Here is a 60,948-nt window from a genome sequence, read left to right as displayed (position 1 = left end):
GGGTAGTTTGCATGTGCATATAGTGTTTTTTTTTGGTTAAATTTTTATTTTGAACTTTTGAATTGTATAGTACAAGTGCATACCATTTATAAAAAGAGTTTACCACAGGGGCTGGCACTGGGGCATAGTAAGCTAATCCTCCACTTCTGGCACCAGACAGCCAAGACAGTATGAATAATAAAAGGCCCTTTTGCAAGATGTTATTATTGACATTAACCTCCAAGCTCACACTGAGTAAAAGGCCAACTCCACAGTAGCAAACAATGCCTGGCTGGATTAGAGTTCTTCTGCAGGGTGGTCCGGTGTCCATGCAAAGGGAGGTGGAGCTGCATTCAGGTGGCTGTAGAGACATCCACAGAGCCCTGCCATACAGCGGGAAGTTCCTTGCGACCCTGCCTCAATGGAACAATGCTCTTCACACCTTCGTGTCCCCCACATCCATTGCACGGACCCCAGCAGTTCCTGCTTATGGACTGGGAAAGCAATGGAAGATGGCTCAAGCCTTTGGGGCCCTGTGCCCTGAGAGAAACCCAGAAGGTGGTCCTGGCTCTTAACTTGTCCCGCTCTGGCCATTGCAGTCATTTGGGGAGTGAACCAGCAGATGGAAGGTCTCTCTCATGTCCTTCTCTCTGTAAATTTGCCTAGCAAAGAAAATTAAATGAATTTGTTTTTGTTTTCTTAAGAAATTTGCTGTAGTTTGTTCCCCAACTAGTTTCTATCTTCAACTCTTGAATGTTTTTGCTTGTGTTTCTGGAAGATGCCCCCAGCTTATAAATGCAACATCTTTATTTTGCTATTTCTTGATTATTGCCCCAATTGTAGAAACTGTTGAGTTTCTTCCCTGCGTGATGGTTTAGCGCCTTCATTCCATTAGCATACCCGTCATCTGCCTGCTGCTTCTCTGCAAACATACTTGGACACAGGGAACACTTCTCCATGAATTCTGCCACGATAGCTGTGCCTCTATTTTGCATTATTTGCTTTTTTTTTCTTTTTAACATATTTATGCCTTAGTAAATTTTTTCGTTTCCCAAGATTTTTGATCCTTTTTTAGGACATCTTGGCTGCTGTGTCATGAATCAGATCCCTTTTTAACACCTATCTGATGGTTAGTATTCCATGACTAATAGGTATTATACTATATATTCTTTACTCAGAATTAGGTTATTTTTATTATTTTTAATTAAATTTTATTCAAAGTTATGTTCCAGTGCTCCTTTGGCAAGTGCATTTAAAAAATTTTAGTATTATTATTGTTGACAGATTTTAATTATGTGTATTTATGGGGTTCAGTATAATGTTTCCATTTCTGCATTCAGTATGGAGTGATAAAATCAAGTGAATTAGCATGCTGATCATATAATTGACTTTATGTTTTGCACTGAGACATTTGAAATGTATCCTCTTGTCTTTAAAGGCATTGCTAATCATGATTGATTATTGTCACTGCTCTGTAGTAGGTGTCAAAGCCAGTATTTATTTCTTCCACTCATCTGCCAGGTTCTGGGAAGAACTCATTCTATTTGCTTCCTCCTTGAGTTCTACCTCTTTTGCCACATACAAATGACATTTTCACGTATTATAAATATACACAGCATTTTCAGATTTGGAATTTTTCCTCATGATGAATTGTTAGAAATATTACTAATCAAGTGTTGTGAGGCCTTTATTTTTATTTCAAAGCACGTCATGGAGAGGGAGAGAAGTCTTCTATCGACTGGTTCACTCCCCAGATGGCTGTAATGGACCAGGGGTGGGCCAGGTGGGAGCCAGGAGCTTCACCCGGGTTTCCCATGTGGGTATGGAGCGCCAAACACATGGGCTTGTCTTCACAGCTTCTCCTAGGCTGGAAGTGGAGCAGACGAACTTGAACTTGCACCCATATGGGATGCCAGCAGGTTAGGTGGCAGTTTAGCCCACTATACCAGAGCATGGGCTCTGGGGTATGAAACTTTTAAGGGCTGTTGATATTTATTTCCAAATTTTTATTCCAAAGATTTATATGGGCTTACACACCTTAGAGCTTTGTGGCACCAAGTCCATTCCAACAATGATTGTGGCATGGTGGGTGGAGCCGGCACCTGAGATGTTATTTCCCAGCTACTTCACTTCTTCAATTTATTTTACTTGGAAAGACAGATATACAGAGAGGAAGATCTTATGTCTGTTGACTCGTTCCTTAAGTGGTTGCGATGGCTAGGACTATGCTGATCAGAGTCAGAGGGTGAGAGCCTCTTCCAGGTCTCCCACGTGGGTGCAGGGTCCCAAAGCTTTGGGCTGTCCTCAACTGCTTTCCCAGGCCACAAGCAGGGAGCCAGATGCCTGATGGGAAGTGGCGCTGCCGGGACATGAACTGGCAACCACATGGGATCCTGGCACGTACAAGACAAGGACCCCAACCACTAGGCTCTCACGCTGGGCCCAGTTGGCTGCTTCACTTCTAATCCAGCTCTGCTAATGATCTGCGGAAAGTAGCAGATGATGGCCCAAATAGTTGAGGCTCAGCTAGTCATGTGAGAAACCCCAGATAATGCTCCTGGCTTCAACCTGGCCCAACTTTTGCAATTGCAGCCATCTGGGGAGTGAACCAGTAGCTAGAAGATTCTGTCTCTGTCTCTCAAGCAAAATAAATAAGTAAATCTTAAACAATTAGCTGACAACAATTAAAACCATTTTCCAGGGGCAGGTGTTTTGCCTTCTGGTTAAGCCACTCCAGGCTTACTACATCCCATATTAGCATGGCTGAGTTCAAGAAGGCCTGGGTACCTTTTGGTTTCCAGCTTCGTGTTCATGCGTAGCCTGAGAAGCATCAGGTGATGGGTCACTTGTGTTGTGCTTGTTTCTTGGGAGATCTTCTTGGGAGATCTAGTTTCTACTTGGCTGTAAGCTTCTGGGGAATGAACCAGTGGATCAGGGCTGTCTCATTAACTCAAATAAGTATATTTGAGTATTACTAAGTTTATAATATAGACCTTTAAAAATGTGCTCAATTATTAGTGAGCTGGTATGCTCTTATACTTGTAAATTTCCTATTTCTCTTTCTCACTGTTGGCTTCTCCATAGAGCATTCTAAGCAGCTTTATTTGTTTCTTTGTATTTTCTTGAGTGCCCCATTCCTGCATACCATTACAAATGGTGAATGAGAGAGCAAAGCTTGTTTTTATGACAGAATCAGAAAAGAGAATTAATGGGGGGATATATTGGCTAACAATATATTCCTGAAGCTGAAACAGAAACATTGAGAGACAGTCACAACATCATATGATAGGCCATGTCATTTTTTTCACCTGAAGAATGATTGCTCTGTCAGTGTAACTGATATCTTTTATAAAAGTCCTGCTTCTCTTGCACTCATGGAAAAATTAATACTTAGTAAATTAAGGTGGAGCTTATTGGTAACACTGTCACTTATCTTACTATTAACATGTGAAACCTGCAGGAAATGTTTCAGGTACAACGTGACAGCCATTGTTTCTTTATTGTTCTTGTGGAAACAAAAGCAGCGATATTTAAGTGACTTTGAATAATAAAATTTTACAGCTAGAAAATCCTTAGGCAATACAAATTCTCAAACCTTTTATCACTGAGCTTGTGACTGAAGTTAATCTGACTGCTGTAGGTCACCACTGGTTAGCTTCACATCTCTTGACCAATTGTAGGTTTCTTAGGCTCATGGCTTAAATTGAGAGAGAATAATATCCTTACGAGGTATCATTTTGTTGCTAAATGTTTCAACAGGAAGAAGCTCAGAAATAAAAAAAAAACTTGTCTAATTAGAAAAGTGTGCAAATCACAAATTATAAAACAAATGAGTATATCATGTGATCACTTCTCAGCTCAAGAAGCAGGTCATGGAGGCTGGCATGTGGCACAGCAAATTCAGCTGCTGCTTAGGCCCCCAGAATCCTGTATTAAAGTACCAAATCAAGTCTCAGCTGCCCTGCTTCTGATTCAGCTCTCAGTGTACCTGGGAACAAAGCAGATGATGGTCCAAGTTCTTGGGTCCCTGCCACCCTGGTTGGAGAACTAGATGAAGTTCCTGACTGCTACCTTTGGGTTGGTCCAGCCTTGGCTGTTTTTAGCTAGTTAGGGAGTAAATTAGTGGGTAAAAGATCTTTCACTTTCTCCCTCTCTATGACTCTTCCTTTCAATTAAAAAAAATCTTAAAATTAAAAAACACAACATTGCTGGGAATTCAGAAGCTTCCCTCTTGTTCCCCACGTAGATGCTCTACCTTTTTTTATACCCACAATGCCATGAAACACATAGCAGAGAGTTAATCTTGTAACTATTACCATACTACTGTGATGTGGTTTAAAATGGCAGGAGGGGTAATTGGGGAGTGATGAAGGTAAGGGGCAGGAAGAAATACTTATATCTACAGAACTATATAATGGAAAACAATTATAGTAATGACAATAAATCCTACAAAAAGATTCCCTACTTGCTCCAATCTTGACTTAACACATAGCTAAGCAGGTTTTGAGATGTTCATAAATAGAATCCTACAGTCTGGCTTTTGTTGTGGGTAGCAGCTGTTTATGTATCTCATTGTCCAGGGATTTTCTCTGGACTGTATGTTACAAAAGGAGGCACCACAGTTTTAGTTCTGTTATTGGTAATTCAGATTGTTTCCAGTTTGAGTCTCTCCTAAAGACAATGATGATATAAACATTGTTCTTGTGGTGAAAATAAATCCCACAATCATTAGATTGATAACACGTAGGCGTGATATCATTGGTTGTGCATGTTTAAGTTTAGTAGATACTGCCAGGGCCTTTCTAAAGTACGCATAGTGTAACCACTCCACAGCCATTGTCTTACACACACTGAGCAGGTGGCACCTACACTTGTAGTCTTTCTGATGCATGGATGCTGCCATCTACATGTTTGGAACTGGTATTTGTCCTCTTTGCTAATCCAGTCCATCACATCTTTCTGTTTAGTGACATTTAGAGATCTGTGAAATGCCTATTCATCTTTCTTTCGCGTTTCTCTATATTAGCATGTTTACATATTTATATTTTAAGAAGCTGATTTCCAGGAGTAATACTTATATATTTTGGATTTTGCTTCTGTCAGGTATGGATTATAAATACCGCCTTACTTTGAATTTGATTTTTAAATCTCTTAATAGTATATTTTCATGAACAGGAGTACTTAACAGAGTCCATGTTTTTAATCTGTTTCTTCTGAATTGGTGCTGAGAAATATTTCCATGCACAGGATTTTGAGGATACTCTTCTGTTCCCAAATGCATGTCTTTTACATTAAGAGTGGTAATAAGTTTGGGATGAGGTTGGTTTGTTGTCTGAGGTAGGCATTGTGCCAGTCATCTTGCATTTCCTCTTGCACATTCATTGTTAACAATCTTCACCCTGTTCCCTGGCCCAGGAAGCAGACCTGCCATGCCTACCGAAGTCTGAGGGATTCTGCTGAGGTAGAGGGCTTTCTTTATTGGGCAGTGCTTAGGAATTAATAACCAGCATCCTGAGCTTGGGACCTTATTACCGTGAACACTGTAGAAAGTCTCTTCAGAAAGACTCCAATCATACTTTTGGATGCTGCTTTTCTTTTTCCATGCTCTTATTGTAAGAATGCCAAACCGCTACAAGTTTGTGTGTATTTTGTGTTGAACAGCTATTTTTCTGCAGATGGAAAGTAGGAAAATTCTTACACTCCTCTGGACACCTTGCTTGAAGAAAACTTTGATAATGTCTGTTGTGCAAAAATCTCCAAATTTTTTAACTTTTTGAAATTTCTTTGTAAATGTTAATGCCAGAGTTACCCCTTTATTCAATGAATCACCTGATACAAGAAATTCATTTAGACAAGTTTATATTTATTTAGATTTTTCTTATGCTATAATAATCTGAGCATCCTACAGTTTACCTGTATTGATCATGGATTACATGTTAACTAACATTTTGGAGAGGAAACAAATACAATAAATCAAGGTTATTTTCTTCTTTATTTACTCTTAGAAAGTAAATTCAGTCTAATGTCAGTGCTTCCATTTATGTACTAGACACAAAGCCCAATCTATCATTCACATTATCCGATAAATTTGTTTTTTTTTTTTTTTGGCAGATCTCTTTTCTGTTCACTGTTGAGGGAAAGAACTCACATTTTTTTCTTTTAATTTATGAACTAAAAATAAGTGTTGAATTTATAGAATGGGGACGTTCAAGCTGACCCAGAACCATCATTAACTTTGGTGATAACTTTATAAATTTCATAGACACATTTCTCATAGCTCTCTACTCCATAATCAGAGAATGCAAACCATTAACTATTACATGTTAACTATTTCTAGTTATAGAATATGGTAACTACAAATAGGTGAAACTGACTTGGACACGGATCAAAGAATGTCTTAGAATCTTTCTTTGCTAGATAAGACAAATGATTACATTAGTATTTCTCTTCAAATATTTTTTTAAACTCCTTTGTAACTATTTGCAGATAGAAATAGAAGTATTTTGAGTGCTGATCTCAATATGAAATATAGAATCCACATAATGCACAAAAATATTGGTGGTATAACATTCAATAATCAGGATGTCATGAATTTTACATTAAAATTTCAGTTACATAGTAAAAAATAGAATTGTTATAGCTAGAAAAAAATATTTTCAGAGGCAGCAGATAGCCTTGCTGGAAACACACACTCTACAACGTAGACAGAAAATCCAGGAAGTATGCAAACTACACACCAATATAGTCAGTATATTAAATTTAATCAGAGATTACGCAGAATATGACAGAAACAGCAGTTTACTAGAGTAAGTGTAATCTGCAACATGTGAAAACAGTTTAGAAAATGATTTAAGGTCTTACTCTCTGACAGTAGGCTTGTGGAAATAGAGACATTGAGTCAGACAGGTTTGATGCTTCATCTGGTGCTGTCCTGTCACCAATTCGATTTCAACCAAAAGTTTCATGTGGATTCAAAGCCACAATCAACATTGGTTGATATTTTGGTGAGTATTTTGGATGTAAAAGCATATTCTTTCTAATAGCTGAAAATTTAACTTCAAATACAGTTGTGGGAAATATAACCTCAAAATGCATGTAACTGTTTAAGCTAAGAATGCTTAGGTTGCCATGGATAAATTACTCAATAGCAAGTGTGCTTTTATACATTAGAGACTACAATTTGATATTAATTCTGGTGGGATTCATAGAGACATCAGTGTCCAACTGTATTTGTGAAAGCAGGAATATATTAGGTTACTTTGTATTTTAATTAGGCATATGGACTGACCTAAGCATAGACTCTCCTTTCTCATCATATAGTTACAAAAACTGTACATTACAAACAGTATAGAAACAAGCTGAAAAGAATGTGCCACACATCCTGGATCATTATCTATATGCACTTAAATTTACAGATACAAAAGAAAATACAGCCTACTCCATTATAGTGCACAGTTATTTTTTTTAAAGATTCAATGTATCATTAGCAAGTAGCCACCCATTTTAGTTGTCCCCAGCAGAAAGGATAAGGGCAAGATCTGTTCGGTAGAGCTTCCCTCCATCCGACAAAGCCATTATGTTCTTCTTGTATGTTGGAATATTATTAATATCCAGTTCCTGTGACAGATGAGATTGTAATCCAGTTAAATGTGGAAGTTCATTAACCACTATCAAGTGATACATGTGAAATCAAACCTGCTTGTTACATCAGTCCAGTAAGTAAGCTGAAGGGGTGGGCGCCTAGCCTAGTTTACATGCCCATGTCCCATTTCAGAGTTCCTGGATTCTATAGTGGGCTCTGGATCTTTACTCCAGTTTCCTGCTAATGCAAGACTCTGGGAAGCAGCAGGTGATGGCTCAGGTAATTGGGTTCTTTCCATGCACTTGGATAATCCATATTGAGTCTCTAGTTCCTGGCTTCGGTCTAGGCCAGGCTATTGTGGTGACTTGAGGAATGAACCAGCAAGATGGGAGTCCTATTTATGTGTGTGTGTGTTCAAGTCTGTCTCTATCTCTGCCTCTAATATAAGTTAATAAAAGAGCTGGATTAAACTCTTACATAAATTTGAATAATCACAGGTTTTCTTAAAGCCTGTTTATCATAGTTCCACTGATGTGGGCCCGAACCAAATTAAGTCAAGATATGAAATGTTCTTGTGGTGCTGCACAAGTGGTTTTAAGTAGATTTCCAAAATATGTGTGACTGCTCCAAGTTAGATTCTAAGATCTGCTTAACAAGTAAGTAGCATGTTAAATACATTACCTGTTTATTCTTCTCACACAGGTCCTTTAGCAAAGCATCCAGTTCATTTTCATCTATGTATCCATTGCCATCCTGGGGGATGAGGAAAGAGTACACAACCATCTTACAGTGGTGGTGGGTGACGAAATGACTGCATTTCATTGAAATACTCAGAAAATTCCCCACTGTACATAAACCTCAGTTTCAGGCCATCACACTTTCTACCTGCTCCCAAGTTACAAAAACAAGTGAGTTGTTTCTCATTCATGTCATACTCATAAAATATCAAACATTTCTGTAAAAGTTTATACTTAAATCATTGCCTTATGTTAACACTATTTTCTCCTTCTGAAACAGGAGAAGTAGAAAGGAAGTCATAATAGGTAGGAAAGTGAGAAAATAGTCAAAAACATGTTCATGTGTTATGTGAGGATGCTGAGGCCTGTGAGTGGCAGTTGGTTTAAAGCTCATGTTTCCACACATGAAGAAATGGAGGCTCAGGGATGTTTCTTGTCAACGCCTCCCAGCCAAGAAACCACAGTGTGGAATCTGATCAGGCTTTGTATCCTCTATTTCCTGGGGGAAAATAAATTAGCCATATGATTTAATAGCACATGTTTCTTTTAATGTGAGCCTCAAGTGTCAGGTTGTTATTCTCCTTGAGTGAGCTTTGTCTAAATCCTTAAATATCGAATTGTGTATAAGAACAGACTTTCAGGCATCCAAATGAAACTCAAAAAGATACAATTATTGATTTACGGACAACATGACTTTAATAAAAAAAAAACAAAACCTAAGCACTCTGCAAAAACCTCTTGTATTAGTAAACAAACACAGTAGAGTTGCAAGACAAAATATCCACCTTAAAGCCAGTTGTCTCTATGCACTAACAACAGAATTATGAGAAGGATTACTAAAATCCTGTTATCAATAGTATGAACATCAAAGAATACTTCAAGTTATGGATTGGATAGAAGTTGGTTCTCCAAACTCATGAAGTTGTTTAAACTCTGAAGTCTTTTTTTTTTAAGATTTATTTTATTATTTTGATTGGAAAAGCGGATATACAGAGAGGAGAGACAGAGAGGAAGATCTTCCGTCCCATGATTCACTCCCCAAGTGAGCGCAACGGTCGATGCTATGCTGATCCAAAGCCAGGAGCCTCTTCCGGGTCTCCCACACGGGGGCAGGGTCCCAAAGCTTTTTTTGTGCAAGGCGAGGACCTTAACCACTGCGCCACCGCGCTGGGCCCAACTCTGAAGTCTTAATGTTAAATGTTGGTGGAAGAAAGGCGGAGACTTGATCTAGTAATGGACTGAGGAGGTGGGTCTGGTCTATGGGAGATGTTATGGTCATGTCAGGTTTGCCTAGTTATCTCTGCTGAATTCGCCTTAGCTTGTCTGCTTTCTGGCTCACCATGCAATCATGTGTCAGCACCCCCTCTGCTATTTCCAGCCTCCTCCACACACCAAACTATTCAGGTAGATGGAATAGAAGTAGCAAAAAGTTGGTCATACACTTAAGAGTAAACTTATTAAGAAAGTGAAAGACTTGCATACTGAAAACTATACAACATTATTGAAGGTTGAAGGAGACACAAAACACATAAAAAGACATCCTGTGCTTATAGGCCAGAAGGCTAATATTGTTATAAACCAAAATGTCCATATTGCTGGAAGAAATCTCTCAATTCAATATTTTTTTTCCTGCTGTATTCCAATGGCATCTTTTTGCAGATATTGAAAACTGATACTCAGACTCATTCTAAAAAATTCTAACAGTCCTGAGAAAGAATAAAGGTGGAATCTGTACACTGCCTGATTGTAGCGTTAGCAGATACACAGATCAATGCATCAGCATAGACAGCCCTAAAGTCAGTGTGTGTGTCCACTGATAGTTGATAAGGCTAATCTCTTCAGCGAATGGGAGAAGAGGCATCATGCAAAAGGATGAAACAGATCCTTGTGCCATACACAAATATCTCAAACTATAGTAAAGATCTAAATGCAAGACATGAAACTTTAAAATTCATAGAAGGGAGCAAAGCATTGTGACACTGGTCCTATCCGTCATTTTATGGATCTGAAATGACAAGCACAGGCAAGAGAAGCAAAAGCAGATAAGCTACACTGGTCTTGCACAGCAAAGGAACAGCCAAGTGAAAAAGCAGCCCACAGAAAGAGAGGCGTTATCTTGCAAGCTGTTTATCACATACGGAGTAAACTTCCAAAGTATGTAAGAAACTCACAAAGCTCATTAGTTTTTAACAAAATATCTAATCTAGCTGAAAAACATGGGCTAATAGCTAGGTTAGACATTTCTCCTTGGAAGAAGTACAAATTGCTAACAGGTAAATAAAAATGGTCAGCATCACTGACTGTCAGAGAACTGGTTAACACAGAGGCAAGATAACGGAACAGAAAGGCTACTTGCTTGGCTTGCTTAGTTTATGCTCTGTATGTATGTTAAAATATAACATTCAATCCCATACAATTATATTGCATTTTTATTAACTTTCAAAATTATTTATGAAAGAAAGCAAATTGCAATCACAATGAAGGGCAAACATTTACTACAGTAGTTTATATGGTGACTGGGATATTGCACTCCATATTGGGAGTTCCTGGGTTTAAGTCTCAAGTTCGATATTTCTAGTTCATTTTCTTGATAATAAGTACTTCGCATGGATCAAGTACTTAGAGCCCTACCACCTATGACACCCAGAATGAAATCCAGATTCCTGGTTTCTGCCTGGCTCAAACCAGCTGTTTTGGGAATTTAGAGCATAAAGCAGCAAATGGAAAATCTTTTTCTATCTGCCTCCCAAATCATTTTTTTAAAGGAATCACAGGGCCCTACGTGGTAACCTGGCAGCTGAATTGCTTGCCTTGCACGTGCCAGGATTCCATATGGGTGCTGGTTCTAATCCCAGCAACCCTGCTTCTTATCCAGCTCCCTGTGTGTGGCTTGGGAAAGCAGTTGGGAACGGCCCAAAGCCTTGGAACTCTGCATCCACGTTGGAGACCCCAAAGAGTCTTGGCTCCCTGTTTTGGATCAGCTCAGCTTTGACTGTTGCGACCACTTGGGCAGTGAATCGATGGATGGAAGATCTTCCTCTCTGTATATCTGACTTGGGAATAAAAATAAATAGTTCTTTGCAAAAAAAAAATCACAATGAAATATCAATTCACATCTTTAAATATGCTTATTATGAAGCAATAAGCAAGAGAAATATTAGCAGACGTTTGAATAAAATGGAACGCTTTTAGGCATATGATAAGCATATGATTCAGCCATTAAGTCACTGCCTGGAGTGCACACAATTATCTGGAACACTGAAAAATGGTTATGATGATGCTTAAGCAAGTTGAAAGTAGGAATACCATGCGACTGAGCAATTCCAGTGCCTGAGCATCTCTCCTAAGGAGATAGATCCTCAGGATCTCAAAGAGATATGAACACTGCAAGATTCAGTGTAGCATTACTCAGAAAACAAGGTGTGGAAACAAATCAAATGCCTACCTCTGGATGAATGGATAAAGAAATAATACAGTCATACACTCAGATATTTTACACCCTTAAAAATGGAAATCTTGCAAAAGATGACAAAAATAGATGAAACTTTAAGACATATTAAGTGAATTAAGCCAATCAGAGGACAAATATTCCACAGCTTCATGCAAATGAAAACTCCTACAAACTCATACCCTAGAAGGGCTGTTGCCACTGCCAGTGAAGGGGAAACTGCTAGTCAAAAAACATACAGGTTCAGTTATGAAAATGAGTAAATACTAAAGACCTGCTGAACAGTATTGTCTAGTCAACAACACTGTATTTTACATTAAAAATTTTGTTGAGAGGAAAGATCCTGCACTGTTATACCATAATAAAAAGGATAAAAATGAATTTTTTACCTGATCATATAACTCAAAAGCCTTATTGAACTCTTTCCCACACATTTTGACTCCCTAGGAGACAGAGAATAAAGGTTATAATGTTCTTAATATACTCCAGGATATTTCCCTTGAGAAATATCTTACATTCCATCTTTTCAATGATAGCCTTATTTGCTGTAGAAAAAAGTTAAATACCTGAAATTTAAGAAGGAAATTCTCTTGCACTGGTAGTAACCTTTTGAGAGAAAAACATAACAGTACATTGTATTTTTGCAAAGGGAACAGTTTATGAGAACATATATGTAGTCCCTAAACTTACCTTGCCATCTCGGTTAATTCCAGCTTCCCATCATTATTTGAATCAAACAGTTTCAGCTGGAAGACAGAATGACATTGTCATGGTTCACTGAGTGAGGAGTATGAACATTCAAGATAACTCACACGACATACGTAAATAGTGAAATTTTTTAAACAAATGTTCTTTAAACTTGCAATTCAAATTTTGATTTTTTAATTTGAGTAAATTGCCCAAGAACAAAAGCTGGAATAGAGTAGTACTGGTTTTAGACTTCAAGGCTACCATAATTTCTTTTCCTTGACAATGTATGTGTTAGTGTGTACAGCTTGTGGCACAAGTGCCTCCTCAAACAATGTTCTGACAAAAAAAATATTGAAGTGGTTTCATATTTTTGGAGCTTAAAAATATAAATAAGAGAAATATAAGGATAACATGCATAGATCCATAGGAAATAGAATTCTACCATAATTTTTGTTTTCCATTGGGTATGACATATTCATTAAATCTTAGTAACTCCCCATGACAGTTACACATACGCCATATACTAAGACCCCCACAAACATAAACACCCTCATATCAACAGTTTGGAAATATTTACACTTTTTAAAGTGACAACTGTTGCCATGTTATAGAAATGTATAAATATAATATACATACATGTGGATATAAATGGAATACTAACTATATAAAAGGCATTGCTTTGTTTCTGAAATAAAGAATTTGATGCATATAGGCTAATGGATGTAGAGTTAGTGATTTTTTTTTTAGTGACATCTTTTTAAGGAGAAAAGGAAGAATATTCTGTTTTCCAAAGATATTCTTAGAATTCTTTGTAGAAGGTAGATTTTTTTCAGGGTCCTACCCTGACCTGACATTTTTATAATCTGTTACTGTTATACTGTCTACCAAGCTAGTTGGACAACTAGATCACACAGAGTAATGCCTATAGGGAATGTCTCCTCACATATATATTTAAATTTTAATTAGTTCTTGGTTAATTTGCTTCCTGAATTTGAACTGGTTTATGACATTTAATCAGATACCCTAGGCCAACCCAAGAGAGGGAAAGTCCCATCTGAGTGGGTTCTGAAAGGCTGCATAAAATTTCTACCTGGAAAGGAAATTTGACTTTAAATAGCTTGTCCCTTAAGGTAAGAACAAAATAGAAAATTGATAAATGTAGGTTATTATTCATTTCCCAAAGGTCATTCAGAGCTCATATCTGCCCATTGTGGCAAACAGCCAGAAAATCTCCCCTTTTGTTTGCTAATGTTATAAATGGACAAATAATGAAAAGTTAAGGGAGACCATGAAGATATTTTTGGTTGTTTTGAAAATGAAGATTAGTCTATAACAAATATCGCAGTTTTATGAGCAAAGGCATACATGAATTCCCACTGGCTATTCCCCACCAGAGGCAAGTAGGTTGAGAGGCTGAAAGTAAAACGCAGTCCCTCATAACACTGTTTCTCAACAAAGTGAAAAATCCTCATGAATCAATCTAACAAAACAGCAGCTCTTTTAATACACAACTATGTTTTCTGGGTTACTCATTTAAATCTATGTTGGGACAATTCACAGGATCTGGCCTGGCGTGGTGGCCTAGAGGCTGAAGTCCTAACCTTGCATGTGCTGCAATCCCATTTGGCCACCAGTTTGTATACTGGCAGCTCCACTTCCCATCCAGCTCCCTGCTTGTGTCTTGGGAAAGCAGTCAAGGATGGACCAAAGCCTTGAGTCCCTACAACCACGTGGAAGAACTTTAAGAAGCAGCTGCTGGCTCCTAGCTTCAAATCAGCTCATCTGCGGCCGTTGCGGCCAGTTGGGGAGTGAACCAGCAGACGGAAGATCTTCCTCTCAGTCTCTGCTTCTCTCTGGAAATCTGACTTTCCAATAAAAATAAATAAATCTTTAAAAAAAATCTAAGGTATCTTCACAGTGCTTAAAGCATTTAAAATATGTTCACATAATTGAGTTTTGTGTATATATACATATATACATATATTTCATACAAATTATAAATCATAATTTAGTGATATATTTGTAGTGGTTTTATAGGAAAAGTAAGTACTATTTGATCGTTAAAATTTGCATACATCTACTAGAAAGTCAATGTCCATATATGGAATCTGGAAATTAATTCCTACACTGTAGCACTCAGCATTACAAGATATAAGCATCTTTACAAATGAAATAATACCCGTGTGCATGTGATGGCCACATCGGGGTTGATTTATTTCGGCCTATGTAGCTTTAGGAGTAGCAAGAGCACAGTAATAATTCATGAGCTCCTGGCTACTGGGTTTTCACAATCAGTCTTACCATTAGGTCTGTATACTCATCTAATTTCATGTCATCAACAGTCTTGTTTGCTTTCTCCAGCAGGTCCTTTAGAAAGTTCTGTTGAAATCAAGAACACTCAGATAAGTGTTATTGATAACATACAGTCTGCTCCCACTTCAGCCTGACGTGAAACAGGGCATTCCAGAAATACGAGAAAGAGTTGCTGTGAGGGTAGAGTCGGGTGAGGAGAGGGCTCTAGGCACAAGACTAAATTTGGCTTTCTTTAGGATGGCAATGAGCCTGCCAGTGATAGGTACAGTATTTGCAATACCCAACATTTGACCCTTCATATACTGGCTATGCTACATTTTTCTGGTGTCAATGAAAGAACTTTCCAGACTGTATAGCATATAAAAATCTGAATACAAACACTGAAATCTCTCCAGCTCAATGAATGCCCCTCTACTTCATATCTTCACAAGCCCTTTTGTGTGACCAGTCTGAGGGACACATAGGGGGTCTTTATATCTCTGTCACATGTGTCATCAATGCATCATGGATCAACAAACCAAGTCATCAATAAACCAGAAAGACAGACAGCTCGAATTTCAAATGTACTTCCTGCTCTCACAGGGTGTATTTTTGTATTAGTTTATGGTTACTATGAATCTCATTTCTCTAAGGGGCTAGTCAATTGGCTCTTAAACAACATAGTCCAAGCCACCTTGATTCAAATATTCAGCTGACCTCTCACACTAAACTGAGTGGCCACAGATGGAGTTATCTAATCCTTGATATATTAATCACATTAAGATAGAGATTCATGTGGGAATTAAAAAAAAATGATTTTAAACTTAACAATGGGAGCTAAGGTCTAGATTTCATTTTTTTTTTAAAGAGACATAAATCAAACAAAAGCTTCCCCGCAGTTTGGCTTATAAATGACAGCAGAAGTACCTAAGCATGGAATTGTTGTTCATTTTGTCTAGTACTCTTCCTTCCCAACTCCTCTGTTTCTTACTGAAGGATTAGGATTCTTTGGCTTGGCAGTGGTTCATCTTCTGAAATGTGCCTGTTCTGCTGGCATGATTTGGCTTCTCTTTTCAAAGGAGGAGACTTTCTCTTGGTTTGATGAATGTATTTTCACTTGAAACATTCCACTTCAAATCCAAAGTGAAGCATGGAAATTTCAAAGTTATCTGTTGGGGGTGAATTTTATTTTTGAGCCTTCTGAGACTTTTGTCAGAGATTAATTGGGTTAAAAAGCCTCATCAGAGACTAAAATGGTGGTCACAAAAATAGCCTTTGAGAAACCTGGGGACGCTGAGACTCAAAGTCGTGTCTGAGAGCAAGCGGTGCTTTACTCTATTATGGATCTTAAAATTAGCTTTCTTGAAAGATCCATTAAAAAAGAATGCCAACTTATCTTCAGAATTCTCTAGGGAGGAGAACTTTTATTTAGAATTTCTCTCTGAGAACAAAATTTGGAACAAAGGAGGAGACTTAGCGTATTTTGAGGTCAGTGTTGGAAATGAGCTAAGGTTTTCATTATGAACTTGAAAGGATTTTAAAAAGATTTTTTTTGATGTGTCTAATAAAACATTGTCACCTTGTGGACTCTGGTTCCTGAGCTGTAGGTTATGAAAGTCATTGTTTTCAGTGGCTTTACATTAAAATGTTATGGGGCAGGCTTGGCCTACTGTTTAAGGTGCTGGCTGGGATACCCACAAGGTCAGTAAACTGGGCTGGTGTACTGGCAGTATTCTTGACTTCAGATTCCCACTAAGGTGGCCCTTGGGAGGCAGCAGGTGAAGGCTCAAGTACGTAGGTCCTTGCCACACTTGTGAGAGACCCATATGCAAGTTTTGACTCATGACTTCAGTCTGGCACAGCTGTGGCTATTGTCAGTACGTGGGATCTGAACCAGTAGAAGAGAGATCTCTATTTGTTTAGCCACATTTTAAATGAGTAAGATAAATGAATGAAAAATCAAACTTGCAAAAAATGTTTACAGACATTGTATCACAAGGCTGCAGTTGAATTCGAACTGTCTTAGAGATACTAAAAGCATGTTGAACTAGGATTAGGAAACTGTTTAATATTCATGCTTCCCCATACAGTTAAGAAGAGGTAATTTTCAATAACAGTTTGGAAAGTAGGCAACATTATAAGAAAAAAGCATTATTTGGTATTATCAGATAGATGAGGTCTAAATATACGTTCTAATTCATCTGAACTTTAATTTCCCTTTTTCTAGATTCAGAATGATAATACCTTGCCTTACCAGGATTCTGTGACGCTTAAATGTGAATGCACATCTTAAGCACCAATGATTGGCCCTGCCACACAGCAGGTGTATCATTAGCTGCTCAACAAAACCCGACTGGCCTCCCTGCTTATCACTTCATGTTCTGAAGTTACAGAAAACTAAATGCTTGATTTGAGATGCTGGAATAAATTAGAGGAAAGTAGGTGATAGGTACTTCCATATTTCTGAAAGGTTAGCAAATTAGCTTCATGAATAATATAAGTTACTATGTCTTCAACTTCACAAAATCTTCCACGAATGACACATTTCTTGAATCTCACAGTAAATCTGAGAGGAAGTTATTATCACCCCGTTTTAAAGATGGAACACACCAGAACACTGTGGAGATATGCCACTGGGTTAAGACCTGATCTCAGATCTCTGTATTTCCATTTTCCTCCTGCAACAATCATTCCTCTTTACCTCTTACAGGAATTGATACAGTCACCGCCAGTGTGTCAAGTGTTAGTAAATCAGGGTTTGGTTGGGATTTCTGTCAGTGTCTGGGTTGTGTGGCTTTCAGCAGATGACTACAGGATCGCTCACCCATTTTCATCCTCAGGGTAATACTAATTTGATTGAATTCATGCAAATATTATATAGGATTATAAGCAAAGTAGCTGGCACATAGTAAGCAGAAATTTTTTTCCTTGTCTTTTTTTGAAAAGGGAAGCTATTCATACAAGTGTTTATTTTTCAAAATAAAATTTCAGTGAAAGGAATAGCTTATTAAACTTGCACATAGTTTTATCAATGTCCACATCTGCCTTACATTGTACTTACTGCAAATCAATAAAATGCTAATATTTTGCATCACTGAACAGAATTTCCACAAGCACATAAAATCTCTGTTGATTTGTACTTCGTTAAGGGTGTGGAAGAGTGGGTGAAAATGTGTCCCACATTAGTTTCTTCAGTGGGAGGTTTTCTTTCAACCATGAAGTGCTTAGCAGTTCATAATTGTATTTGAAAGGAGAAAAAAAAAAAAAGCACAGGTTTTTGTCTGCTTACCTTCAGCTCCTCAGTTTCTATGAAGCCACTGTGATCAGTATCGTATTTTCTCCATGTCTGTAAATAATTTTGGATAAGGAAAAGCAAACATGTTGAAAAAAAAAAACCCTTCAATTCGCTTATTTTAAGATTTCTGAAAGTGACAACTTTCTGATACCTTCATGAATTCCTCACAGGACTTCAGCTGCTGGCACCGGAATAGCAGCAGGAAATTCTCTTCCGTGGGTAACACATGGGCCAACTGAAAGAGAGTAAGAGAAGGGCGGTTGCAAGGAGCTTGAAAACAAGTCCCCGCTATCATCTGGTGTTTAATTTTGTTTCCGCATTTTCCCTAGGAGCTAGTAGGAGATGGACATCAGCGTCAATGCTGCCTGGCTGGTACTTGGTTCTCACAAAGTGCAATCCTGTTTTCCAATGACCGTGTGCTCCGCAGGGCTTGGCTCTGGGGTTAATGTGGTGGCTGCTGCAGGCATACACTCAGAGACCACTAGCATCCTTTCTGCCCTGCTGAGCACACAGATTGTCCTGGTTCACATGCTCTGTGCCACAGGTTTCAGGGTATATGGAATGTGGAGCCTGTCATTTCGTTTGTTCTTTTTTTTTTTTTCAAAGATTTATTTATTTTTGGACAGAGTTAGAGGGAGGAGAGACAGAAAGATCTTCCAGCCGCTGGTTCATTCCCCCAGGTGGTCACAAGGATCAGAGTTGAACTGATCTGAAACAGGAGCCAGCAGCTTCTTCCCGGTCTCCCATGCAGGGTTCCAAGGCTCTGGGCCATCCTCTACTGCTCTCCCAGGCCATAAGCAGGGAGCTGTATGGGAAGTAGAGTAGCTGGGACATGAACTGGCACCTATATAGGATCCTGGTGTGTGCCAGGCAAGGACTTTAGCCACTAGACTACTGTGCTGGGCCCAGAGCCAGAATTTCTTATAAAATGAAAGAAATTGAGAAACATGAACATAGAGCAAGAGAAAGAAAGGGAAAAAAATGCATTTCCAAATCTGAGGAGAAAGCTTATTATGAGACATATAGGAAAATAAAATGAAGATGACTGTGAAGCAATGAAAAGAGGTAGAAAAAGCTATTCACAATGACCAGTGGGAAGTTGAGCATTAATAGAGAAGTTAGTTCTCAAAGTGTTAGTTTCTGATAACAGGACAGCCACTGCTGGGACCCAGGCCTGGGAAAGTTTTTAACTTCATGGCATGACTCTGTAATATTTCTCTTTAGATCTCATCTCGTAACTTCAATACTGGGATTTTTTTTTTGAAGGAACAAAAGTGTTCCAGATCCCATTTTCAGAATAATATAATCTATCTATTGTGTGCAGAGAAGGAGGGAGCTGGATTGATGGTCTCACTGCAGACATGGATTCTATTTCTGTCTTGGAAGCTACTCACTCACCCATTTCTAGACCTCAGTAGCCTCTTCACTACAATAAAGAGGCAAAACAGAAAAAAAAAATCTTCATTTCAATGACTGCATCTTCACTATCAAGGAATGGTCAGACCCACATTCCATTTCATCCGATTTCTGGAAGCTGATGAATTCCCCGAAGCATAAATTTAGACCGTACTCCTTCGATTTTATGCTAAAAAACTATAATCTAGATAAAACTTCAAGTCTGAGTTTTAAAAGATCTACAATGTTCTATGAAAAATCAACATAGCATTAAAAAATTATTTTAAGTCCATTAAAAATCTGTAATATGAAACACCACCTTACCTTAAACAGAAGCAAAATCATCTTTTGTAAACCTGTCCAATATGCTTTAACTTATTTTTATATGCTTGAAATAATACCTTAAATTCAAACCATTCAGTTGAGAAACACCACATACATGAGTGACTGTAAAAAGCACAAATATTTGATTGGTATGATCCAGTCAAAACATTTAAAAAATTTTTAAAAAGGTCAATAGTGTGGTCATATGATAATAGACTTGAAAGACAAAAGGAGGAGTATAGTGTTTGCCAGTAATTTTTAAAATGTCACTGGAGCTTGGTCCATAAACATTTACTTCACTTTCCTCTCTCTCTCTTTCCCTTTCTCATTCTCTCTGTGCACATATGGGCATGTTTTCTGGGCCTCTTGTTAAAATCATGACACACTTCAGTGGCCTTTGATTTTTCTTGAGTCATAAAATTCGATCCACTCAAAATACTGTGGTTCGAATTAATTTTGAGTTGAAATGATTCCGTTGAGAACGCCAAGGGATCAGAGACTGAATGACTTGACTTCGTGATTGGCAAAAATTGAAAATCACTATGATTTGATGCTTATTAGAAAATTAACAACATATTTACTGAAGATAGTAATATAATTAGCTAATTTCTTCCTTCATCCTAGCCTGCAAATATGCATTTGTTGGGGATTTATGTAGCTGCCGATAAGATAACCTGGAAGCTATGTTTCTAACCACTGAGAAGCAGATGACCATATTCGTATGAAGTCCCTTTTCCTCCTCTGCAAGTGAGATGATTGTGCAAAGCAGCTAAACAGGTTTTGATCACTCAGGGAGCCAGATCCCAGGTAGCTTGGCCTGGAGAGTAGGTCTGCACTCCCTGCTGAAGAGAAGAGGAAAGCTGTAAGAAAGGGCAGCAATGGCCTGATACTCTGCCCTCAGCCTTTTCTAGAGCCCCAACTTGCCTTTAATAATACTTTCTGGAAGAAGTACTGGAGAGTGTTTATTCAAAAATTCTGAAAGAAGTAGAGGTGAAAGGAAGAATGATACAGGAAGGGAAAAAAAACAGAAAGGGAATTAAATAAAAAGAAAATATGAATCTCCAAAGGGAGAAAACATGTCAGAGGCAGAAACTTCCAAGCACAGATTGATGGATCTGCCCAGCAAGGAAGTGTGTTAGAAAATGCTGAGTTACTGAACACTGGCCATGTGATAGCATCATTATACATTAATATAAGGTATTCAACAGAAAACAGACAAAGCTAACATCAACTCTTCCTTCATTTGTGGATACATACCTTTGACAGGTTCAACTTCTTAAGTTTGGTTGAAACTTCTCTACTATGGATTTCAAGGAGACACCAAACATTTCTTATTTACTGATTGTGAATGTCTAGTGTGGTGACCAGCTCATAAAATTCACATGCACAAAAGAAATGCTTATGGATTGGTGAATAGCTTTACTTCAATAGAAAAACTGTCTTGCTAAGACATATAGTGAATATATTTTATTAGCATAATTTTCTGCATTTCTTGGATTTTTATGATTAGTGAATATATTGCTTTGAATGAAAAAGGAATACTTTTTCTTAAACATTATATTTGGCATAAATTTATGTTTCTTTGTCTATGCTTTATTGATTTTACTTTACCAAAATATCTATCTATACACAATGTATTTATTCTGTTTTGATCTCATTGAACTCAGTGCAATCTAATTGATAAATGATAGAAATGCCTTAAATGTGTAAAATAATAAATTGTAATACAAATTAGCCACTAAGACTAATGAATTTTCCTGGATAGGATATGGTAATGACGAACATAATATCTTTTTCCTTTTTTTTTTATTATTTTCTTGATTTTTGATGATGATTACGTGGTTGAAGAACTTTTTTTCAAGATGCATTGCATAATTGGTGGTCCTGTATAGTCTATTGTTCTACCTATTTTACATACTAATCAGTATGGAAATTTCAGAGAGCGGCTCACAGATTCGCCAGCTATAGTATCTGACATGTTTACAACATGTCAAAGGTCTTTCATGGAGGATATTAAGTAGGCCTGCTTTATTCTCAAATTTGGTAACTCCTTGATGTTCAAAGAAACGCTCAATATTGCCTGTGTTAGGACTGTGGGTATTTTCTGGTTCTCTCTTTCATGAGCTCCCCAAGGCTTTTATGGGTTGCAGAAGGAAGTGAAGAATATTAAGGGCATGATTGGAAGGCAGATAGCTGAGACTGCAGACAAACCCTTCAGAGATTCCCATTTCGATGATGTTGTCCGCCACCGAAAGTAGGAAAGCAAAAACTATTTCTACCTGTTTATCTCCATTACCAATCTATCTACCCAAAGGATAAAATCCTATATTTTATTGTCTATTTCTTTGCCCAGCAAATACACAAATTTCAGTGAGTATTTCACTGAATTAAGCAAGGAAAGCATTTGATTGCATTTAGAGTCAACATTAGGCTGTAAATTCTTTGGAGAAAATTTGAAAACGTATGACTTTCATGTATGGCGTATGTTGCTATGTGCCAAGCACCTTTGAGGAATTGCTTGGCCTGATGGTGGCTGCATTTCCACTTGAATTCTGAGACTGATCCACAGGGGGATAAAAAGACCAACATCTCACTCATTAATGGGTGTTTCTCTGAAGGGTCACCCCCTGAGAGCACACTGCAGGGTCACGTGAGATCTCCATTGAGAATGTTGCACATCCCAGCACCTCCCTTTGCCCAGTCCTGTGGCCCTAACTTTGCTTCTACAGGTAGCAAGCCCATGAGTTCTTCCTAGCTGGAGTCAACCTCCTCTTGCTACTCTTTTACTTAGCTGCTTCCCAGGGAATTCAACCCACAATAGGGGTCTTTAAATATTTCTTCTATTTCTAGCAAATACGAATCCCTTACCCTTTGGTTTAGAGTAGGTTAAAAATGTTTGCTTTTGCTCATACGGCTACTAAATACTTGAAACTGTGACAGCTACTGAGGATTCAGTCACCACTAGTAAGAAGCTTACAAGAAAGCAGATAATAGTTTAAAATGGTTATTTTTCCTAACATTTTCAAAGCCAGAGATAAATACAATGACAAAACCTGGCTATTGAATGTGAGAGGGTACACGTGAAAGACAACCTCATTAGAGGTGGTTACTTGAAAGTGCATGAGGCATGTCTCTTATCAACATTTCATAAATTGCATAATGATCTACAAATGTATTTTTCTTAATACTGTTACTGTAAAATTTCTCCAGATTTTCCCTTCAGCTTTTGTTTCCTTATCTTCTTCTTTCACCTGTACTTTTAATTTTTCTCCTCTTTCCTAACACAGAATTTCTTTTCTGTAGCAGTTTTTTATCTTAAACTTGAGGGAATTTTTTTGTTTGTTTGTTTCAAAGCTCTGAGACAATGCAGCTTCTTTGTGACACTCTAATCTCTCATTAAAATTAGACTTAAAGGGTTAAAATTGAATAAAGTATACCTACTAAACTTTAAAATGTGCATGCATTTTGTTCTTTTAAAAACAATCGTATTTCTTGTCAGCCGATACATACTTTTAACTGCACAGACCGTTCTGAAGAAATGAAATAGGATAAGCTGCTAAGCCCATTGGTGCCTTTCAAGGAGAAATATATTAAACGTAAGATGACAGTCTTTTTCTACTAGAATTACAAACTGCGTCAAACCCAAAGAGCCAATCTATAATTTCACTGATGTCAGATTTCCAAAGCAGTTTTGAAAAATTAGGTTTACTTTATTTCATTTATGTTCATTTTAAAGCTTTTTAAAAATTATTGAAGATTTCATATCCTGATTAGCTGTCCTCTAACTAAATCTCATTCCTATTAATTTATCTATTCATATAGTAATGACGTTCACATGGGCAAAGTGGAAGTGAATACTCCTGGGAAAAATTTTAATTACAAAGATAATAATAGTATGGCCTCTCAATCCTATTTGTAGGAGGTGTTTAAAAATAAGTGTATTTAACACCGGTGTAACAAGTGTCCTAGTAAGATCAATTACTTGAAAACCAGGTTAGTCCTGTGGATCATAGATAAATTATGAGTAAATGTTGAGAACAGAATACTTCATGATCTGATGCACTGAGAATGCTATATGAGGACAATATTTTAAAATATGGTCTTATTAGATTATCCAGAAAAAACCCTCCACACAATTTCTTTAGCAAGTTGCAGAGATAAAGAATTCAAGATACCAACACATTTTGGAAAAGTAGAGATAAGGGAAGCAACAGTTCTTCCACAAATTTGAAATGCTTTCTTAATTCACAGACAAAAATCCATTGTTTTCCATTGAAAAAGTCATTGTCAAATATTTGACACCTGCAGTTTTTACTTTTGGAGACTCAAAAGAAAAATGTACCTATGGACAGATTATAAAATATTCATCCACTGTAGTTAAGTTCTAAGGCTATCTGTCAAATTAAAATAGAATTCGGAAACCAGGATGTAGGGCTTTTTTATTTGTTTGTTTTTACCATGCCATTGTCATAGGAACTACAAACATTTCATATTACGTTTAAACAGAAAGGTCTATATTACTAAAATACAAGATACAGGAATGAACCAAATACTTGATGCCTGCTGATGTAAAGTGATGGTGTTCATCCTGAAGTTGGGGATTGGTGTATCTAACTGCTCCTGTGTCAGCAAACAGCTGCATGGCCACAGGCAAACCATGTCATTTCTCCATTTCACTTTCATAATGTGTTGAATTTAAACTCTCTTTAAGGTAAGCTCATAGCTCTCTCTTTACCTCAAAACGTTGTTTCTTAATATATAAATAGAGAGAAGTAGTATTTAGGCAAAATACGTATTTCTGATACAACTTTAGAAGTAAGCTCATTTATTAAATCAGAGACATATGTAGGTGCCTTACCTCTACAATTCCTATTTTTCCATCATCTCTCTGCCCATACTGATCCACGAAAGTTTTCATTTCAGGTGATAATTCCTAAAATTACATAAAAACAGGAAAGAACTTTGTAAAAACATTCAATTATGCCTGTGGTGCTGTTAACATAAATTATTTTACAGGACAACAGAAGAGGGAACCTTAGGAATTTTGCTTGCTGATGAACTAGTCTCATGAAAATAAAACACCTAAGTGGTACCTGATGTCTATTAGTTTCAAATAAACGTAATGATCATAATTTTTAATTAAACACTATGATTCATCTTCTATTATTAGTTTTGAAATTCTTTGACAACGTATTCATAATTATTCAATTAATAACCTTTAGTGAATTTAAATATAATAATAACCGCTAATAGAGTTAAGCAAAGCTTGCTTCAGTGAGGTTAATTTTATATTATTGCACTATTTTTTTTATTTTCTTTTTCATACAGGATAGTAATATGTGATTTTGCTCTGGACAAAGAAAAAATGTGAATATCATAAGGTAATTGTTTTTGTAAGCAAGGAATGGTTTTCAGTAAGAAAGAGGCATTGATTGATTAAAGCAAGTTAAAAAGTTAACTATGGGAAAACCAACTCTCAAGTAAAACAGTGACTTGACAAATCTGAGCTGTCACCAGAGACAATGTTGATGGTCTTATTTTAAGCCACTGCTTAGATGCTGAAGATCTGCATCCCTGAGGGTAACTCTGGGAGCAGTGCTCCAGCTTGACTTTGTTTCCATTTTCTCCAAGAGGATGTTCTCTCCTCCAGGTAATGTAACACAATAAAATGCTATGAGTGACAAAGTAAATTTTTCTTTTTTGTATTTGACTTAAAAAAAAATCTGTTGTATCAATTATGTAATCTGTTCACAAACTGACAGATAAGAAAGTTATGAGCTATAAAGTAGTGATCTGAACACAGAGCTAGTATTCAGGAAGCTCTGTGTTTACCCTTGGGTCTCCAACATAGCCCATTTAAAATAGCCCTGTTGCATGAACTGAGCCTATTTAAAATAGGTCAGCCCTTGTGAATGTCCTTTTCTCTATCCTTGGGAAAGCAAATTGAGGTTTCAGTTTTCATCATAACTAACACTACGGTGGTTACCAACAACATGTTAGCTTTGGGGAGATAGAGATGAACATAATTTAAGGGCTATATTGTGACTAAACATGACTGGTAGGTTGGTTGATGTAATTTGTGGGCTATGTTGAGGCTAAATGTCATTACCACGAGTGTTTAGAAAATCTCTTCAAAATCAATGTAAACACTCTTAGTAGAATTAATGCATTGTCTAGTAATTGAATAACTTAAACGTAAAAAAGCTCTATGTGGATAAATTGAATTTTTTATGCTCTCATCTTGTTACAGGAATATCTGTAAGAGAAGTTTCTCTTTCATGGCAATAGTGGAAATGATAGTCTTCATATTTTAGAACACATCTTAAAGTCAGCAAAAAAGCAAAGAAAAAATCGTTCTTAAATATCAAAACTATGTAATACTACTTCTTTATTAGCAGCCTTTACATTTAGCTTATGAAATTTCTGGATTGCAATTATGCCCAATTCAATTTTTTATAATAGTGCAAAGCATGTCACCATCACCAACATTATCAACTAGTTATCTAAATTAAGTGAAGGAAAATTTAAAGACTAAATACTGAGAATAATGTAAAAGGGTAATTTTGAACACTTATTGGGCTATTTATTTCATTGATGTTATATTCTCTGTGAAATTTCAAAATTTAATATGACAGCCAAACAGTTTTTCCATTGTGCATTGAAATCTGTTATCCTATGGTTAGAAATGCAAAGAATTGGGTCAGGCTTTGTGTGCAGGGAAATATAAAAAAACATGTAAAAGTAAGCTTATTATAATGGGTTCAATGGTATAGTGAAACAGGCCAAGATACGAGCCTCTCAATCCAGGTCTTGACTTGGATTTTAAGTATTCAAAGTCCACATAACTAATCCAGAAAGGTATTCATAAACTGAAGTTTCAGGAAACTTGACATAGTCCTATATTTGTGCTCAAATTTAGTATTATTAGGTTATAGTCTAATAATTAAAGCTGTCCATAGAGCTAGGCAGTTTTGGAAAAGCTCTAAACTCCTTAAACTCTAACATGAACATAATATTTCCAAAAAAGGTCTGAATATTAAAGTAAGAGAAAGAAAAAATCAGAAAAGATGAGTGGAATTCATGAGACATTCTAAAATAAAAGTAAATCTCAATATTAAAATTATTTCTGGAAAAAGTAAAGTATGATTTAGCTGCTGGAAGCTCCTTCCATGCTTAACTCTGAATTTACTGCAAACTAAGACTTTTCCAGCCACATATTTTTCAATGAAGAGAATGAGTTTTGTCTAATTAGTCAAAGAAATATAGAGGTATAATGGTAGTGTTAGATACATTTGTATACATGGAGGAGGAAGGAGGGTGGAGAATACATAAGATGGTCTTATTAGATCTCAATCTATTAAACTCTTAGTTCAATATTATATTAAATCAGACTAAAACAATTCCTTGAGCACAATCTGATTTAAAATCAATTTGGCTTATAATTCTATCAACTAATAGTTGTATAATACATTAGGATACATTTAGAGCCCTCTGGAATTCTTTTTACTATGTCATACAGCAACAATTCTCAATTTAGATAGAACAAAAAGGTAATACTATCAATACAGTATATATTTATGCATGTTAATATTAGAGGTGATGATTTGGTATATAATATGTACAGAAAATATATACATAAATTATAATGAAAAATTCTTATTCTTACTCTAATTAAAATGGCTAAAGACTATAAACATTTAAATTAGGTCAAATCCAACACAGCCTTCTGAAAGGCAATCTTATAGGAAATCCTAATGGATAAATAAAATCCTTGGCCTATTTTCTTCTACTTACCTATCCCATCTATGTTTGAAAACTAATATATCTTATTTTTATGCTGAAAACATTTTTCTAAACTGGCTAGTTTATGCCACCCCCTCCTGAAGCCATTTATAATTACTAAGGATTTTCATTTGTTTAATTAATTAATAGCATAAGGTTTTAAAACAGTTTATTTTCAGAACATTTTTTCCCATCAGAGCATCTTCTTTTTTGCTGTCATATTACATAAAAACTTTTTTTTTTCTACTGCTCTGAATTTTGGGTTTCTCCCGTTCTTATAGAAATGAAGACTTTGTCATGATTAAATATGAAAAATGCTTAACTGAGGAGGGGTCAAGGCCAGATGCTTTCTCACCTCGCCAACAAAATCAACAACACAACCATCGTAATTGGCAATAGAACAGGACTCATAATCTGCAGATCTGTTTCCTGGCCACCGAGGGGCAGAAATGCATCTCTACCCCTTCTCACTCGGTCAAAGAGAAGTTAAAAATTACCTAACTAACTCATGGTTGAGATGGTTACAGGGAAGGATTTCGCGCACCCACACTTGGGCTTTAAGCAGCTATAAAAGCTGTACAATCAATGCTAGAGTATCCGTTTTTAAAACTCTGAACGTTTTTCCCTTTAGGAAATCTATCCCCCACCCGCTCCCTGCTTCCTCGCTCTCTCCTCTGCTCTTCTCTACGCAATTCGTAGTGGTGCTCTCAACCTCTTTTTAAGTCAATAAACGTTTACATTTCCTGGAAAGCGTTAGACCCTCGCTGGCCCCCTATGAAAACACAGGGGGGTTATGTTTTAGGGTCCAAGGTCTTCCTTCCTTCACAAACTTGAACGTACCAATCCAGCCTTCTTTCGCGCCTGCTGGAGCTCCTGGATCAGGTTCTGAAGCTCCTTTCCTTCCAGGTAACCACTTCCTGCAAAGACAAAGAGGTACGCAGGTGTCGGGTATCTCAGCTGACTTTCTTTCCCATTCACTTTCCACGACAGCTGTTTTTCTGGCCACCTGAGAGCCTTGACATTGATTACCCAGCTGGTGTCAAACTTCAGCTCCATTGAAGACATAGGATGATGGTTGGGGTACTGAGCGCAGCCATAGAAACTTTGGGGGAGGGAGGGCTTTCTTAGTCCCTGCTTTCTATCTCCTATCATTTACCATTCCTGGAAAGGCAAAGTTTAAATCTGGGGAGTATAGAGACGGCTGTGTAAACTTTCCCGAGGCAATTGACGAGGGGGAAGGCGAAGAGGGAGCACAGAATTAAAGAATAGAAATGAGGAAGAGGGGAAGGGAAAAAGAGTGGGAAGACGAACGGACAAGGATCTGGAAATAGTTATTAAAAAAAAAAAATCACCATCGGCGTCGAAATGAAGCCAGATCTCGAAAAACTGCGAGGCTGTAATCAGGGGTGACTGCAGGTGGGATTCTGCCATGGTCCGGCGGGCGTGCGTCTGCGGGTGCGGATGGGTGTGAGCGCGTCCGGGAGCGGGTGCGCGGGTGCAGCTGCAGAGCCCTGGGCGCTGGCGCTGTCCGGCGCTGTCCCCGGTGCTGCTCGGCCGCGCGTTCCCCCGGAGTTCTCCGCACCCCGCACCCAGTTCTCAGTATTTATCCCGACGGCCTCAAGCCGGGCCACGCCTCCTCCTGCCTCCCGTGCCTCACTCCCCGCCTCTCGCTCTCCCCAGCCGTTTTCCCCTCCCTGTTCCTCTCCTCTCCGGAAAGCTAGCGGGAACAGGAGTGTTAGGAGCAGCAGGTGGTGAGAGATCGTTTTCTCAGGGATTGGTCGCTGCAAACAGGGCTCTTTCCCTTCACATTCTTCTGGTCCAGGACCAGAATATTATACCTGGAGAGGGTTGGACTCCCAAACAGAAGGGGAAAACTGATAAAGGAAGAGCCACATAAATGCTTGCCTGTAACCTCTAAGACTTTCAATTTTGGATCAAAATCAGGGGAAATCTTGACATGTATAAATTAACCAATCATAGATATAATGAATTGGTTCGTCAAAATAATACATCTCTTTTGTGCTATTGAATACTATTATACAAATATGTTGTGAAGCGATTTGTAGACATTAGCTTTGCCAGCAAAATAAAGCAGGTTCGTGGTTGTTTCCTTCCGGCTTGAGGTAGAATAATAACTGGGAATTACAGAATCAATTTATAAAAGTCTAAAATGCTAGAAAAGGATCTTCATTCAGAGATACTACAGTTTATTGCTTTTGAATTTAGGAGCACAGCCAAGAGAAAGCAGAAATCTGGCCCCAGTGCATTTCAAGGTGAGACAGCGACCTAATTACAGCCCCTTTCAAGGACCTTCACGTCTCTCTGCTGTTCTTCGCCAAGAAATCCCTGGTCGAGAGTTTTTCCGAGAGAAAACCATCACCACTGTAGGCAACAGCTGCACCACTCCCTGTTTTTATCGTATATTTTAAAGTGCTAAACTATCAGATTGCTCACTCTCTACCCACCAACTTCTGAAGTATTTATCTTTGAATCTTTTCAGAGTTTGAGAACGACTGGAATCGTAGGCCGGGGCCTGGTCACAGGGTTGCAAAACAAAAGGAAAAACGAGAACCTCATGTTGTGATAAACTTCAAAGTGAATTAAAATGGGTTTCCCTTGATTTCTATTTTCAGTCTTGTGCAATGAAGTGTGAGAATCAACAAACGTGTGTTTCTAATATCGTGTCTTTATCCAGGAGCAGATTTCTGAGACTTTTTGTGAGTATCTTTTTTGGAACCTGAACATTTCAGGGCTGGCCAGGAATTATGCTAAATGTATTCTGACAAACTTCTAAGTGGACTCCTCACTTCCAGAGTAATTCAGTTTATAAGTTACTTTCATTTAGGTTACATTATGCATTTAAAAAAAAAAGATTTACTTATTTTACTTGCAGAGTTACATAGAGAAGAGACACAGAGTTCTCCCACCAGCTGGTTCACTTCCCAACGGGCCTCAATAGCCAGAACTGCGCCTATGCGAAGCCGGGAGCCAGGAGCTTCTTTTGTCTCCCACATGGATGTAGCTGCCCAAGGCCTTGGGCTGTCCTCCTCTGCTCTCCCAGGCCAATAGCACGGAGCTAAACTGAAAGTGGAGCAGCTGCCGCTGGACCCAGCACCCATATGGGATGCTGGCACTGCAAGTGGAGGATTACTGTGCACTGCCACCACACCAGCCCCTACCACATCCAATTTTGAAATTTACTATATGATGTGAGTATGCAGAGGTATACTATTTACGTGTTTTCACACAAAAGCTTAAATAGATTTTTTTTTAAAAAAAGATTTATTTATTTTTATTGGAAAGTCAGATTTCCAGACAGAAGGAGAGACAGAGAGAAAAGATCTTCCACCCGATGGTTCACTCCCCAAATAGTTGCATGGCCAGAGCTGAACCGATCTGAAGCCAGGAGCCTCCTCCAGGTCTCCCACGCAGGTGCAGGGTGCCAAGGCTTTGGGCCATCATCTACTGCCTTCCCAGGCCACAGGCAGGGAGCTGGAAGGGAAGTGGAGCAGCCAGGGCATGAACCAGTGCGCACACAGAATCCTGGTGCATTCAAGATGAGGACTTTCGCCACTAGGCTACTGCACAGGGCCCTAAAATGGAATTTGAGAACTAGAATTTCAGAGCTTGCTAGCCCCAATCTCAAACTGAACCAGACTTCATTAAGTGCCAAGTTACTTATACTTTAACTCATCCAATGAACTGCGATAGACACTGTAAACAACGAAGTGAAAGACATAGTACCTGCCTTCTGAAAGCTTAGGTTTAGGGGGACAGAGCCACCTGAACACCCACAATACTACATATTCATATAATGGAAGCAGGCACAAGCTACTTTGTATGCAGGAGTCTCCTAACTTTTTGCATACGTGGGAGTTAAAGTTTAAGTTATGTAAGTTACCTTGTCACTGAGAAAACTTTTTTCTACAGTAAGGCACCTCTGGGTATGAGGAGACGCAATCATGGCAAGAAAAGGCCAATAGCTTGGGCGAGTTCATTCTAATTCCTGAAAAACTAATTCAGAAAAATGATCCCGCTTATCACCATATTTACGGTAATGATCTTCGAATAAGAATATGATTTATGAACTTGGAGGGCAATGCTAGGGGATAAATTTTGAATTAAAAAAGGCAGTAAATCACGGATGGTTTGAAGTATACTGACCCTTTCTGGTCCAGGCAGAGCTGGCAATGTTTAGACTTTGACAAGAGTTTCAAGACAAACAAAAATGTTTGAAAAAAAATGAAAGAACAGAATGAACAACGAATTTTTAAATTATTTTCCATGATTGCAATGAATTTCCCTCCTATACAACAGAAGCAGCCTACGCAGGCTGTAGTTCTACTGCTTTAGAAAAGAAGTTGATCTAAAATTCAAAGGTTTTGCAGATTGTTTTAGGAAGTAAAAAAATGTTACATGGGCAAGCAACCTTTCTTTTTATTTCCCTTTCTGAAGCCGATGTCAACTGTAAAATTTTCCTGTAGGAATGTTTAGGCATTGCAACCTCCACGGGACACTAGTGGGTGCCACAGGAAAGGGGGCTCTGATGAAGGCTTTGTCCTGCGCACTGAAAATAAGAAAATTCTCTCTCTCTTTTTTTTTAGGTTTGTGCAGAGTAGCTTCAAGGAGTCGAATGCAGATTATGAAGTTCCAAACTTTCATTTTTAATTTTAATTTTTAATTCCTGTTCATATGAACAGAACAGATTTCACATATTGATAAGTACAATTCTGAAAAGATAGCCATACTTCCCCTTTCTTTTTCCCTTTTAAGTTACCTCTTAATGCTTTCAGCATGCTGGTGTAATCACTTTTAAAGCCCAGTGTTTATACAGACACACAGACTTGTATGGCCCCCCTTTTTTTTTTTGCTATTTGATTCCATAGATTAGTAATTAGAATCTGTATGTCACACTTCGATTTATAAATATCATGCCATTTATCCAAAACTAACAAACTAATAGACATCATTTAGAGCTGAATATTGTACTTTATTAAATAACCATAATTATACAGTTTTCTAACTGCAACCATCACCTTTATGTGCTTATTTAAGATGTTTTCTTTGTTTGTTTTCTATCTTACCATCTTCCTGCCCTCCTTCCTACTTTTCCTCCTCCTTTACATATTAAAACATTTTTTTACAATGACAAACTTTCAATTTCCTTTATAATCACAAGCTTCCCATAAACAACAGAATTCAACAACACTATTGTTTGGTTCAAAAAGTCTATATATATATATTTACATTTTAATAAGATGTCTGTGTTATAGCTTGGGTGCAAGTGAGTCAAGTCTGAACATGACTTATCCTTAGCAGTTTTGAATGCCATTGCCTTTATTGTAGTAATATAGGAAAAAACAGTGGGAGAAGGAGGATAAATGGGGAGGCTGGGAGGGGAGATCCCTGAGCCTATAGAACTTTATCATGAAAAATTAAAAAAAAAAGAAATAAGATACTGTGCTGATGTAATGGGTAAAAATATTAAATTTCCCCCTTTAGTTTGCAATCACTATTAAGTCATAAAATGTATTATTTGTACTTCTATGATGAAATTTCTGTTAGTTTTTTTTAAAATAGCATAAACAGTATAATTTTTTTCTCTTGAAATGATTATTGATTTCACATTGTCACTTCAAGTCCATATCTTTTTTAGGTTTATATTTTGGCCCAATTCTACATCAAGCTCTTATGTTACTAGTAAAAAAGTGTATGTTCCAACGCTATAGATTTGAAGTTACTTAAGACATTCCTTTGCTTCCATCAAATCCTTTAATTTATTAACTAATGTTTAAGGGAAGTTACTTTTCAAGTATGCAGAAATCCTTTAAATTCTAGGGTTCTGGGAGAACTGCAAATGCTTTAGTAATGAGATTTTTCCATAAGATTAGTTTCTAAAAACAACATGGAAACGAAGCACTTTTATGACTTGTTTTATAGGCTCATTACCCAAGCTTAAGGTGAATGGGTTCATGATCCAATATTGCCATAAAAGTAGAAACAATTTGTGTGAATAAAAACAAAAGGCCTCCAGGATAATGAAACTGCATCTTCCATTTCATGTTACTGAATTACTAGAACTGTAATTCATATTTGGGTTACTGCAGGATACTATTTAAATTAGAAGACTGAGAACTTCTTATGTGAAAGGTTTATTTATTTATTTGGAAGGCAGAGTTATACACTCAGGGAGAGAGATAAAGAGAGCATGAGCACAAGGGCAAGAGAGAGAGAGAGAGAGAGAGAGAGAGAGAGAGAGAGAGAGAGAGAGAGCGCTTCCATCTGCTGGCTCCCTCCTCAATTGACCACAATGAGCAGAGCTGGCCCAGGTCAATGTGAGGAGCCTGGAGCTTCTTAGGTGCAGGGGAACAAGCACATGGCCATACCATGCTGCCTTTCTCAGGCCATTAGCAAAGAGCTAGATCAGAAATGCAGCAGCTGGTGCCCACATGGCACACTGATATTGCAGCTTAATCTGCTAGGCAACAATGTTGGTCCTTCTCAAAAGTATTCTGCTATGGGTTCAGCTGTATGGCAAAGTACATGGAATCACTCTGTTAACATCTTCTGTCTCACAGAAGGTCTAAGTTGGTTAAATAACTTCTTGCAGCTCATAGCTTTATCCAAAAGTCTTCTCTGAAGATCTCTGCTTAGAACCATCTTGTTGTATTTGATGTTGTTTTCTTAAAGATTGAAGGACTTGCACAGATTTAGAAAGACAAGTCTATCCTTTGGATTGGTTAAATAACACAGGAAATAATTATATCTCATTCTAAGTACCACAAGCTTTAAAAAGAAGATTTAAGTAAATATTGCTCATATAAGGGACGGCATATAAAAACTGAATAACGAAATTCAAAAGTTTGGCTTGAAGAAGCTGCTTGCAAGCATTTGCAAAACTTATGTAAGAAGAGAGACAACTTGATTAAATGAAATCAGATGTGGTTTTTACCCTCTGTATTTCTCATATTTGAGCTTTTCTACCCAGATAGTCACTGCCACAGAAGTGGTAAATTCCACCCCCTCACTAAAAGCACTCATTTTTACTCACTTGAAAATATCTGTGATTGATCATGTGTCCTTGAGGAGGCTACAACAGTGAGCAAAGCATGGAAGCTCTCTCTTCATGCACTTGTTGTTTGGCAGGAAAGAGTGGAGGCAGAATGGCTGGAAGGACGATTGTGAACATGTTTTGAATTTATAGCTTCCGTGTACCTATTTAATTCTATCAATGCATGATTATCCTCTAGTATTTTATTGTAAGTGTTATGTACTTGCAAAATAGATTTCTGTTACGCACTGTGGACTGTGGTCTTCAGCAGAAAGATTTTTTAGGTAACCAGCTGGAAGCATTGTGCGGTTCTCTCACTCTGGTACATTGGTAATCTGATCTCCCGAGTTACAGAAACTAGAAAACGTTGTTAGAAATAATGGAATCCATCTTGATTTTATTTTAACTGCTTGGAAGATATATAATACTCTTATTTATAAAGTGAAAGACATGTAAAATAAGAGGCATATTTTGTCAAGTTTTTTAAAATAGGAGTTGTCTACAGGCTTTGGACATGTACAGCTGACACTGCCTTCCATCAGTTCTGAATTCCATGTCATTTTCATGTTTTAATATCTCTAGAAGGTGATGCATCTTTCAGTCTATGTCCTACAACTAAAACATTGGTATATGGTAATCATATATCTTAAGTCAATTTATTTTAAGCATGAGGAAATTTGCTGATTTCCTCAAAGATACACACACACGACTTGTTGTATTCAGTGAATATCCATTTCAATAAAGAATAAAATTTAAATTTCTAAACCTCAAATCCAAAGTCCTTTATATTTTCAGTCTAATTTTCAACAGTGTCCCTATAATATGGTCTTCAGTTACAAAAAATGCTTCCATATTTTAGATACATGCTTGTCCATATTCCTCTTTTTATCTTTGCTTTTTTCCCCACTTCAGCATTTCCCTGTTGGAATACAAGCAGCTGGTACAGGCGTAGATCTGTAGATAGTGCCAAGTTGTGCTCTCGTCAAGAGATAATTCTTCTCTGTATTGGGTAACTCTGAGCAGTTCATTGTTCTTTGTTTTCCCTGCTGGGCTGCTAAGTTGGACCGTACAGTACTTACATAATGTTTTTAAAGACTGAATTAAAGAAATTATACATTTGGGAGCTATATTTGGCTGAGAACAGATCAGAAATGTATTGCATCTGGATTTTTAACTTGGGTTAGGACCTGACTAAAAAGAAAGTTACTACATTGTAGTACGTTTGAATTCGTAATTGTACAAGTCCAAAGCCAGAGCTTCTTCCAGGTCTCCCTCATACGTGCAGGGTTCCAAGAAGGAATTGGGCCATCGTTTTCTGCTTGGTCCAGCCCTGACTTCAGTGGGCATTTGGGGAGTAATCAGTGGATGGAAGAACCTCCTTCCCCTTTACTCTCCTATAAATAAACAAGCAAACACACAAATAATCTTTAATGAGAAAGGAAGAGGATCAGGCCTAATAAGTTATAATTTTTAAGTAAAAGTACATTCAAGTGTAATGGGAATTACAAATGGTAATTGGTTAATCAAGAAAGTAAATATGCAGTGTTGAGGAATTTAAAAGTCTCAGGGAACAGTTTTGTGACATAGCAGATAAATGAAAATTCTGGTCTTCCACTTTGGTCTAGCTGAGACCCCCACCTACCCCCCTTTGCTTTGAGACCATTTTGGCAGTGAACCAGTGGGTGAAAAATCTGTCCTTGTCTTTCTATTTCTCTCTGCAGCTTTATCAAAACAAACATACAGAGAAATAAATAAAACAATTTTAAAGGCCTTAAAAATTATAGCTTGGTGTCTTTCTTCCTGCTGTCAACTGCAGCTAAATTTTGGGTGTCTCCAATGCCCTTTAGAACTAGAAATAGTCCCTTATTTAATTATCTTCCAAATCCAAGGTGGGTATTCCTTATATTTCTTATCCAGGTCTCTCTCTGGCATACCGTCTGCCTATCTTTGTTGAGAAATTGACTAGATGAATATCTAGCTGATTGGCTAGGCAGAAAAATACCTTCATTAGTTTATATTGTTTACTTTTTTAAAAAAATAGTTTCTGAATTTTCTATAGCAAATTGAATTAATTAAAAGGTAATTCTGCTCTCTGATCTATTTCTAGACTCATGTCTGTCCAGCACACTGGTCCTGTTTTATTCTCTGTTCAATCTTTTTCAGTTCTCTAAGACTTTCTTTGTCTCCAGGGCCTTTGCACATACACTCCCCCTGTTCTCAAACAACTTCACACATTGCTAGCAGAGTAGATGATTATGTGGCACTGCGTACAAATGGCTCTTTTTCAAGAAGTCTTTCTACAAGTGTTCTGCCTTGTACAGCCCTGTTATGTGTCTAGACAGCAACTGTGCAATGCTCCTATTGCAAGATGCATCGCTTACCTTTTATGAGGACAGGACCACGTTTGTATTTTTCTGTTTAAAAATGTGCTTATTTACATATTTTTCAAAGACATAAAAAGGCAACTTCCATCTACTGGTTCACTTTCCAGATGTGCATAACAGCCAGAGCTTACCAAAGCCAAAGCCAGGGCTTAGGGACTCGATTCTGGTCTTCCACAGGGGTGTCATAGGTCCAAGCACTTGAGCAGGCATCTGCTGCTTCTAGGGATATTATTACCAAGAAACTGAAGGGGAGACTTGAACCAAGGCACAAAAATGGGATATGGGCACCCAAGCAGTCTCTTAATTGCTAGGTAAAACACTCATGCTATTTTGGAATTGGTTCATGAAAAATGTTCAATAAATATTTTTTACAATGAGCTATTAAGTGTAGATAGCCAAGTAGTTATATTTAAGAAATTTGAGAATCTGAACCTTAGACATGTGTATATATTAAATTCTGATTTTTTCTGAGATCTAAATTCAAATGAATGGGATGGATAGACAGGGGGAGGAATGATGGAGGAAAATGCACAATAATTTACTTAAAACAAATGTAAAAACTAATGCAAGCATCTGTATGAAGGTGTGCTAAAAGTAACTCAGAGATCAGAGAATCCACATCCAAAGCTGAACATGTAATATTCCAACTCTTGTGCCGCCCATGTTTTCCTAATCTGCATTTCACATCTTGGTTCATGGTAATTCAATTTCCTAAGTTTCAAGTCTAGGCATTTTCCAACTTCGCTACTTAATCTGAGTGGTTTACTTTAAAATGACAGTAAAAATCCTCTCATTTGCTCCCATAGCTGCTTTTTTCCTTCAGTCTGTTTAGCCTAGTCAGTTCCTAGTATATTGCAACAGTCACTTTGCTGGTTTTCTGTCTCTGCTCTGGATACTGTTTCTAATTCATTAACAAATAAATAAACAGGTTCATAAAGTATAATTGCCATACAAAGGTTTCACAAATAAAAATGTGTGCAGCTTGAAAAATTTTGCTGAATTATTTACTCTTGTGCAACCAGTATTACAATCAAAGCAATCAATAAATTGGCCACCTTCAAAATGTCCAGTCTGTTTATTCTTCCTTGCCTACTGTTTCGTTTGGACAATCTTCCTCAACTTCAAGCAACCACCAATTTCAGCTGGCTGCTGTAAGTCGGTTTACATTTTTTAATGGCTTATATAAATAAGACAATATGATATATACTCTTTTGTTCTGGCTTCTTTCATTCTACATAACGATTTTGAGAATCATTTATGTTGTTATGTATATCGGTGGTCCAATTTTTTAAAATTACTGAGTAGTATTTCATTGTCTGGATTATACTTTTGTGTTTCCAAAAAAACTGTTCGAGATTTCCAGCTCCTGCATATTTTCATCAATACTTGGTAGTCAGTCTTCATGTATTTGTAATATCATAATATGTATTGGTATCTCATCATGATTTTAATTTGGATTTCCCTAAAGACTAATGATATTGGCTGGCTTTAGTCTTCTAAATTCCCATTTCTGTATCTTTGGTGCGATGTCTACTAAAGATGTTTTATAAATGTGGATATCTTCTTGTTGAGCTTGCGATTTTATTTTTTAGATGTGATTTCTAGATGTAAGTCATTTTTGAATACACATCCTGCAAATACCGTCCCTTAGTCTGTGGCCTGTCTTTTCACTCTCCTAATACTGTTAAGAGTTAAGAATTTAAAAAATTATTACACCCATTTTATTAAGTGTTTCCTTTATGAATTGTTTTTTTGGTGGCGTATCTAGGAACTCTTTATCTTGTTGAAGATTGCAAAGATTTTCCTGTGCTTTCGTCTACAAATATTTTAGTTTCAGGCCTTGTGTTTAGCACATTATGACTATTATTTGCATGTCTGATAGCTTTTTATTATATTCATGACATTATATAATTTGCTAAGTGTTATGTACTTTCAGATTGCTATATGTGTTATTTATTTAACATTGCCATGAAACATAGTTGGGGTGAGCAAGATGGTGGAATAGGGTGAGGACATGGCAAAACAGATGGAGAAGAATGAAATGCAGGAGAAACAGACAGGGAATGATCCTAGGAAATAGGATTGGGCAGGCTGACAGCAGGGGGACCCCTGGAACCTCCCGGATGTGGGGAAACAGCATTGAGTGGCATTGCAGCGAACAGACACTCCAGCAGCAATTAGGGCTCCACTGGTGCTCAGGTGGGAAGGCAAGGTCACCAAGAATGCAGGAGGTGAATTAAAGCATAGAATCAGGCCTCCCTGGCTTTTAATCTAACAATGGGCAGAAGCAGAGTGGTGAGGCCCTTTAGGATCAGTGTGAGAATGGGATGGATTTCATGGCTCAGACCTTCTCCTCCCACCCATGCCTTCATCAGGGCCATTTTGAGTTCTTGTGGCAAAGCCTCTGGGAAATAACAATAGCAAGTTGCACATACACTTGGTCAGAGGAGGATTCACGTCCAGCTCAACATATTGCACTGGTCCCACTGAGAAAATAATAATGACTTGGTGTCCCATGGGTTGCCCCACAGTCCTAACTGCCAGCAGGTTCCAATAAAAAGAGAAACAAAAACAACACATGTGATGGGCACGGCTGACACCCTGTGATACTGTTACAGCTAATGCCTCCCTAATCCTGGCACTGTTGGAACCGTGAGTGGTAGAAAGGCTGAGCAGCCAGAAGTGTGGTCATAACACAGGGCCACAGGGGGCTGGGAGTCGTGACCCAAGAGTCTTGGTTGGGGAGGCCATGGCAGAAGCATAACATGGGAGCGCAGGACTGAAACCTGCTGGAGGGACTGATGCAAGGAATACAAATGGAGAATGGGGTAGTGAGTGGGATCATGACAGTTAAGCTGAAGACCTTTGGATGACACAGATTAAAAATTCACCTTGAGGTGAACAGTCTGCTAATCTGAGTTTGTATGACCAAGGGCAAAATAAGAGGCACAGGCACAATAAATCAGGTTGCCAAATGCCTCTCCTCAAAAGAGTAAAAGAATATTTCAAACTCAGAATTAACTGATGAAGGAACTGCCAGATGAAGAGTTTTGAAAAATTACAAAACTTCTTAAAAACAACTGGAAGCACATACCGGAGTTTAAGGAATTTAAGGAATATTTTACATAGGGAAGAGCTACTGTGAAGCAAAATTAAACTAAATTATTAGAAATGAAGAATACAGGGCCTGGCACAGTAGCCTAGCAGCTAAAGTTCTTGTCTTGCATATGCTAAGACACCACATGGGGGCCGGTTCTAATCCCGGCAGCTGCGCTTCCCATCCAGCTCCCTACTTGTGGCCTGGCAAGGCAATCAAAGACAAAAGCCTTGGGATCTTGCATCTGCTTGGGAGACCCAGAAGAGGCTCTGGACTGCTGGCTTTAGATTGACTCAGCTCTGGCCATTGCGGCTGCTTGGAGAGTGAACCAACAAATGGAAGATCTTCCTCTCTTTTTCTCCTCCTCTGTGTATATCTAACTTTGCAATAAAAATAAAATAAATCTTAAAAAAATTAAGAATACAATACAGCAAATTAAAAATTTAATGGATCCACTCTGGCCATTTCCTGTCTGATTCACTAGGTGGGACACAAAGATTAGTTACGCCTCACTGGGGTATTGGGGATTTCTCTGCACACCCATCCTAAAAAAATGTACTGTACCTAAACTGATAACTATGGAATCAGGTTGAATATAAACCAAAAATTGAAATGTCTATGAAGAAGTCACAGGATGTAGTAAAGAAACCGCATTTTCCTATCAACATACTGTTAATCAATACCATGTCAATTAATGCCATAAGGTTGTAAATGGCTGTTGATGTTATGTTCAGGCTTTTAATTGATTGGGATGATAATTTGCTGGCTTTACCTTCGGACCAGAGATGGTCTCACCAAGAAATCGTTGAACCCACTAGGATAATAAGACACTGGACTTTATGCTTGGTAAATACTTCCAATGAAAGAACCTCAACTGAATTTGAACTGTGGTAATGCAGCAAGGTGGAGAAATCCACCATGGGGAGAGGGTTCAGGGAGGGGTGGGGGGAATCCCAGTGCCTATAACACTGTGTCACATAATGCAATGCAATTAATAAAAAATTGTTTTATTAAAAAATTAAATGCAATAAAAAATAAAAACATTAAAAAAATTTAATGGAGGCCTTAAATGATAGAATGAGTGAGGCAGCACAAAGAAATTCAGAACTGGAAGACCCCACAGGGGAAAATGCTGAAATAGAAACCTGGAAGAGGAACTGAGTAAAGCTAAGACAATGAAACAAGAATTAAGTAATAGCATCAAAAGGCCAAGCATAACCATGGTGGGTTGCTCCTGATGGGATGGAAAGAGAATCTGGGTCCAAAGATGTATTCAATGGAATTAATGATGACTTCCCTAACACGCAGAAAGAAAAGGGAAACAAAACACAGGAGGGGCAGAGAATCCTGAATAGATTCAATCAGGAGATATCCTCATCATGGCAAACCATAATGAGGCATTCTTCAGTTGATTATAAAAGAAAGATATTTCAGCATACCTGAGAAAGTGAATTAACTAATGAGGAACCTCAATCAGACTCACAGCTGACCTCTCAGAGGGAATTTTACAGGCCAAAAGAAAATGGAGTGACATATTCCAGACCCTAAAAAAGAAAAAAAAAAAAGGTCAGTGCAGAATAACCTACCAAGCAAAGCTTTTCTTTGTCTATGAAAGTGAAGACAAATCCTTCCAAAGCAAACAAAAACTCATCACTGAAAAGATAGAGATTAGCAGGATGGATCAGAAAGCAGAACCCAAGTATCTGCTGCCTACAGGAGACACATCTCACCAATAAAGACACATGGAAACTGAAACTGAAAGGATGGAAAAGGATATTCCAGGCTAATGAAAAGGAAAGACAAGCTGACATAGCAATTCTAATATCAGATAATGTAAAATTGAGCGTGAAAAGCATTAAAAGAGATGAAGGACATCCTACACCCATGTTGGCGGGAATGTAGATAGGGCAGTCACTGTGTGAGTCAGTACGCAGAGTGTTAGGAGAAGTAAAAATTGAGCTACCATAGAACCCAGTTATCCCACTTTTGTGAATATATCCAAAAGAAGTAAAATCCACACACGAAAAGATGACCTGTAACTTTATATTCACAGCAACACAATCCACAACAGCAAAAACACAGAAAGAACTCAGAGGCCTGTCGAAAGAGAAATGGATAAATAAACTGTGGTACATCAACTCCGTGGAATATTACTGCAGCCAAGTGGTCCCAACTAGGGACCATTATGCTTAGGGAAATAAGTCAAAATCATATGTTCTTTCTGATATAAGGCAACCTCCATACATGTATATATTCTCACAGATGAACTATAGAACAGAGACTAGCATACTGGGAAGTGAAGGTATAAACAAAGAAATGCAAAACTCTCGATGAAACTGTTAAATCTACCTTGACAATAGGATGCTAGACTATCTGCCATTGTCAATAGCTACAATTCCATGCTACACCGAAGAGCAGAATGTTGGGCTCATGACTGCTGTTGAAGAACTATAGTAATAATATGGGTGGGGCAGAATGAGAGGGTGGAAAGGGAATTCCTGTGCCACAGAACTGTAGCATTAAAAAAATTAAAATAACAAATAAAAATAAAGGAAATACCTATCATTGATTTAAAAAGACAATCCATAAGATGCCAGCATTGGAATGAGGCTGACAAAGCTATTGCCCACGATGCTGACATCCCATACCAAGATGGTTCCTATCGTGTTAAGACAGGAGAAATTGATATAAACATATTGTAATACTTATGATGCCACTGAAAAAAATGACTCAATAGTAGTAAAATATCAATATTTGTATACATCATATATTGTAAATAGCATATGAATATATGTATTGTTACTATATGATGTGTATGTCTATTATATAATATATACTATATTTTATAAAATAGAATATATTATCAGTTATTACATCATGCTATATATTTTTAAAAGGAAGTATGATAAAAAGTGGAAAAGTATTCTTAGAGATTTTATATGTCTCCATTTATGTACCACAAGTCAATCTTCATATTTTCCTTTTGAGTTTAAATGATTTTTTTTAAAAGATTTATTTTTATTATTTTTTCATTGGAAAGGCAGATATACAGAGAGGAGAGACAGAGAGGAAGATCTTCCGTCCCATGATTCACTCCCCAAGTGAGCGCAACTGCCGATACTATGCCGATCCTAAGCCAGGAGCCTCTTCCGGGTCTCCCACGCAGGTGCAGGTTCCCAAAGCTTTGGGCCGTCCTCGACTGCTTTCCCAGGCCACAGGCAGGGAGCTGGATGGGAAGCGGGGCTGCCGGGATTAGAACCGGCGCCCATATGGGATCCCGGGCGTGCAAGGCGAGGACCTTAACCACTGTGCCACCGCGCCGGGCCCTTGAGTTTAAATGATTTTTGAACATCACTTTCTTGAATCCAAAGGGCTTCTTTTCTTCCTTCATTTATCTGTTTATTTTGGTAAGACAGATCTGCTATGAATAAATTCTGACAGACTTTTGGGATTCTTAATTTCACACTAATTTTGAATAATTATTTATTTCTTGGAACAGAAAAATGTTGTTCATTAACAACATTTTGTTTAAACTCTTAGACCAAATTAATTGAATTTGGCAGAAAGAAAAAGAGAGAGAGAGAGAATTCTGATTTGGTGCTTTACTACCTAAATATCTGCAGTGACCTTGAGACTGAAGCCAGGAGTCGGAAACTCCCTCCACATTGTCTAGACGGGAGGCGTGCAGTCAACCAGCTGGGCCATCACTGCGTTTATGCAAATTTATAATGAGAAACGTGAGAAGGAGACCGAACCAAGGCACTTCAGTGTGGGGCTTACATAGGCTAACCTGTGTCTTAACCACATGTGAGAGAACCAAAAGCGGATGATAAAATTCTAAGCTCTTACAAATTATATAAACCATGATCTCTTCTTGTTACTTTTGTTCAGTAAAGACCCGTCTGAATTCATAGGTTTTAGTTTTCTTTTATGAAATTAATCTAAAGGCAGAATTGACACAGAAAGGTAACAGACAGAGAGAGATGTCTTTTGTTTGCTGATTCATACCCCGTAAGGCCTCAGTGGCTAGGGCTGGACCAGGCCAAAGCCAGTGTGGAGGAGCTTCTTCCAGGGCTCCCTGATGGGTGGCTGGAGCCCAAGCACTTGGGCAGTTTCCTAGGCACATTAGCAGGGAGCCTGATTGGAAGTAGAACATCTGGGAATCGATTCTGACTCCTACATGGGATGCTGGCATGAAAGTGAAGAAATTGGAATCCAAAAAGTATTTTACATATTTTTCTGGTTTTAATCCTTTTTGTCCAATGTTTTATAAAGGGAAAAGGAAGCGTAGATTTTCAATGTGTTTATCCCTGGTTTGTCTTGGAGTACAGAAGACACTGAGTATGTAGAAAGGGAGATAGGATAGCGTCAGTGGGTAAGATTCACAAAAATTTCAAAAGTAGAGTTTTCGCTTTTTATCATGCTTTCATGTTATCCCATGATGTATTAAACAGTAATGTGTATTCCTGATTAGACACCATCAGATAATGGGAAAGTACTAGCTTTGAAAACAGAACTTTGAACTTTTGATTTTGTTACTTGCTTATTTTGATATTTTGGTCAAGGGTTGCTCTAAAATCATTGAAATGATATTGACCTCAAGTGTTAATAATGAAACCATATGTAAAGGATTTGGCACTGGTCAAGTAGTTAGTAATTGGCATAGTTAAATTAAGTATTTGCTAAGGTTAGCATGTAAGAATTCAATTTAGATGTAAGATTCTTATCTTAAGATGTATCTAATCTTGGCCCATTGTTATTGCCTGCAGAGATTATTGCCATTCCCTTTGTAAGCACAAAATGCCATAGTGATTTTGTTGGTGCTTGATTATGGGGTAGTTACAGTTAGTTTCCATTCATGAGTCGTGATTCATTAACCAGAAGTGCTGTCTTGAATGACCTTCTATGTTGCAAACAATGCCCGCATCTTGCTGTGAAGTGAGCACGGTTGATCATTGCAAGAGCCATTTACGTTTTGAAGCACAGTCATGCATGACTTAACTCTGAGGATACTTCTGAGAAATGCATCCTTACACAATTTTGTCATTGTATGAACATTGTAAGGTGTACTTACTCAAAGTAAGATTGCTATGATGCCACTAGGTCATATAAATGTAGTCTAATTGACAAAAAAGTCCTGTGGCGCATGATTGTGCATTGTAATTACCACAGCTGGGTGAAATCATCTCGGAGACTGTTAGAATATTCTCTTCAGTTTACATGATACCAAATCAAGAAACCCCCTGGAGGGAAAACTTTCATGAGAGATTGAAAAAAAATCATAAATTTTGTACCAAAATGAGAGTAGAAAAAAAGTAATCACTATAAATAAAACAAGCAAAAGCCAAAAAAGATCTATCTACCGTCTACAAAACAAATTTTGCTCCAGTACCATTGGGACTGGTTTCTGGGAACAATTCATTAAGCAGGTCCTGTGGCCATGAAAGAAAATTTCAATGTTGAATTCTTCTCACTTTTCTTCCCTGAAGCAATGAAGCTTTGATATACTCAAGGCTAGTTAGAATTAAATATGTGCAGGAATAGTGGTAATGAACACTAAATCACTGGGTTTTTATTTATTTATTTTGTTTTTACATTTTATTATTATTATTATCATTTTATGATACAGTTCCATAGGCTCCTGGCATTTCCCTTATCCCCTCCTCAATTCCCTGCCCCCCCACCTAGTTCCTCTATATCATTACTAAAATATAGTTCTTCATATTCAGTCATATGTCCATCATTGCGGGCATGGACATATGACTGAGTATGAAGAACTATATTTGGCAGAGAGTCCGGCATCCTATTGTCAAGATATAGTAAACAGTTTCATTGTAAGTCCATCTTTGTCTGGAAGTACAAATGCATACTCCATTATATCCTCACATCTGGATGTTAGTCTCCATTTAACAGCTACTGTACATCCCCTTAAATAAAAAGTCATAATACAAAATCAACAACAGAAAGAATAATAGAAATTTACAATGCCATGAAGTTAAATGACATGTTACTAGATATGACAGTCTCCATTACACAGCTACTATACATCCCCTTAAATGAAAAGCCACAAAACAAAATCAACATCAGGGAGAAAAAAGAAATTAACAACACCAAGAAGTTAAATAACATGCTACTAAATGACTAAAGTGTGCTGAGCTTGTGAGAACTCAATGAGTTCAGTGGGCTGCACTGGTCTCACAGGGAAATAATACTGACTGTGGAATTGAATGGGTCAAAATATGTCCGTGTGGCACCCAGCGGCAAGATCAGCGCCCCAACAACCTACTTATATAGAACACCTGGTGTCTCTCTAATCCTGAGACCTGCTCCAACTGGAAGTGGGAGAAAGGTTGCAGAGACAGCTGTGCAGCCTCAGCACGGCATCACAGGAGGAGGAGAGTGGTAAGCCAGGAGCCTGGGCTGTGGAGACAACGAGGGAAATCTGACATAAGAACCCAGACCTGGAACTTGCTGGAGGTTGTGGTACAAGTGGCTGCAAGCAAAAGTTGTGTGCCAACTGCAATAAGTAAAATCGCACTGTAGACCTGTGGGTGACACAGCTTAGAAACCTGCCCCAAGGAGAAGACTCTGCTAACCAGGAGTGCAATGACCAAGAGCAAAAGAAGAGACAAAGGCACAATGAATATTACCTAAATCACTGGGTTTTAAAAATCTACATTTTTTTTTTCAGTTCTGAAATTCGAATTGGTTCTATCTCATATTTCATATTTATTAAGATTTCATGCTTTTCATTCAAGAAATATACTTGTGATTGAAGCATTTTTGTGGTCTTGCTTTTTTTTTTTACAAGTTTAAGATTTTTATTTTACTATTAAGTAATAGATTTTAAGTGTCCAGAAGATAGGGACTTCATATGTCATAACAATGAAATAATGGAAAATTAAAATAGAATGGAATAGAGCAGCAATTGTAGAGTTCAATGTACAGGATATACACAGTCTCAACAACATAGTGGCTGTAAATTATTTTAATTATTCATTTTGTTGTTTATTTTTAGGATTGAAAGGTCAAAAATGAGAGAAAACTGAAATATATATGCCAACTGCGTTTAGGGATGTCGGAAAAACACAATTTGTGCTTGCAATCACTTTATTCGGAAAATTTTATAATTAAAAATGAATACCATTAACAGATGATAAAATATTTTAAAATCATTGATGTGCTTGTTTTGAATTAAAGTTAAATTTTCACAACACCTGAGAGAACACGTTATTGTTGTGCCGGATTTTGATATCCCCAGAAAATCATCGAGTCTGAAGTCAGTGCTAATGCATAAAGGCGGTTTATTCAGGTTAACCTAGGTCTCCCAGCCACTTCCCCCAGCCAAGGCTGCAGCAGGAACAGCAGGGCAGAAAAAAGAGAGCAAGGTTGAACAGCACAGGGTTCTTATACATTTCAGGCTATTAATTATACAGTCATGATTGGTCAGTTTAACTGTTAACTTTCAAAAAGAGCAAGTTGGCAAGCTTCTATTGGTGGATTTGAAGCAAGCAACTTTCAAAAAGTACAAATTGATGAGCTATAGGGCAGTGGGTCTTATCTAACACCAGGGACCTCCTTCCTGAGGAGTGACCTGCCAGGTGTCCTGCAGGTGTCACGTAGACTGTCAGACCTGGAGTTCACACAGCTCCCAGCCAAGCAAGTAAGGCAGAAAGCACAAAAGCAGAAAATATCTAGTTTCTTCATTATAAATGAATACCCTTAAGAAGGTAGGGAATGGTCACGCCTACAGATTGGCTGATGGGTGTATAAGTAAGGAATATGTTTTCTTTGGAAGAAAAATCCTAACTTCACATTTTTTGTCTAAGAGATTTCATGTATTTTACAATACAACTGTAAGAAAATAATCACTGTTCCTTCTGTTTCTCCATCTCTCCCTCTCTTCCTTCCTCCTTTTCTCCATCTCTCCTACCCTTCCTTCCTTCTCGCCTGCCTGTCTGCATTTTTTTCTCATTTGACTTGTGGTTTTCCTAATTCTTGGTAAAATGAAGATTTTTTTTATTGTATCCTCCATTTTTTAGTATATAATAAAACTACGGATCTTATTTAAGTCTTACAATGCAGTGAGCATTTTCTGAAACTGCCTGGAGGCAGAGATGGTGACAGCAGGGAGGATGAGCATGGACCAGCAGGTCCGCACTGCTGTCGGGATGCAGTGGCTGCTGTGTGATGGAGACGAAAGCCTTGGCTTTGAGCTCATCTTCTCCATTCCTGTGGGTGGGGTTCCTTGTTCATACTCACGTGAGGGTGGGCTGTGCTTCTCATTTGGCCTTTCTAGCAATGATGGAGTGTGGCTTTCCTGTTTTCCGTGATGCTTGTATAGCTTTTTTCACTCTATTTTGCTAAGCTGACACTTTTGTTTGTCCTTCCGGGAGTTACTTAGCTTTCTTTGTTCCTTCTTTATCCTCCTTGCTTCATCGGTGTTTCTGGATTGTTGGCTTCTTAAGCACTTGAAATGTCCTGTATAATCTTTGTGTGTTTTTACCTTTTACTTAAACACAGTAATTTAAAGCCAGTGAATAAAAATTCAGAGATTTTAATTTCAAAAGTTGAGAAAAAAAAAAAGAAATCACTAGAAATGCTCACAGAATATTCTGTTGGTTATTGAAGACAAAATTTGAGAATCAGAAAGAGGCTTGGATTGACTTTAACGGGCTCCTCCAATTCTGAAATTCTGTGGTATTTGGGAGGCAGAAGCTTCAGTGTTCTTCAGTCAAGTTGTGATGTTCAGATACTACACCTTGAACGTGAATCCCATGGTCCTTCAATTATGTAGTGGCTTGTATGTACACTGCCCTGCAGAGTGGAGAGAGCACACCAAGTTGGGAGGGGATATGAGGACATTCATCATAGACAAAGAATGTATATACTTAAAAATATCTTATGGAAACCAAGATTGGGCTGTGCTTTCAACATGTTTTTATTGTGTTCAGTCTTCTGAAAAAGTCATGATAAATCATAAAAATATTTTGATATTCATCCCACAAAATTTTTGTATGCATCAGGTACACATATTTCCTGCTCATCTTACTGGTGGCTCTAGAAAATGGAACATTTTTAGGAAAAAAAAAAAAAGGAAGGCATTGGTCTTTATGTACAAAGAATATTTGGAGTTCCTTAAGAACATTGGGTAGTCAACTGGAAAAAAAATAAAAGTTTGCCTGCAGCTATTTAATATAACTACATTTGTCCAAATCTAAGACATCATACTTTTTTCTACAAAATAATCATTTTAGCAACATGTTGGAGCCTTGAAACAAAATTTCAAATTCTGATTTATGTAAATATTTTCATCATGCAACTAGAACAATAGCATGTAATCCAAAAGTAAATACAATATATGATGGAATTGTCAATTTAGTTTTATGTGGAAAAAGCCAGGCAGCAAAGTATACAGCCAGAAAGGTTAGCTAGTTTATCACTTGACTCTCATGAACTTGAAATCAGTCTGTAAGGCCACTGGGGAGATAAGGAAACTAGCCAAAATAATTAAAATTTTCTAGCACAAACTTGTTACTCAGTTGTGGAATTATCTCAGAAAAATTTATTTACCATCACAATAGGTATGCATATTTCCAGCTAATCTCACTGGGGCCTGTAGCAACACTAAAAATCAATTTGACTTTTGCTTCCAAGTGTAATTTTCATTAAAATTAATTGGTATGGAGTGAAAACATTGAAGAAAAAATGTTTTCTTTGCAGTTATCAAAAACTATAAAATACAAATAATGGTAAAACAACTGATACACTTCCTTTTGAAAGTTTGGCTTTGCAATATCTCTGAAATGAATAGAAGACTGTGCTTTTTTTTTCTTTAAAGAATTATTTTTATTTTTGTTGGAAAGTCAGATATACAGAGAGGAGAAGAGACAGAGAGGAATATCTTCTGTCCAATGATTCATTCCCCAAGTGATCACAATGGCCAGAGCTGTGCCAATCCAAAGCCAGGAGCCAGAAGCTTCTTCCAGGTCTCCCACACGGTTGCAAGGTCCCAAGGTTTGGGCTGTCCTTGACTGCCTTCCCAGGCCACAAGCAGGGAGCTGGAGGGGAAGTGGAGCTGCCGGGATTAGAACCGGTGCCCATATGGGATCCCGGGCGCATTCAAGACAAGGACTTTAGCCAGCTGGCCACCACGCTGGGCCCAGAAGACTGTGTTTCTTAATATTTCTTCATGTTCAAACTGTGAACTGTACATATTTTAAAAATTAAATTTGTTTTATGCTAAACCAATGATATAGCCAGATTAGGTAACTTTATTAGCTAATAAGAGAATTGGAAAATTAGAAAATATAGGGTTTCAAGATACAGCAGGGACATATGATGAGAGTTGGAGTCAGTAACATTTAACTATCTATCTAATTGCCATCAAATTGAAGATAAAAATGAGCTCTCCAGCTTAACTCTGCAGATGGAATGCTTGTGCCTCTTTTACATAGCTCTTTGGAATAACACTCACTTTTTTTCTTTGGTATGGAATCCTAGCTCCAAGTAGCATGTGACACTGGCTGTATATTCTGTTCTCCAAACAGAAAAATGACTTTAAAATAATCTGAAGAAATAACCTTTATATAGAGATGAGAAAAAGCAGAAAAGTAGTTTAATATTTTCTAGAGTACATTAGTCATCTCTCCTACCATGTTACTGAAAGCACAGTAGCATGTTGCTGTTTTTGTCAGCAGTGATAGTGAATGCATTTAAGGTGGGAACGTTTAGGTTTGACCCGTGGTTTCTAATGTTTGCTGGTATCCAAATTCATGGTATAAGGGGCAAGCAATCATTTCCTCTCTCTTAGTCTTATTTTCCATGCCTGTAAATTAAAAGGGCGGACATGGTCTGTTCCTTTATATATTATTGTAGACTAAAACTGTTCAGATTCATACGAATTTATACCCTTGGACAACAATAAGTCCTCTAGGATACGGGAGCCTATTCTCCACTTAAATTGTTCATCTTAATTTTTTTTTACCTTTATCTTGATTCCAGCATTTAATGATCTTCACTTAAAATGAGCTTTGCCTTGTAAATACAATGTAAGCGTATTTCTGCCTGTTCTTGCTCTGTTGGAGATAAAGTGCACAGATCTGGTGTTTTTTCTCTTCAGAAACTTGGAGTGTCTCATCCTGTTTTTTTTTTTTTAAGTGTTATTCTTTGTTTCACCGTGGTAGCTTTCTACTTTTTTCATGACACAATATCATATTATTACTATTCATTTTTTGCTTTTGCATTTTATAAGATTTTTCATGATACTTCCGTAGTTGAGAAGGGTACATGCCCATGTAGACAATCTCAAGGTCCCCGATGTGGAACATGTTCTGAAATGCTGTTGATTCCATTGCTCCAAGGATAAGCAAATCCTTCGAAGGTCCGTTGGCTGACACAGTCCATCTGTGTCCCCAGACCCTGTGATTCTCTCCACAGCTGGGAGTTCTGAGTCCAACGGTTCAGTTGGTGGGGGATGGGAGAGGGAGGCTCAAAAGCAACCTCATCTGAGGTGACCCTATACCTGACTTTCATGTGTGCCAGCCAGTATGGGATCCAGCTCAGTCCAGGTTAGTCCATCACACATGTCAATCTGCACACACACTGGTGATTGCAGTTGCTGGGTCATATCTGTCTCTAGCCCTATCACGCAAACCAATGGATGCTGAATTCCAGACCAGCCTTGTCCACCACACGCTTCATCCAGTCGGAGTGAATCCCAATAACCCCACTTGCCCTGGTTCCTGTACATGCCAGTAGGTGCAGTGGACTGGTCCAGTCTGTCGCACATCTCATTTGGCTTTTGTATGTGCCAATGGGTTCTGTACCCTATCTCAGCCCAACCGACTCTACTATTCAGCTCATGCTTATGCTGGCAGGTGCTACTCCTGTCTAGCCAGGTCCGCCTGCAACCCTGGTTTTCATGCTCACCAGTGGGAGCTACCACCTAGAAGAGGGGTGACCACATTTTCCCTACCAGGGCTGCTCCCAGCCCTGGATCTTGCACTTTTCAGGTGGTACCATGGTCTACCCTGACAGGTCATGCCCTCATTCCCAGCACTTGCCAGCGGATGCTGTGGCAAAGCCCAACCAGCCTATAACCTACTCTGGCTCAAGTTTGCACAGTGTATACAATCAGTACGCCCAGCCTGCCTCTCTCCATGAACAAGCTTACATGCAGGCCAATGGGTGTTGTAGCCCTGCCAAGCCTGGTCTGCCCCTAGTCCCAGCTCTCACACTCACCAGCAGGAACAGTGGCCCAACAGGGGAGTCCTTGCTGCTCCCCTACCAGACTTGCTCTTCCCACCTGGGTATTACGTGCACTGGTGGGTTCTGTGACCTAGTCTGGCATATATCACCTCACCTTGGCATTAACTGGTGGGTGTTGTAGCCTGGCCTGGTTCTGTCTTCCCCCAGTCCTAGCTCATGCTGGTGAGTGCTGCAGCCTAGCCCAGCCCAGCCAGGTCCCAGTTCTGGCCTTAATGTGAACTGGCTGGTGTTGTGGCCTGACCTGGCCTGTCCTGCACCCTGTCCTGGTTCTCACATCTGCCAGTGGGTGTTATGAACTGGCCCAGCCTGGCCTGCCCCCAGAACTGACCCACATATATGTTGGTGGGTAATGTAACTTGTTGTGGTCTGGGCTGCCCCCAGCCTTGATTCTTACACTCACCTGCAGGAACTGTGTCCTGACAGAAGAGTTCCCCAAACTCTTTGCCCTGGTTTTATAGCCCAGCCCTGCTTGGTGTAGTTCAGCACATGAAGAGACTTAGCCCAGCCACTCTGGCTCCTGTAAGCACCAGCGGATGCTGTAGCCCAGCCAAGTCTGGCATACCACAGACCCAGTCCACACCCATGACTAGGTATACTGCGGCCATGTCCTGTCCAGTTCATCACCCCCATTCTTGGCTCTCATACTTACGAGTGGGAACCACAATCCAGCCAGGGTGTCCCCTTACCTCTCTGGCCATGCCTGCTGCTAGCACAGATCTTGTGTGAGCCATGGTTACTCTGAGGCAGCTTGGCATAGCCCATCCCTAGTGTTGGCCTTTGCCATTGGAAGCTGCATATCCTGGCCTGGCCCACTACCCTCATTCAACTTTCACTGGTGGGTCCTGCAGCCAGGCCCTGCCCAGCCTGTCTCCATCCTTGGCTGTCATGCTAACCAGTAGGTGTTACAGCCTTGCCCAGCAAGGTCCATTCTCCATTCTGGCTTCTGCACATGCAGGGCGGGGGCGGGGGGGGGGAGGGTGGCACTAAGCCTTTGCCTGGCCCTGTGTGGTTCCACCCAGACCCAGAACCCACTCACATACTTGCTCACAATAGAGCAGTCCTGCCAGGCCTGACCAGTTCAAAGCCCTAACTGACATGCTCACCAGTGGAAGATACAGCTCACCAAGAGTGTTCCCCAAGTTTCTCCAACAGGCCCACTCCCAGACCCAGATCACGCAAGTGCCAATGGTGCTAGATTTTTTTACCTGTCATACTCTGCCCCCTCCATTTTGACCTTTGTATGAGCTGGTGGATGTTGGGTCCTGGTCTGCCTCATACCCAAAACCTGGGTGTGAGTATGGATACTGCAACGTGCACCTGCCCAGCCTGTTCCCAACCCCAGTTCTCATGAGTACTGGGGAACTTCCATGGTCATGCCATCTCAGCCCATCATCCACCTCCAGCTCTTGAGCAGACCAGTGGATATTGTAGTTTTGCAAGAGTGAGCCCACATATGCCCCACAGAATCTGCCACCAGACCTGCTTCTCTTGTGTGCTGGTTAGTGTCATGGTCCAGCTTAGCATCACACATTTCCTGTTCTAATACTCACTGATGGATAATGTGATCTAACTCTTCTAGGTTGAACCCTTGTTTTAACTCTACTGTGTGCAGGCAGGTGGTGGTTGGCAGTGATTGTTGCTAACTAGCCCAACTCAGGTCTTCCATGTGGGTGGGTGTATGGGTCTGACCCAGAAAGGTCCTGTAGCTTCCCTACTTGAAGCCACTCAGCTTCAGCCCCCTTGCTTACCTGCAAATACAGTGACCCTGTCGGCAGAAGTCACCCAGAAGTCATTTCTCCCCTGTAAGGTACTCTCTCATTGGTTCTCCTGCCCACACATCCTATACCCCCCTCCTGATCAATCCACAGCCCCCACACGCATGAGCAAATGGGTTCCCCAGCTTGGTCTTCTGGTTGGGCAGCATAGTGGCCTAGAGCCTTGCCTGCCTCTCCCCCTGGCACCACAGAACCAATCCTCTGGCACTCATGCTGGCCTGGGACCACACCCCTCTTCCAGTCAAGACTCAAGATTGTTAACAAGTCCACAAGCCAGACCGCCTTCACAGCATACCACACCAGCATGCCAGCCTGGGGTTCTAACACCCCCCACTCCACCTGCCCACCTTCCTCGGACCTAAACATGTGGGGGAGTTGTCAGGACTGCTCTGCTCACCCAGCGCCAAAGCCTAGTGCTCATCTAATTGAAAAGATTAAATGGTTGGAAGTATTATCAATGCTGGTCATATTTCACTATTACAGCTTACAGCTAAATAATTGAAGCTAAGCAATTATCAAGAAAAGTATAGTTAGTAGAATGGTATTTGTGAGTTTTGAAATTTTCTTTCACTTTGTATTTTAAAGTCAAATGGTTGAGAGAGAGAGAGAGAAAGAGAGAGAAATCTTTCATCTTGTTCACCCCCAAATGCCTTAGAATACTATAGGGTACTATGCATTTACTCAAAACAAGCTAACATACTGGGAAGAATAAAAGTGATGTGAAAATTATTCCCTACAGCAGATGTTCTAATTCCTTTATGTCCTGAAAAAGGCAATTGGTTGGGGTTCCAAAAGAGCTGAAATTAAAAGAAAAGGATCAGGAAGGTGAGTCAGTCATTGTATCTTTTCTCCATTTGTTCCATTAAGTTATGGTGACTTTGGAGTAAAAGAAAAACTTAAGATTCCTTGAGACTCTGCAGAGGGAGACAGGCTATTTAGGATGCCACAGTTTCTCCCCAATGTCTACATTAGCTCAACTTCCCGCTTATTAACTCTTTTAGCAAAACTAGCAGTGAGATGCTCATTCATAGCATCCTTTCCCGCTGAGGAAACCGTGTCAGAGACCGGCTTAGGAATCCCTCTGGCTTGTCTACACTAGAATCAACTTCCTGACGTTGGGAAGGGGATTTCATTCTCTTATTTTTGTCCCCTTGGATAGTTGAACTTGGTTGTAGCCAAATGTACGAAAGTCAGTGAGCTAATCCTTCCTTACTGACGTTCTGGTCTAAATTTTGTTTGCTAATAAAGAAACTTTGGCCTTCATCTACTTATACTAGTTTCTTAAACAGAGTTATTCATATTTCAACATTCAGCTGGATCTGTGGAAGAAATAGATTCTTGTTCCCACAAACACCCATACCCTACCAAGTGGCTTGGGCCCTGCAGGGAAGCAGCACGGTGGACAAGGAGAGCCGAGGCTACAGTCAGACACTTGAATTTGAAACTTCAATCTGATCTTCTTGAATCTTAGCATCTTCGTGACTTTGAAAAATTTATTTCACTTCCATTATGTATATTTTCTCATATATGGCTTGAAAATATTAAGATTTGTCAATGCTGTTGACAAGATTTAAATGGGAGGATGAATGGGCATCTTCTTACTCTGTTGGTTCTCTCCCAATGTTCTTTGTTGTAATTGGGTAACCTGGTTCATTTTGTCCTTCAATCCCTCCACACTATCTCTCACCACACTTTATCTTACAAGTTTATCTAGGATGATTAGACAGAGTTAATATGACAGGGAACATTTACTCTAGCTCTGGATGATTTTGCTTTTTAAAATAAAGTAGTTGTTTGCAGCCTGGTTTGGTAGCCTAGTGGTTAAAGTCCTCGCCTTGTGTGTGTTAGGATCCCTTAAGGGAACCGGTTCTAATCCCTGCAGCTGCGCTTCCCATCCAGCTCCCTGCTGGTAGCCTGGGAAAGCAGTTGAGGATGACCCAAAGCCTTGGGACCCTGCACCTGCATGGGACACCCAGAAGAGGCTCCAGGCTTCTGGCTTTGGATTGGCGCAGCTCTGGCTGTTGTGGCTACTTGGGGAGTGAATCATCGGAAGAAGGTCTTCCTCTCTGTCTCTCCTCCTCTCTGCAGATCTGACTTTCAGGTAAAAATAAATGAATCTTTAAATGATAGTTCTGTTATCAGTAGACTTAGTTATTAAAGATGTTTCTGAAAAAAAAAAGAAAGATGTTTCTGCAGACATTCTCTTGTAGCTTTGACTGGCATTCACAAGTTAGTTCACTGAATATAGGGAAGCCATCAGCAAATGATTTCTGTATACAATTTATTTATCAGACCAAATGAGTTCAAATTTAGGGTGCTATATCTTCCATTTCTTCTCATGGAGAACTTGCAATAAATAAACTATTCAAAACTAAACAGTCCTTTCATTTTTCACACAAATCCCTTTGGTTAGCTTATTATGAGAAATGTAGGAATGATTTAAATTATAATTACATAAGTATAAATTTTCAAAGACTATAGACCTGATTTACATAGTATATAGTGCTGTTTTTATGAGTTACTGCATTTCAGAGACTAAATATATGTTTGGAATATAAATCATATTTTATACTTTTGGGTCTGGAAAATTTATTTAGAAGATTCACTTGATTTGTGATTGGTATTGTTACTAATGTACATGTGTTAAAGGAATTTCTTCATATATGAAGAAAATATTCCGCATGAATTTTTGGGGTGTTAGTAAAGTGTTACTATCAGTAAAAATACTGCAGAACTTCATAATGATAGCAGACAAAGAAAGTGTATTCATTTGGCATAACACATTTCTTTCTTTCAAGTTAGTGGTATTTTAAAAGGAACGTACCGGACATCTTCTGATCAATCTAATGAAAAGTTTCAGTTTCTTTTGATGTTGTAAATGATCTCCTTGAGTGGTTAGAAAATATAAATGAGCAAATGAGTTGCTGTGCCCAAGCTACTTGAAATGTTGAACATTAAAATCAGTCATTCTCTTATCTATAAAATATTAAGTCACTGATTTTACTTTATCTTGCTTTTTATTCCACATTAGCCATTTGAAATGAAGGCGAACATAACCTTCATTGCTTTTTCTAGTGTGTGTATATTTCTTTGCTGAGAATTTAAACATCTCAGGGTTATAGATGTCCTGTTGGTAGATATTTCTCAAAAAAATTAGAACTCAACTGTATTGTGTATCCGCTATTAAAAAAAAAACCCAGAAAAACAAAACTTGTGTTTGATTCAAGTCTCTAATTAAAATAATCTCTTGTTTTATAGCTACATATGGATGATGTAAACCTTTATTTAGAGCAGTGACTTCACTGGAATTGAAGAGTAAAAATTAAGTCAAACTGGCCATTCACAGAACACTTGAATTATATTTTAATTTCACTTTCCTAGAACTTTATGAAGCCCCTTCATATAAAAATACAAAATAATTGTAAGAAGATAGTGCAATATGAGGGTGCTGAAGGGCATGCATATTGTAAGTGTATTGTGATGTTTTTCTGTATACTTTTAAATTTCACTCATAATGTTCTCTATCAGAAGTTTCCTATTGCATATAGTTATTTCTGAATTTCACATAACCTAAGATCTTTTTGCCTGTCTTCCTCAATATTACAATAATGTTCTCTTTTGTTTTACTGTTATAATTTTTCAGTTTACTAGTTTTTAGATGTTAACCAATTTGAATTTTATGTGAGTCACACAAGAGTCAGGTTTTTCCATAGGTGTTGAGCTGGATGCATGAAGAGTATTTGTCACATTTGTCACATTTATTGACACATACTTTTGTGAAACTTGTATATAAATGTTTTCCTACATTTATGGATTAGTATTTTATTTGGTCTTTTTTCATCTACTGGTCTTTACCTTTGCTAATGATAATGCTATTTTAATCATAATTTTTATTGATATTCTTGTTCAATATAACAAATAATTCCTTAGATTTTTTTCTTTAAACTTTTTTGATCATTCTCTTAAATTTATTCTTTTTCATGAAATTCACAATTGTTTGGTAGGAATCCTATCACTCATTTGTCCTATAATAAATTTAATTAGAGATATACTATATGTACAAATTATATTGGATAAAATTGATGCTTTTAGAACTTTATTGACTTTTACTATGTCTGTTTATCAGTAACTTATTTAGAGGTTTTTAAGGATCTAAAGCAATTTTATAGGTTTGTATAGTTGTATATGGCTCTTTTTATATTTATATATGGGAATAATACAGTTTTTATTTCAGTAGTACTTTGAGTAACCTCTTTCAATCTAGCACCTACATAATTATATCTAATGTTTAGAACTTGCTGACTTCTGTCTATTAACACTATAATTTAATTGCCTAGTCTACTTATGAATTTCAAAGCTTTTCACTTGATTCTCTTGCTTTAATAATTCTATATTTGCAAAGCATAATAATTTGCAGGTTTGATTTTCAACATTTAGCCCTCTCTCATTTTTTTGGCTTGCTCTATTTGACTAGAAACTTGAGAGAACAGAATCTTTTAAATAATGTAAGCTATAGCAAATATCCTTTTGTTATTTATGCCTTTAATAGAAATAGCTCTAACTCACTAGCAAGAATGGTGATGCTTCTTGCTTTTCTCTCATTCAGACTAGCATTAAGGAAATTCATAATCACGTAAGTTACATTTAATGGCTCCTAACCATCTGCAGAACTACCTGTGACTGTATGAGTTTATGCATGGCTTCCCGATGTGTACCTTAATCACTTTCCTTATTTGCAGTTTTTCCTTCATCTTTGCCTTCCTCTTTCTTCTTCCTTCGCATTTCTGGGGATTATCTGTTATGGGATTACATTAGCAGTGATAGGTTTGAATGATGGAATAGATGCTAACAGGTGTCTTTCACTAGCAGTTATGCAGGCTCGCAGTTATAGCCTTATTTTAACAGAAAATACAATTTTAAAACTGGTGAAAGATGTAGCCTTGCTAGCTTTAAATTTCATAAAGTAGTCGACAAGCAACTCTGTAGTATTACAAATTTATGCAAGAAGGAACAATTTAATTCGTCTAAAGTGGAATGATACAATATATAGTCACTGCAACAGAGGGAAAATAGCAGTGAGTGTACATGCTTAGAACCCTGTCCTCTGCTTCCTTAGTTCCCAGAGGATGATTGCAAGCATCCCCCCTGTGAGGCAGAGGGAGCCAGGACAGTGACCGTTTACTCCTGGGCCTCACCTTCCATGTGCCCACTGGACAAGCGGTTGTGGATGTTTTCAGCTGGTAAAATTCCGCTTCAGCTTCTCTACTGCACAAACCAAACCCCAGAATGTGACCCTATTGCCAAGGGCCTCTGGTACATTCAGGAATTTCTTTTTCATGCTTCCAGTTGGCTTCCAAACGTAGCCTTCTTTAGAAAGGGCAGTCTTTCTCTCTTTTTTTCTTATTTACATAACGCCAACACATTTCCTGTATTTTTTTTATCTACGATTATAAGAACATAATGTTGCAGCCAAGCCTACCCACTTCCCTTCCTTGCCCCTTTGGCTTCACTCTTCCTCCCTACCCTCATCCTCCAGATAGGGGAATTAACATGATCCTCCAAAGCGATTTCCAAATGCTGCCTGCTTCAAGACTTTTCATGGTTCTGAGTTGGAGTTTATGATTTCAATTTAGTAAATTTTAAAATTATTTTTGGTAAGTAGTTTTTAGAGTTGTCTGAATGGTGTGTTTTTTTTTTTGGTATTACCATGGTTGAAAAAATGTTAGGTTATTTTTTGCTGTATTTTTTGGCTATCGTTGAAGTGTTTTTTCTTTAATGGCCTGTTTGCATGGTACCTAGATTTGACCTTCACAATTTCCAGGAGTGAATAGGATGGATATTTCAGACAATTACAGCGAACATTCATTTACTAGTAAAGAAAGGAAGTAACACATTTACCATGTTGTATTAAGTGCCAGCGACTTCTGGATGTTTCAAATTTCTCTATAACTATGTGGGGTAGAAGGAAGGTAGTGTTATTTTTGACAGAGGAAGTAAGAACTTAGAATATTGAAATGCATTCTTCTTGGTCATGCAGCTAATTAAGTGGCAGAACTTGCAAAGAACAGAAGTCTGCCTAGCTGAACACCTCATGTATTTTTCCAGAACTTCACTGCTTTTTCTAATGCATTTATTGAATAAGTATAATACTTTGTGGCATACTTAATGAGAACATTGTCAAATAGTTATTAATGGCTTATTTGAAAGTTATTATTTTTAATAAGGTTTGGTTATTTTAATTTCTTAAAAGCACATGCTAATCAATTTTTTTGCTTCCAGCTCATAATACAACAATAATTTCAAATTAATTGAGTGTTATCAATAATTATAAAAGTTCTAATGGAAATTATTAACTCTGAGCTGGCACCCCTATGGGATGTCAGTGCTGACAAGCCATTGAACCATCATGTCAGGTACACTGTGCTTTTCTTAAGAAGAAATGTTTAGTGATTCATAAGGCTGTCTTGGAATTTACGATACTTTGGATCCCAACTGCTAACAGAAAATGTAACTTCTTGAGATCTGTTTTGTACGCATTACCTAGTCTAATCTGTCTTTATGAAACAAAGCATATACCCTCCCGCCCCCATGGGCCCAGCATGGTGGCCTAGCGGCTTAAATCCTCCCCTTGAACACCCCAGGATCCTGTATGGGTGCCAGTTCTAATCCCGGCAGCCTCACTTCCCATCCAGCTCCCTGCCTGTGGCCTGGGAAAGCAGTCGAAGACAGCCCAAAGCCTTTGGGTTCCTGCACCCACGTGGGACACCTGGAGGAAGTTCCTGGCTTCCAGCTTCGGATTGGGGCAGCACTGGCCGTTGTGGTACTTGGGGAGTGAATCATCAGACAG

The 60,948-nt window shown here is 38.3% G+C and overlaps 1 protein-coding gene across 2 annotated transcripts; it reads right to left on the bottom strand.

Moving 5' to 3' along the window:
• Positions 1-7,482: 7,482 nt before the first annotated feature.
• On the bottom strand, positions 7,483-28,955 carry LOC121166447 (calbindin). 2 transcript variants are annotated; one of them, XM_040995567.1, is made up of 11 exons: positions 28,877-28,955; positions 28,365-28,441; positions 24,601-24,675; positions 18,175-18,258; positions 18,018-18,074; positions 14,738-14,815; positions 12,437-12,492; positions 12,313-12,352; positions 12,136-12,189; positions 8,243-8,314; positions 7,483-7,596 (listed from the first exon to the last, which is right to left on the bottom strand). In XM_040995567.1, the coding sequence occupies exons 1-11, from the start codon at positions 28,953-28,955 to the stop codon at positions 7,483-7,485; spliced, it is 786 nt and encodes a 261-aa protein (XP_040851501.1). The 2 variants fall into 2 exon arrangements, with proteins under 2 accessions (XP_040851501.1, XP_040851502.1); XM_040995568.1 differs by lacking the exon at positions 24,601-24,675.
• Between the last annotated feature and the right edge of the window lie 31,993 nt (positions 28,956-60,948).

This window comes from Ochotona curzoniae, unplaced genomic scaffold (assembly GCF_017591425.1).
Source record: "Ochotona curzoniae isolate NIBS_2020 unplaced genomic scaffold, NIBS_Ocur_1.0 patch14, whole genome shotgun sequence".
NCBI classification, from domain to species: domain Eukaryota; kingdom Metazoa; phylum Chordata; class Mammalia; order Lagomorpha; family Ochotonidae; genus Ochotona; species Ochotona curzoniae.
This window is presented reverse-complemented; position numbering and strand designations above follow the sequence as displayed.

Coding starts and splice junctions, on each gene's coding strand:
- LOC121166447 (XM_040995567.1), bottom strand. CDS start 28,955: ATGGCAGAATCCCACCTGCAGTCACCCCTGATTACAGCCTCGCAGTTT. Junction 12,493..14,737: donor ATGAGTATACAGACCTAATG/GTAAGACTGATT, acceptor TCTGTCTTCCAG/CTGAAACTGTTTGATTCAAA. Junction 7,597..8,242: donor TGTGTGAGAAGAATAAACAG/GTAATGTATTTA, acceptor CATCTGTCACAG/GAACTGGATATTAATAATAT.